We start from the raw sequence: 71,750 nt of genomic DNA on the forward strand, positions 1-71,750 counted from the left end.
AATAAACAAATCTTTAGAGAACAAAACTAAATAAACAAAAAATAAATCATGTTAGAATTCTAAAACTAAAACAGTATTTGAGTTGAAAAATTCTGCTTGGATCTGTGAGTACACTAGAGATAAAAGAGGGAAAAATCAACTAAATTGGTGAAGTTTACTTAGTCTTTAGACGGAAGCAACTTTGAACAAAAACCGAAAAGCTTCCTGAAGTCTGTGAAATAGACACGGACCAACTCCTTGGCTACCAAGTTTCAGAACAAAGAGATGCCTCAGCCCCCAGTCACATTGGGTGGTCTTCTCTCGTTGTCACCCAGGGCCCAAATAACACCTCACTTAACTCTGTACTCATTTTGAGCAATTCTTATTGATTAGACCTCATATCACATCTCATCTTTACCTTTTATTTTCTATTGTTCTGTTCCAATCTAAAGACAATTTCCTTAGCATTAAATTTCAATGAAAGAGTTGAAATTTTAGCTCTTTTATTACCAATGTCTAAAAATTTGTCTTATACCCAGCTTTTCCTATTCATGACACCTGCCTCTTACGGCTCTACCATTTTCTCAGAACTCTGAGCACTTAGCTCCTCTTCGACCCTTTTTTTCCCCTCACAGTCTCTTCCTCCCATCGCTGCTGCTTTCATTAGGCTAGCTTGTTCTTTTGCTCATCTTGCCTTTTTCTTTCCATGCCCCGGTTCTCCTCTGTGACTTGGCTGTCCTGCGTAACTGCCCATTAAAGGTTTCAAATGATGGCCGGGCTAATGGTTCCCATGGGATGTTCAGGTTTTTTTCTCCCCTGCACAGGTGTCCTAGCCAAGCTTCCTGCTCAGTAGGTCTGCTTGTGAGATCTTTCCAGACAGTGCAGGCTGTGCTGTGGTGAGGGCAAGAATGGCTTGCTACTATGCACACTAGGAAGCTTGGTGTACCCACAGACACCGGGTTTTCATGGGAATATACACACTGTCTCACCCAGAGAAAAAACGCCCTGACATCTTGTCCACAAAGAAGGAAAAAAGATACAGATGTGGTCCGTCCTCAGCTGCTCCTCAGCCACCCTCTTGTGCTTAGCCCCTTCCCACGCGCACCCTCCAACACCAGAGCCCAGCTCTGAGCCGGCTCCCCTGGGCTTCTGGGACCCATGCTCTACACACCCACCTTGGTGTCCTGTCTCCAGCTCATGGCTGCTCCCCTCAGCATGTCCACACCTTACTCACCCTAAGATTCTAGAAACCTCATGCTCTAACATTCACTTTCACTTCGCAAACTTGTTTCTTCCATTATTCCTTTACACACCTTTTTTTTTTTAAGATTTATCTATCTATTTGAAAGGCAGAGTTACAAAGGAAGGAAAGACACAGAGAGATATCTTCCATCTCCTAGTTCACTCCCCAGTGGCTGCAGTGGCCAGTCATCCAAGTGGGTGCAGGGGCTAAGCCCTTAGGCCATCCTCTGTTGCTTTCCCAGGCACTTTGGCAGGGAGCCGGATCAGAAGTGGAGCAGCCAGGTATGGAACATACGAAGTATGGCCAACATACGAGATGGTGGCAGTACAGGCGGAGGTGTCATTTACTATGCCACAAGGCCAGCCCCTGCTTTACAGGACTGTAAGGAGATCTCAGAAGGAACAGAGTACGAAACAAGCCGAGTCTACCTCCCTGAGCCAAATCCCTCAGCTTGTACATGAGGGTGACACAGTCAATAGTCACCCATGCCCCCGTGGCCTGGTATACGGTTCTCATATCTAGGTGACAGTTATTACACATCCTACACTTCTAGTTCTTTTGCATGTTTTTATCAGTTTTAAAGATTTTTGTTTTCCTCTACTTGACAGGCAGTGATGGAGAGAGAAAAACAGCGACAGAGCATTTGCATCTGTTTTTTCACTCCCACATACCAGCTGGGTTGGACCTGGCCTAATACAGGATCCTTGCAGTCCATGCTGGTCGCCCACACAGGTCACAGGAGCCCACGCTCTCACACCACCCCCTGCTGCCTCCCAGGACACATTAGGAAGAAGCTGAGTCCATGCTGGTCGCCCACACAGGTCACGGGAGCCCAAGCTCCTGCACTGTCCCCTGCTCCCTCCCTGGGTGCATTAAGAAGTTGAGTTGGAGCACAATCTCCAGGACTCTGTCCAGTTCTCCCATAAGGAACAGAGGCATGCCAAGTACAACATGACTGGCTGCACACAACACCCACTGGTCACATGATAATTTTTCTTTTTTCCTCCTAAAAGATGTCTGCAGACCATTTTGAGCACATTCAACTTGAGTGTTATTCACTTGATTGGAAGCAAAGTCATTTAGTGAATTAGTGACCAATGAGTCATGACTGAGACCACACTGGCCACCTCCTAGGTCCTGATGTGTGCTCACATACCACACAGTTCTAGGAATTAAAAGAGCTAATTCACATAAAACTCACAACAAAATCTGTCAAGAGTCACAATTCCTATTCCCCTTTTACTCAGAAGACATCCCTCCTTTAGCTGAAGCTAGAACAAACCCCAACAAGCGGTGTAAGAGCAAGCACCTCCTCCCCTTGGAGGGCCCAGCACTGCACACAGAGCAGGTGCAGCTGCACGTGTTCATTTCTGTTTCACATCAGCGGTTGGCCCAGAGGGTGGGGGCTGTGACCCAAATGAGGCTTCCTGAAAGTGGGCCCTCCACTGCCTCATCACTTCCTCATTCCTAATATGACTTTTTAGAGCTTGCTGAGAGGTTCCCTGACTCCTGGCTGCCTTTTCCTGAGCATCCGGAACACCCCAGTGGCACCAGCATTCCACAGGGACATTGGGGAGTGCCAGGCTGGGACAAGGGACATTGGGGAGTGCCAGGCTGAGACAAGGGACATTGGGGAGTGCCAGGCTGGGACAAGGGACATTGGGGAGTGCCAGGCTGAGACAAGGGACATTGGGGAGTGCCAGGCTGGGACAAGGGACATTGGGGAGTGCCAGGCTGAGACAAGGGACACTGGGGAGTGCCAGGCTGAGACAAGGGACATTGGGGAGTGCCAGGCTGGGACAAGGGACATTGGGGAGTGCCAGGCTGGGACAAGGGACATTGGGGAGTGCCAGGCTGAGACAACAAATTGGTACCATGCCTCTTTCACCATAGTCTTCTCTCTAGACAGACCTGCTGGTGGTCCTGCTCAGTCCATGTGGTGGGGGGGTCTGTAGACAGTCCTGCAGGGGGTCCAGCTTAGGTCATGGGGAAGTAAGCCTTCGCCTCCCCTCTATGGTCTTGGTATCTCTTTGTGTAAAGAAGAAAGAAAAGGAGAGACAAAGTGAAACCAAGCATCACCCACTGTTGTGGTTGATAGTGACCATGAATGGGAGGGCACAGCCCAGGCCCTCCAGGAGGTTACCGTTGTCTGTGTAAGCCTGTGCTTGCTACAAAGCACTTCTCATGGGACGTTACCCAGCCACAGAGTGTCTGAGCCGCCCAGGCTGACCCCTTTGTCTTCTCTTTTTCCTGATGTTTCTGCCCGAGATCCACACTTCCCCTGATCATTCTCTGTGTACTTTCCTCCCCTGTTATCCTTGTCTGAATCTTTCCAATTCTTCTCAGCCCTTCACCAAACACTCTCTAGAAGGCTGCATGAGCCAGAGCTACGTCAGACAGGCACCCGGAGCGCTTGAGCCGATCTTGGTCTTCCACATGCTGCAGGGGCCAGAGGACGTCCCAGGGATGTTAGCAAGAGGCTTAATCAGAGGTGGAGAAGATGGGACTCAACGTGGGGCCTGTATGGGATGCCAGCTGACTGCACCCCATCACAAGTCCCAAGTCTGTTCTTTATAAGTGAGCCCAGCAGTTGACCCTCCCGGATAGATCACCTAGTCTCACCAAGTCTCTGTTGCTGCATTTCTCCTGAGGGTGCTGTCAGGATAAATGGCCATCCTGGATGCCAGCTGGGTCAGTATGGCTGGAACGCTGCTATGCGTCCCACAGCTCCATCTGACACATGGGTGTTGTCCCCTCTGCCTTAGCAACCTCCAGAAACGCACACAGCTCCATCTGACACATGGGTGCTGTCAGAGCCAGCCTTAGCAACCTCCAGAAACGCACACAGCTCCATGTGTCACACATGGGTGCTGTCAGAGCCAGCCTTAGCAACCTCCAGAAACGCACACAGCTCCATGTGTCACACACGGGTGGTTTCCCACCTGCCTTGTGCTGTCAGAGCCAGCCTTTAGCAACCCCAGTAACAAACAGAACACAGCACCTCAGTCCCAGCCAGGGCCCTCTAAGCCTATTAGTTTGTAGCCCTCCTGCAAGGGCTTCTTGTGAGAAAGACTGTTCTGGCAGGGGAGGGGTGCTCTCCCCAGGGAGGGCTGTGGAGTGAAGACCTCTCTGTGCCTGTCGGGCTGCCTTTTGTGCGCCTGCTTGCCAATCTCTACCCCGTCCAATGAGGAGCTTGGAACTGCATGAATGGTGCAACATCCTGTTTTTTTCTTTCCTTTCTTCTTAAAATATACATAGTCACAATTAGGGCCTCTTAAGTGCCACCAACCTGCCAACCATTTACAACAAGCTATGTTGTTGTGCCAGTGGGACAAGGGCAAAGCAGAAAAGCTATGCATGTCAATACATCCTCTCTTTGTTTAAAAAAGAAAAGGCAGACTTACAAGAGGGGGCTGGAGAAGGATATCTTCCATCTATTGGTTCCCTCCTCAAATTGGCCCGACATCTGTTGCTGGGCCAGATTAAAGCCAGGAGAAGGAATTTTATCCTGATCTCCCACCAGTGTAGCAGGGGCCCTAGTACTTGGATCACTGATGCTTTTCTAGCTACACTAGCGAAGATCTGCATTGGAAGCAGAGCATCCAGCATTGCAGGCAGCAGCTTAACTCACCACACCATCTTGCTGTTCCTTTATAGTGTTTGTAGTTGTTTGTAGTGCCAGAGGAGTGGTGGAGAGAATAGAGACACAGCCTGTGATGCCAGCATTCAGAATGGGTGCCAGCTCACACCCTGGTTGCTCCACTTCCGATCCAGACCCAGGGGAAGCAGTCAACAACGGCTCCAATGCCCACACTTCTGCAGGAAGCTCCTGGATGGTGGCTTTGCACCGGCCCAGGTCCAGCTGTTGCAGCAATTAGAGGACTGAGCCAGCAGGCAGAAGACCCTTTGCCCACTTTCCCTGTCACTCTACCTGAAACAACACTGCAACGATCTAGTAGCTATTAGCCATGCAGTGTATGAGTCACAGCAGCCCGACTTTGCAGATTGCTCCAGTTTCACCTGTGAGAAGCTTGGCACTCCACACAGTGATGGCAGATGCCACCGAGCAGGGACTAAACCAGACCCGGCCTCAGCTATCTCCTAGCAGCGGGGCAGCCCCCTCTTCTGCTACAACGGAGACTGCGATGCTTCAAGCGGCATAATAAATGCTGGTTGAATCTGCCTGAATGTGGAAGGCATTCTGCCAGTGTTGGACTTGGGAACACTGTGAATACCAGGCTGCCCCCTCTCATGTCACTCATGTTAGCTTTCCTAAAAAATCTTTTTCACATTCTTGTACTTGTCACCTGCCCCAATTAATCCTTGAACCTCCTAGGAATTCTGCAGAAGGCCGGGCACACTAAAGGGTCCTCCTGCATACAGGGCACACATACTCCCAGAGGACCTTGCCCTTTGGTCTGGTGGAACTGTGTGCTGTCTTCCTGCTCACTGGCTGCACTTCAGGCCATTAAAGTCACCCTCTCTGGATCTAAGGCTACTACTGTCCAACATGGACATACACAGGTCACAGAACACAACGCCACAATTCTGGAATGCCAGCATTCTGATCGCCCTTTCACAATTGAGGAAACTAAGACCCAGAATCCCAAGGCTGCACACCTGACCAGAGGCAGTTCTGCCAATGGCTTCATGAAGTCCTCGTGTGCATGTGCAATGTGAATCCATGAGATCTGTGAGCCGCAAGGCCTTTTCATGATCTAGGGCACACCAGAATGCTTGCCCTAGGGATCAAGAAAGCAGTGCACACCGCAACGCGTGGAGTCACAGCCAGCGGGAAGTGGGCAAGGCCCCTGCTTGAGCACCTTCTCGCGCCAGCCTTGCTTTGTATTCAGCACCATGGTGGGACACATGCGCGGTGCAGACAGCCGGAACCGCACAGCTCACGGCCTGAGGCAGTGTCTAAGGCAGAGAGTGGGGAGGAAGCCAGAGCCGTGCTTGGGACACTGGCATGGGAGACCTGACTGCGCTCCTGGCTCCTGGCTCCTGGCTCTGCCCTGGGAGCCACTGAAGGCATCTGCGGAGTGACTCAACAGGTGGCAGTTCTGTGTGTCTTTCTGTATTTTAAATAAAGAAGTAAATAATTGAAAGATTAATTTATGTGTTTGAGTTACTGAGGAAGAGGGAAAGACAGGCAGAGAAAGAGAGGCTGGACGCAGCAGTCAGGAGTTCAGCAGGTTTCCTAAGTGGGTGCAGGAGCCCCAGCAGGGAGCTGCACTGGAGGCGAGGCGCTTGGGATTCCAACATGAACCCATATCTCTGGTCTGGTAAATAGTTTTGGAAAAGAAGCAGCACAAAACCCTCAGACACCAGACATGAGACGTCAGCGGGGGCTCAGATTTCAAGCTGGGATTTCAAACCTGGTGTCTCTGTCCTCCCTGGGAAACAGGACGTTAGAGGAGGCCCGCATTTCAGCAACCTGTGGCCAAGTTCGCACTGTGTGGATACAGCGGATTCTCCATAAAGCCCACTGAGGCTGGAAACCAGAGGCAATGTTTTGCGTTGCTTCTCCCTGATAATATTTTCCTAATATTAGCATAACCGGGCCAGGGGTTGTCCAGTGCGCAGCAGTCAGCTCAGATCCAAAGTGGATCTATCTCTTATTAGCTGGCCAAGAAGGCAGGTCCCTGGTCCCGACATTAGAGTTTTCCTCAGGGGAGTTTTTAGCGCACAGTTGGGGGAGCAGCGGGGGACGGGAATTCTCAGCCCAGGCTCCATATCTAGTAGTCAGATGGAAACTGAAACTGCGAAGTCTGAGTTCAGAAATGGGCTGGTGTATGTATGATTAAGAGAGAGAGAGAGAGAGAGAGAGAGAGAGAGAGAGAGAGAGAGAGAGAGAGAAGGCCCACAAGGCCGAGCCTGCAGAAAAAAAAAAAAAAAACACTCAGAGAAGTTTGCCTATCTCCGGCCCAGAGCCCCTCCCCTCGGGGCGCGCCCGCCCGGGGACGGTGACCCAGCGCCGCGCCCTCCCGGCTGCCTAGGGTCCGGAGCTCTCGCCGCCCGCGCCCGTCCCCGCTGCTGTGCACTTGGCCTGCGCCCGAGGCCGGCCCGGGGCCAAACAGCGACGATGAGCGGCCTCATCGACACCCCGGAGCCCCCGCGCCAAGGTGAGTACCCGCCCCAGGCAGGGGCCCTGGTGCCCAAAGGAGTTCACACCAAGGAGATGCTGGTCCTTTGCTGCCAGTTGGTGGGTGAGCCCTGAGCCTGCTGCAGCTCCCGCCAGCCCTGCCGGACCCCGGCCTGATCCTGGCACCAGAAGCGCGGATTCTGCGCCTGGGGAGCCCGGCAGCGCGCCAGTCAGCCCGCCAGCCCTAAGCGCGCCCCTGCTCACTTTGTTTCTCCGGGCGGGACCCGCCAGCCCTAAGCGCGCCCCTGCTCACTTTGTTTCTCCGGGCGGGAAACTTGGGAAGCACCAGGGCCCTGGCTCTGTCCCGTTAAGCGGACAACCGCGGTGCCCCCCCTCCCCGTTAGGCCAGGAGGCGCACACTCAGAACAACAAGTTGCTTGCTCTGCCGCAGCCCCGCGTGGCACTGACTCTGGGTGAACTCCAGGGCAGCGGAAACCGCTGCTCCGCGTGCCTGCCCGGGTGCAGAGTGGCGCGCAGGGTGGCGAGCCGCTAGGCTGGCCCGGCTGGGTCCGCACCTCCCTTGCTCTGTACCTTTTTCTTTGCCCTGAGAGCCAGCACACGTTTTCTTGCTGGCAGGAAGTCATCCGCCTCAAGCCGGACCTCCCCTCCTCCTCTGCTGTTGGTCGTGGAGGGTTGCAAACTAAGATTTTTTTTTTAATTGGTGTTTCTCCTTTTTATCTCTCACCCTGGCTAGGTTCGCTCACTGAAGGTTCTGAGAGAGTAAATAGCCACAAGTCTGTACTGTGTTGGCATTGCTTTAATAGGAACTGAGTATGATGTGAGGCACGAGCACTGTTAAGCTGTGAAATGGAAATGTTGGAGAGTTCTTGCCCTGGGCTGGGCTTGCTGGACAGGTGTGTGCATAGCGGGTACCTTATGTGTGTGCTCGAGTCAGCACTGTGCTGGGATGCAGGGCTGTGAGAACAGAGGAGGCAGCTGGGCTCTGAGAGGGCTGCACATGGAGTCTCCGCAAATATCTGACCCCTTTGTGTGCATTCTGCGAGGGACTGTGGGTCCCTGAGTTCGTGTGCTGGTGTGTTCACATGCGTGTCTGGGGGAGGAGGATGTGGGGGTGGGACGTGCCGAGTTAGGAGACAGAAGGCGCTGTGGTCCCTGAGGCCCTAGGGAAGTGCAGGCTGCATTCTTTCCCATGTCTGGAAGGGCTGGCTGCTCTCTGCTGCTTTCAGCCCCTGGCTGACAGCTGTGGCACCTCCCTTCCGCACTGGTGAGGATGCAGGCCCAGCTCTCACGCCATGCGGGACCAGCCTCCTCCGTGTGATTTACGGCAGGATGCCGGCTGTGGGCGAGCCGCGCGGGCGCTCCTGCTGCTAGCTGTGGCAGGATGTGTCTACACCCTGTCTGGGTGTGTTGACATAGCTTCTGCTCAGATCCAGAGGGCTGCATGGAGATGTGCGTGCGGCGGTGCTGGCCTGGCCCTTGGTTGCCCTGCCCTCAGCTGGAAGGGCTCAGGCCTCAGCAAGGAGAGGGCTGATTGAACTGCTTTATATAGAACTCGCTGCCTCTGGCAGGAGCGAAGGGAGCTGCATTCCGTGCCAAGTGAAATTCCATGTCAGCCGTTACTCAATCCCTCGAGATACCGGTGGTGTTGAGAGTCACATGGGGCTGGCATGGCGTGATGGCCGGAGCTTTCCAAGGGGGGCTAAGGTTGGGCGAGTATTCCTGCGGACTTGCAAGGTCTGCTGGCAAGCAGGAGTGCCGGGTCAGAGGTGCTCTGAGTTTGCAGCTGGAAGGCATAAGCCCTTCTACCAAGGGTAACAAAAGCCCCTCTCTGCAGCGGAGAGAGGTGGAAGACGCCTAGCCAGCCTGGCTCTGGGTGACTAAGTTCATGGAAAATGTGCAGGAAAAACTAGGCATAGATTTCAACAGCACCAAAATCAGCATTACTGTTTCTTAGGTAAGAGGGTTTGTGTATTGGTTTAACACACAAATGACAGAGACAGGGAGCTTCCATCCACTGATTTTCACCACCGACAGTGCACTGCACCAATCAGGCTGGGCCGGGCCAGAGTCAGGCTACACGCAGCTCCATCCACGCCTCCCATGGTGCCGGGCCCTAAGCACCCGGCCATCTGTCGCTGCTTTCCCAGCCTGCTTAGCAGGGAACTGGACTGGAAGGGGAAGAGCTCAGATGGCAACTGGCACTGTCCTGTGGGAGGGTGACCCACCGCCCCAGTCCCTGGATGCAACTCAGAGGTTAGGCCTTGGCAGCAGGGTTTTGCTGTTGATCACGGATCTGCGGTTGGAATTAGGTGAAGCTACAAATGAAGGGACTCTTATTCAACCAGCCCCCCGCCTATGCAGGTTGTGAACCAAATTTAGTTGGTTTTTCTTTTTTCATGCCAATGCAGCGCTGCCAGGGCAATCCTTGTCAATTGGGTTTTAGCTCATGTCTTTGTGTACTTCCAGGGTAAATTCCCAAATCACATCAAATTCTGGGAAACAAAGCTTCTGCATCTAAAATCTTAGTAGATACCAAGAAACTGCTCTCTTAAATGTCACCCCACTGTTTCTGTTGTCCTCAAACTATCTGTGAAATGCTCAGCTTTCCCTAATTCCACCCACACTGTTGTTATCTGTGCCAAAATGATGGGAAAACATGTTGTTGCTTCAGAGCGCACTTCAGCTGTGCCGAGCAAGGCCCGGCCTAGGATGTCCGGTCACTCTGGGCAGTGGGGAAGTGACTGCCTGTGGCCATTCGGCGTTTCCCGTCAGCTGCTCCTGTGCAGGAGGGGGCAGTGGCCCCGAGGACCCATGAAGTGCCCTGGCTGCATGGTGAGCTAGAGCAGGGAATATGGTCTGACTAGAGTCCTTCTCCAGCAACTGCCAGCTCTGGGAAGGAGCCTCAGTTTCCCCATCTGTCAGTGGGAACAAAGGCTCTCGCCCGGCCACCATGGGTTAGGGGTTGGTTGCTGAAAGAAAGGGTTAGAGAAACCCGGCCCATGTGTACAGTGACCTCAGCAGCAGCTCCATGCGTGCCTGGTGTGCTTTTGCACAGGCACGGGCAGTCATTCCCGTCCTGCTCCAGCTTAGTGAGAGGGACATGCGCTGCCCTGTGCGTGGGTGCAGGGGAGGCCCTGCCCGGGACTCCCACACTTGCCTGAGCGCCCTCAGTTCCACCGCTGCCTGCGGGGCCTCCGTCTGCTAGGGTCAGGCCTGCCCCACACTGGGATGCCGCCCTCCTCCTGCAGCCCGCCTGCCTAGCCATCTTCACCTGTCCTAGCTGGCTGTGTCTAACTTTGCGGGTAAGCCACCACCCTCATCCCCACACCCATTTGCCTTCCAATGTCTTGTTTTCATATTCCCATGCAAACAGACGACTTCCCCCAAACTCCAGAAACCGTCTACCCTGCCCAGGAGCACTGGGAAACTTGGGAGATTCCTGTGTGCGTCCGCTTCCCCAATCCCCTTCCCTTCACCTGCCTGTCACCAGGGACCCCGCACAGAGACATGCTGAGCAAGTCACCTTGAATTGATTGTACAGGTGAGCTGACTCTGGCCACACTGACCCACAGAGGGCAGCTCCCAGGCCAGAACCCAGAGTCCATACAGAGGCCAGCAGATAGTTAACGGAGGTGGGCAGACAGAACAGAGCCAACTCTGAGAACACACCCAAGCGGCCCCTGCAGCACTGAGTCCTAGTCCAAAACACCCTTCGTGACACTCCCACCATTCCATCTTCCTCTTCTTGACCTGGAGTTTCCTTCTGATCATGAGATAATCTGGTCTTCTCCAGGAAGGCTGGCTCTTGCCCGCGACAGTCATCAATTTTGGTTTCTGCACATTCTTCTAAACATTCTCTGTGCACAGAGAAGCATCGGCCGGGACATAGACGGCTGTCCACTCCCCCTGGGAAGGGTGGAGTCCAGCCCACTGACACTGGACGCCATCCACGGCAAGATGAAATTCCTCCACATGCCCGCTGGACAGTCTGAGGGTCACTGCCACCTCCACTTCCCAGAGACCTCAGGCACCCAGGATAGTGCCTGCTCCCTCGCCTGGATCCAGGACCCCTATTCTATCTCATGCTTAGACATCCTTATGCTTATCACTTCCAGGTCATAATTTTATAAAGTTGTATTTATTTGAAGGAATGGGAGGGAGGGAGATAGAGAGAGAACTGAGAGAGAAAGGGAGAGGTCTTCTGTCTACTGGTTTACTCTCCCAATGGCAAGAGACCGTGCTGGGAAGACTGAAGCCGAGAGGCAGGAGCATCTTCTAGGTCTCTGCGTGCGGGCAGAGTCAAGTGCTTGGGCCATCATCAGTGGAGAGCTGGGTTAGAAACCGAGTGGTGGGTGACGAACCAGCGCTCCCATGTTGGTTTCACTCCACCACAGCAATGCCAGCCCCTCAGCAGTAATTCCTCATGACCATCTGTGATTCCGTCTGCTGTTTCTGAGCAGCCAGAGAGCCCCTACCCATTAAAGCTACACACACTTCTCCTATTGCCCATGCTGTTTGGGGCCCAGCAGGCAAACCTGTCTCAGTCTACTTGTACGGGACAAACCTCAGGCAAGGTCATGCCAGCTATCTTGTTGCACTCCAGCACACTCTAACACTGAGCCTTATCTGCACTTTGCATGGGATGGCAGGAATGGGTGCGTCTCTTGCAGACAGTTGCCCCCTAAACTCCCACGGCCTCTGTTCCTGCCTGCAGAGTGCATGTCCATGAGGCGCTCAGGAACAGGCTCTAGCTGGCCCTAGGGCCCCAGCACGGCTGTTCTTGCTCGTGGTGTGGAGAATGGAGACTTCCCATTTTATCAGAGGCCCATGTGTGCATGTAGCCTCAGTGGTGTCAGAAGGAAGGGAGTTGGCTTCGCTGAGTCCAACCAACAGGACATTCCTGTCTGCCTGCCCAAGTCACAGGGCCCCACCAGGGGCTTCTCCTGTCTTCACCAGGGAGAACAGTCCATTGGCTGGCAACTTACATGTCTTTGACTAGGTAGTTCTTGCTCAGTGCTCTCGTGCAAACCTACACCCATTCTTGAGCTATTCTTGAGGCCAAGTTCACGTTCCCCTTCAATATTTTTTGAAACCCTTTTAGCACAAACTTGTATGCATTCATTTGGTGGTGCTAGAACTTAATAACATGAACTAGCAGGTGGCATTTGGAATTCAAAGTTTGGACTCTGATTTTTTAATCTGGGCCCACTGTGTACTAACTTTGACCCTGATTGAGTTGCCTCCTGGACCTTCTGTGTCCCAGACCACTGTCCGGGGCAGGGCAGCTGTGCAGGTGTGAGACAGTGCCTGTTAGATCCTACACTTGCCTGATTTCTTGCTGTGCTGCCACTGTCTTTAGAGTTTTGAGCAGGAGGCCCCCATTTACATTTTGCACTGGGAGCCCCCCAGGTTGATAGCTGCTCCTGATGTGGTAATTAGGGTTGCCAGTGATTGCCACCACAGGGTTTGTTCTCAGGACCAGATGTCTGGCCTTGTACAGAACCTGGCACATGTTCCTAAATAAGCTTCACCACCATATAGTTCACCTTGTCTCTGCCTGCCCCTGTGGCACTGAGGTTAGGTGCAAGGGCAGGCTTTAGGGTGCCCAGGGCTCTGCCCTCCACCCAGCACTGGTGCTTCCTCCTCCGTAGCTCAGGTGAGCTGTCCCGTGGTTTGTGATCACCCCCTCCCACTCTACTCTTCCAGGTGTGCATCAGAGCCATGGGCAGGGAGTGGGGCCAGTAGCCTGCGCCCACACCAACTCTGCAACCCGAGCAAACCTGTCAGTCTCTGCAGATCAGCTTTCTCATGTGACACCTGGGGAGGGGTTCTCTGATGTCCTTTCCTCAGCTGATGCTTAACAACAGGCATTGAGATGGCCTCGTACTCCACGCAGAAGAGCAAGATCTTAAAAAAACCACCATGAACAATAAGGAATGGGTGGGTGGATGAATGGCTGGAGAGAGGGACTGAGGGAGGGAGGGAGGGATGAGTTGATGATTTATGTACATATATGTGTAAGTATGTATGGATTGATGTGTGGATGGAGAGAGGGATGGATGGCCAGGTGGACTGAGGAAGGGATGGATGGATAGATAGATGAAAAGTGGGATACATGTATGTATGTATATATATATATGGATGGATTGATGGATGGATGGCTTTGAAGGTCCAGCCAGCACCAGCAGGCCTGTCAACACGGTGAAACTACAATCCCAGGTCTGCTACCTCTCTGCACTGATGTTCACATTCCCTGTGTCCTGTGGAGGCCACTGGCCCTGATTCACTCTCTCTCTCTGTCCTTGTCTTCTTGCACCTGCCCTTCCTGCGTCTACAATCTCCTTTGAGCAGTTCACACCCAAGACTTGCTGGGCTAATCCTTAAGGCTCTTCCTTAATCCCTCTGCCTGAGAAGAGCTCCTTTCCAGCTCACTCTTCTGGCCTCACATATTGTCAAAGGAGCAGGCTTTGTCCCCATGACTCATGCCTTGAGATTGACATGTGCTTTAAATCACACTCCTTCAACTTCTACAAAACTTTTTGTTTCAGTAAAGCTAAATATCAGCTATACTGGAAAGTTCTGAGTGATCCCCTTTTTTATATTTCACAATCATTTTTTTCCTTTCTCATAAATTCTACTTAACCCTAGCCCAGCACCCTCTGAAATGACTGTGTCTCCGATTCAGAGCAGACAGATCCAGGCTTGGTGTCCTGTAGCTTGTCTCACATTACCCTTGGAAGCCCCAGAGAGATATTTTTATCTGCCTTTTGCATGCCTTGCTGCTGAAACAGAGTAGGTGTGACTCCTGGAGGACCCCATGGGCCTCGCAAGCTCCCCTTTCCATAACCCATCAAGCACAGGGCATAGAGGGGCAGCTCACACCTGCCCACCTGTTTCAGAGCCACAATGTGAGAGGCTCACAAACATGCCTTAATTTCTCTTCCACTCAGAAAGAAGGACATGAAGCTTTAAGGTCAGAGAATGCATTTGTCTTGATCCCAACACAACCATAAGGATACTTGTTTCAATTGAGAGTGGTGGGGATTGTTGGAGAGAAAGGAAGAATTTGATTCTCCACCTAATGCTTCACTTTCCAATTCCCTGAAACATTCTGGGCTGGGCTAGACCAAAGTCAGGAGTCAGGAACTCATCTGGTTCTTCTCTGTGGATGGCAGGAAATCAACTATTGGAGCCCATGCCTGCTGCCTCCCAGGGCGCACGTGTGCAAGGAGCCGGGCTGGAGGTTGGAGCTAGAACTAAACACACTAGCACCAAGTAGGATGTTAACAGCCAAGGGGTGACTTAACGGGACAGAAAACCCACTGCAAAATATCGTTGTTGATACTTGATAGAAGCAGGGACTAAGACAAGCAAAGCACTCAAGTCTGTGGCAGAAACAGCGTGGCTCAGCACGTATGAGGCTGAGTGTCTGTCCCCCGACCACCAACTCTGCCCCAGATTTCCTTGCAGTCCTGGTCATCCTGGAGATCGGAAAAGAGTAGGAAGGAAATGCTTGGGGCACCCAGGCAGAGTCTCTCTCTCTCTCTCTCTTTCTCTGTCTCTCCCTTCCTCCCTCCTTCTCTTCTCCCCTCTCTCCCTTCACCCAGCCTCTCCCCTTCCCCTCTTCCCTTCATCTCATTACCATTCCATCCTCTTACGCCATCAGACACAGCTCTTCTTCATATAACAGAAGTGTATGTTTTCATTTCCTTGCTGCATTGCCCAAGAAACTGCTCCTGCAGGCACTGGGCAAGGGGAAGCTTATAGACAGGAGGTGACTTGGGGATACCCATGGTACTGGCAGGTGGCAACTGCAAGACAGAGAGACCTGTGTGGAAATTAGAGTCAGCAACCTCAGTGTTAAGGGTCTCTGGGTGTGGGGCAGAGCAGAAAACTTTGGACGCTTTCAGGTTGTCCCCATAGGGGCACAAAGGGATGGAGAGTGGGCTGCACTAAGTGGTAACTCCTCTGTTACACTTCATATCCAGCAAGGGGATATACATATGTAAACAGAAATACATGCATGCATCCATACATTCACACACACATATGAACATATAAAGCCACACACATACATGTACACACACACACACACACATCCCTGGAGAGGTTCTGTGGGTATTACTACAGAAGCTGAACACCAAAGCAATTGTCCCCAGGGCCTCGCTCTTCATCACTGGTGCTCTGCAGCCTGGAGACCCCGGGTGTCTCCCCCAGTGCCGCCATGCTAGGAAGGGCTGCCAGGCCCTGCCCCCACTGGTCGGGCTCCATGAAGCCACGAGGTTCCCCTGCCTCCCTTTATCCACCTTATCCAAGCCTGTTTGTGCTCCCACCATCCTCCAGGGCCAGGACCCACCTGGTGACCTAGCAGCTGCCAACTTTACAGGGCTGCGTATGGGCCAGCTTGTGGCTGCGTGCCTGCTGCCAGCCCAGGCAGCCCACTCTCCCCTCCAGGGAAAGCAGTGGGTAGCTGTTTTCAGGGTCACTGCAAGGACACCAGGAAAGAACAACGCCCCCACCAGCTGCTGGAATGCCTCCCGGTGTACCCCCACCTTCCCTGAGCTGGCAGCTCTGACTTGTGGTTAAACATAGCGACTGGGGCGCGTGGCTGGCCAATGGCTGCACTTTGCTGGGAATTTTCATGTTTGTCTCAACTCTCATTCAGGAGGTGTTGTTCACTGCTCCTCCTTCACAAGATGGTAAAGCAAGATGGAGAGCTCCCATGACCCGGCAACATTCACACAGCCAGGTTGGAGCACTGGGGCCAGATGGGAGCACTGGTTCCCCAAGCCTCTGAACGACCTGCTTGCATCCTCAGAAGTCATGCATCAGGCTGCTGCAAGGGAGGAGCTGGAGCTTGCAGCCCCCTCCCCCGCCCGCCTCCCCTGCACTCACGTGCATCCACACATATACATGCACATACAAAAGTGCACACACACCCCATTTCTTGACATCTTCTCCTTGCATTGCTCGGTGACTAACAGGTGTCAGTCCTGGGCCTGAAGCGCAGGGGAACTCCTTCAAAGGCTGGTTGGCCTGACAAGACAGCGGGCCTCTGGGCCCTAGATGCTAGTGACCTGCAAGAAATTACTGCCGACAGCATCTCCTGGCCTTGTACACCAGAGGCCCTGTGCTTGGACACCAGAGGCCCTGTGCTTGACACTGTCTGCATCTAGAAGATCTGCAGGATGCCAACTCTGTCTGTGTGCTCGACTCCCCAGAGGATGTACTGTGTGTAAGCACATCAGCCCAAGTCAGTGTGGGAATCAGAGCCCACCTAGCAAAGGGGAACACGCAGAGATGGAACGTTCAGGAAGGTGCTTCTCAATATTTTTGCTGAGTTTGCATGCCCTGTCCTCTCCCAAATGAATGTCCACACGTACCTGTATTAATAAAGACATTGGAGGCCCCTTCCCTGTGGCAGCTGACCTATGTCCACAGCCCCTCCCCAGTAGTAACTTCCTGGGTCAGGTCCCACATGAGACACTACAGATACCCTTCTTTCTTAGCCTGTCCCACGTGTCTCAAGTCCTTTCTTACTCAGGGTCCCTTTGGGTAGCAGGTGTCGTGGGCCCCTGAGCCTCTGGCGTGCAGTTTTGCAGTGGTGAAGTCAGCCCAGAGCCAATCATCCTATCAGGAATGTGGATTTTAGTAATTGATCTACTTCTTTGTTTGAAAGGCACAGAGACACAGAAGACATAGACAGAGTCAGCCCGCTCTTCCATCCACTGCTTCGTTCCCCAGATGCCCACAGCAACCCAGGCAGAGCCAGGCTGAGACCTGCGGCTCAGGAGTCAGTCTGTGTCTCCTACATGGGTGTGTGGGACTTCAGTGTTAGGTTCAGAGGCTCCCAGAACCGCTAGAGGCATAGGATTTTATTCATCAACGGAGAGTGTCAGGGATCACTCCCTGGTGGGAGACAGTACAGAACCATTTCCACGTGGTGGAAGCTCCTGCATATCGACCATGGCCACCCAGGCACTGCGGTTTATGCATCTTGGGCCCAGGGGATTGGAGCCCAGGGTTTACCCAGCCTGGGACCTGTAGCACAGGGAACTCATCCTGGAGAACTGAGAGAGGGTACTTCCTGTAGGGTGCAGAGGACATTCTGGGGAGGTAAAGCCAGGATAAGCCACCACGCACTCTCTCTGCCCAGCCCGATATCAAGTACTTAAGCCATCGCCCGAGCCTCCCAAGGTGTGCATTAGCAGGAAGCTGGGATTGGAAGTGGAGCTGGGACTCTGATCCTGACTCTTCTCTTTGGGAATGTAAGCGTCTCAAACAGCACCTTAATCATTGCAGTAAATGCCCACCCACACATAACGATTTCTTTCGAGTGATTTATTTATTGGTTATTTATTTATTTTGAAACTCACAGTTCCAGGAGATTGCCATCCTGTAGTTCACCCCCTAGATAGATGTAGCCACCATTCGCTGAAATCGCCAAGCCTCAAAGGAGAGTAGAGCACACATGAATCCCCTGACGTCGGTAGATAACTTTCCTGCACATGTCAAATGGCAGGGACTCTCTGCTCTGTTACGGATAAATTTGTCTCTGACATCTGAAGCTTGAGACAAGTTGTCAGGCCTGGCAATTGGAACAGCTGAGGCGGAGAGGCTGCAAGGATGGAGACCAGACTCAGGCACCCGCAGGCTGGCCTGTCAGGAAGCATTCCTGATTAGCTGACATCCTGGGTGGTAAGGTGAATGTTGTAGGTGGCTCCCATCTTCAGGATGCAAGAAACCATCGCCCCTGGTCCAGACCCTGCACACTGCCACCAGTCCCAGGTGCAGGAAGTGGGAGGAGGTTTCGAGGGAGAAGAAAGTCTCCCTTCACCGGAGGACTGAGAAGAAATTAGTTCAAAGAGCCCGGGTGCTTTTATTTCCACTGGGCCTGGGCAGTTAACCCCTGGGTCATTTCCTATTTAAGAATCCCAGAGCCCCTGAAAAGCTCTTTTGGAAGACACTATTTTAAGCAGTTCACTGGCATGAAATGATGTTTGTCACTCACAGAGGAGCCGAACAATGCTATGGAAAGTCAGGAGTCATCTGAGGGCAATGGAATTCACGGTGGTGTCCAGGGGTCAGAGGCCCCGGGGCTTCCCACCACGGGCCCTGGGGAGCCTCGCTGTGATGGTTTCTGCCTTCTTGGAGTCGGCCCTGTCTCGGAGGCACAGCTGTGTGCTGGCTGTGTATCTCCTTGGCCCTTCTTCCTGCTGTCCCAGGGCTGTGCAACAAGAGCAGGCACAGGGCTGGCTGCTCATTGCGCGTCCTCCTACACTGGGGGCCCGGGGGCTCTCCCACACGTCCTCCTCTGAGCTCCCCAAAGGGTGGAGCCCTCCTCCGAAGAAGCGACTGCTCATAATGTCTCCTGGGTGTAGCCCACAGTGCCTCGGCCACCAGGCACCCAGGCCTTTGGTTCACCCAGGCTGTGGCTGCTTGCACAGGTCCCTTCTGGGCCCCCCAACATCTGTGAGGCTCAAGCTACCCTGGAAAGGTGTTCTGTGGCAGAACCTTGGCATCCATACTGCAGCCAGAAAGGGGCACTCAGAATCCAGCCAGACCCAGCACCATGTACCCCAGCAGGTTCAAGTATGGCCCCAGCACCCCCGGGGGGGAGTGGCCTTGGGGCACTAGTGTAGCATCCCTTTGCCGCCTGATGCTGTGCCTTCCACCTTCTGGGGTGTTCAGGGAGGGCGTGAGACCAGGTGTGGACCTTGATGTGCCAGAGGGGCCAAGGCTGTGCACACACATGCATAGTGCCAGACCTGGGAGAACGAAGCAGCTCAGTGCTCTGTGCTGTGTCCCCAGGGGCACCGCCGCAAGGGGAAGGAGGTAGAATGCCTGTGCTAGCATGGAACAACCGCTAGGTAGATGTTAACCCGTGAGGCAGAAGACAGACCCCAGTGCAGGGACATATACCCGTGGTCTGCAGACTGAGGCGGAATGCTGTGTTGTCTTTCCTTATGGTGTATTGTTGGGACAAGGCGCTACCCATCTGTCTATCGGGGTTGGGAATGTCCATCCCACAGGGTATAGGACACTTGGTCTGGTCAGGCTTGGCCAAGGCAACTTGCAGGTGGAACTTGACATCCGATACCACTGCAGTAGGCCCATATTTAAGTTGATCTTCAAATGATGCTATAAATATCGCAAATGACCCTGGGTAGAGAAAACGGGTGTCTATCCCTGATGGCACCTGTGGATGCTTTCGGCTGTGACAGGAAAGTGGAGTCATTGCCACGGAAACCTGATCACCCTCAACACCTGACAGCCCCTCTGAGGTCATGCCACCTTAGGGCACATTTCCCAGGGCTGCCAGTCACCCCTTCCCTGCATGTCCTGGGGCTATAGGAGCAGAGCAGGAGAAGAAAGGCCCACACACACACCAATGCCAAGGCTTGGAGCTCTGTGACATTGCTGGAAGCATCCTCTGGAGGAAGCTTGCAAGGGCAACAGTGCCCTGCTGTGCCTGACTGTGAACACAGGCCCCTGGCAGGCCACAGAGCACACGGTGCCTCCAGAAGCAGCTGAAGGTGTCCGAGGATGCCAAGCCAGCCCCGCGCAGCGTCCCTGGCTGCAGTTGCCTGGCCTCCTTCTGCTTCCCCTCTTCTTCTTTGTCTTCCTTCTGCTTCTCCTTTGGGAGTGTGGTACCCTGCCAGCAGCTGACTCAGTGGAGAACAAGGGAAGGCTGTGGGCACAGGAGATCTCTGGAGAGGGGATATCTCGACCCCTCATCTTGCCCAGGCAGGGAAGTCTCTGCATGCTACTCAGCCTCTGCGTTCTTACCCACCCCCACCCTGCCCACACACAATGAAAGCACGGTGCAGACACTCGCACTGCCCCCATCCCAGAGATCAGTGGACTGAAGGCTACTGCCTCCTCCTTCTTAGCCACACTGACATCACACAGGAGCACTCCAGCTCAGATGCTCATTGGGATGTGCTCTGTGTTCCAAGGCCTGATCTGGAAGCTGTCTGGAAGGACAAGTGGCCAAGGCCCCTCACTCTCAGGTTCTGTGATGCCAGGATGAGCATCCACATACCATTCCAGTTGCTTCTCGCCTTCACGCAGCGCAGGAACTGCCTAGCCAGCTGGAGTGACTTCAGTAGCTCCAAGCACGTTCCCCTTTGTCTTTTATGGTCCCTTTTATTGTTCCTTGCTTCAGCAGCCTGGGCTCATGCAGAGCAGAGCAGGAGGGAAGGAGCCTTTGAGTCCTTCGATCTGTCCTCCTGGTGGCATGGTGTCCCTGAGCTGTCAGAATGTGGACGTGAGGCACCTGCTCAGAAGGCAACATTGAGCTCCTGAGGTCACTTGGTAGCCTGTGTGTTTCTGCAGACATAGGATGTGGGACGATGTCCTAGGGGCAGCAGGGCAGGTCTGCACTCAAGAGCTCTATAGCTGTGTCCCCCAGGCTACCTGCAGGCAGGTGATGCCTGCTTCCTGACCACCCTGATGCTTTAACTGCCATAATGTTAGAGAACATATGGCTAAATACACCAGCACTGCCCACTGTGCACGTGCGCACATACACACGCACACACAGAGATGCACATGGCACTACTTTATGTATTTCAGCTCGGCCCTCCCCTGAGCTCTAAGGCCCAGGTGATGCTAGTACTCCCAGCTGTTTTCCCCTATGTTGTTTGCATTGTCCTGAGTTGGGCCTTGGGTCCTTGAGTGGCCTCCGCAGGTAAGGCTGAGTCTGAGTGTACGCAGGCTGTGCTATGCCTGCAGGGGCCTTCTTTCTCTCCTCTTCTTCCAGCTCATACAAGAGGCTCCTCCACCCAGATGTGCCTCTGATAAGCCTTCCGGGGTGGAGGAAGTGGAGCTCAGTGCCTCGTATCAGGCATCCACAGGGGCCCCGTGGCCAGCACTGGACAGTTCTGATAGTGGGTACTAGGGCAGCCACCCATGGGTCACATCTCCCCAGCATCCCATGGTCCCAGCTCCTGCAAACAGGAGCTGTGGGACCTGGGGGGAGTTCTGTTAGGCATCGGAGCAGGACAGGCATGTGCTAGCCACAGGATCTGGTTGGGAATGTGGGTCTGACCGCTGACAGAAGGGACAGTGAAGGGGGCACTAGCGAGGCCTGGGGGCTCCCCACCTGTCAGATTCCACCTGCCAGCCCCTGCATGGACTTGCTACTGTCCCCAGTTTGAGGCCCTAAGACTCACAGGAGAAGGAAAATGTTAAAGTCTTCAGGTGAACGTGGCCGTGCCAGAACGGGAGCCAGGCTTGCTGCTGTCTCTCCCTGACACATACACACACGCTGCTTCCCACAGCACACGCCCCCTTCAGCAGCTCACCTGATGTTGCCTGCTCCACCTGCCACTCAACGGGCGAGGGCACATGAGGATCTGGGCTGTCTGGAGATGCCATGCCATGTGTGGGCACACTCTTCACTGTCTAAAATTCAAACTTACTTTGACTACGTGTGAAAGGTTTTTCACTTTTTATTTATTTATTTATTTATTTTATTTGAAAAGCTGACTTTACATTGAGAGGAGACACGGAGTTCTTCCATCTGCTGGTTCAGTTCCGAAATGACAGCTAGGACCAAAGCAAAGCTGATCACAAGTCAGGAGTTTTCTCCTGGGTCTTCCACAAGGGTGCAGGGGCCTAAGGACTTAGCTATCCTCTGCCACTTCCCCGGGCCATAAGCAGGGAACTGAATTGGAAATAACATGAACCAGTACATATGGGACAAGGCACTTGCAGGTGGAGGTTAGCCTGTACACCACCATGCCACCACCCCACACATGTTAATTATATTTTATCTCAGAGCTTGAGCCTAGGAGGATGGCACCTGTACAAGGGCCTTGGAACAGGTCCCAGGTGAGTCTAACATGCAGCCCGAATCCAGAATCAGGAGCAAAGCTCTCTGTGAGTGAGCTCACCCACTTGGGAGCCCCAGGCTGAGCTCAGATCCAGAGACCCCCAGGTGGCTGGATCATTTCTAGCCTTTGAGAGATAGCCCAGGACAAGGAAGGATTCAGGCACTGAGCCATCGCACCAGGCCTGCAAATTCTTCTTGTGTTTATCAGAGATGCTAGCACAGCAGTCCGACAGGAGACAGCCTGACGTCTGTGCTTACCCTGCCTCCGCTAAGATTGTGTGTCAATTTCAGTCCTGTCTAGGGGATGCTAATACCCTGGATGGGAACGCCCAGGCACAGCATCCTGTTTACGGCGCTGGGCCATGCCGGTCCACCCATTCCTGGGAATCCTTCACCTACCAACATCCGAAGTGGAACAGGGTCTTTCAAACGTCCTTTGGTTAGTCTTCAGGGCATTTGTCACTCTACAAAAGTGCTATTTAATTTAGATGGCCATTGATCTGTGTCATGTGCATTCATCTGAGAAGAAGCAAAGTTCTGCAGGCATGTACGTCTTTGCCTTTCAGAGACTCCTGTTGTGCAGAGAGCAGCAACCCTAGACAGGGCGCTGCAAAGACAGATAGGCACTTGTCGGGGTGATGACCTGGGGCATGCTGTGGAGTGTGGCCATCAGCTGTAGGAACAGCAGGACGATGGGCAGAGAGGTGGCGGGGCAGGGGCAGAGAAGGAGAGAAATGAGTCATCCTCCCCAGACAGAGAGGAGACAGGAACCAGGGCAGGCAGCTTCCTGGATGTGCCACACATGCAGAATGAGGAAGTAGACGCTTGGCCCCCTGAAGTTGCTTTCCTGCTTGGACAGCCAGGGGAACTGAGGCGAGCAGAGGGGAGCCAACCCACAGCAGGAAACGCTCCGAAAGCCTGGCTGTGCCAGAAGATAAGCAAGCACATCCTGCCTGCCCCATCACAGCTTGACTCTCGGACCTCCCACCCAGCCCCCACTTCTCTATGGAGCTCTCTGCCCCTGAGGCCCTGGGCGTGTGTGTGCGTGGGCGTGTGTGTGCGTGCGCGTGTGCGCTCATACGCAGGAGCCACCCTTAAGCATGCTTCTCCATGTTCAGAGAGGGCAGGTGCCAGGATCCCGTGTGGATGCCAAAACCCAAGGATGCTGAATTTCCTTCTGTAGCCACAGAGCATCTAACCTGCTCACCTTCTCTGCTTGCAGCATCTTACACATTGTCAGTGCTGTGCCAATAGCTGTGACACTGCATTGTTTAGAGGATAGTGACCAGATCAATGGGTGTGCTCAGTACGGCTGTCATTTTACTTAAATACTTTCCCTCTGAGGTTGGTTGAGTCTGCATGTGGACTGAGCATACAAAAGGCTGTGTGTGTGCAGATAATAAGAGCGTTGATGCGTCGGGCACCACCCCGCTGGGGACCATCTGTAGGGCTTTGTGTCTGTTGCTGCATGCATCCTTGTCCCCTTGTCTACAGTGGAGGAAATGGGGTGGCTGAGAAACAGGTGTGTAACCAGGACCAAAAGATGCAGGACTCACTGCCCATTTTCTGTGCAGCAAAACTCAACACTTCTTGTGCACCCCCTTCCATCCAAACCCCACATCGGAGCTCTTCTAGAATGATTCTGGAAAACAGCAAATGATTGGCATGCCTGTGTCATCCTCTTCACAATCCAATGCTCAGGTCCACATGCACTGGTCTTGCCCAGCACTCATCTGGCATAAAAGCCACATGGCAGAGCCATCACTGCAGCCATGGTGAGCACCTGTTGGGGAGGGACTGCCCTTGGGCTATGGGGTGCACAGCCTTCTGAGTCTGAGCCCCCTCACCACACACAGCCCACTGCACTGGAACACTGCGGAGCTCACGAACTTTGTCTGGAGTTGTCAGGGCCCTTCTGGCTTGGGTGGGGCATTCTGTGCAGGACCAGGAGATGTGAGGCCCTGCTCCCTGCTCCTGGAGCAACGGGAAGCTCGGGGGCAGTGTCTGCAGTGTCTGTGAGGCCCTGCTCCCTGCTCCTGGACTATCCTTCCTTGCCGTCCTTCACCACGGCACCTCAACCTTTCTCCCCATAACTCCATCCAGCTGCCTTGGAAAGTCCTGTTATCTGCCTTGACATGAGGCACTTAAACCCCTTCATCAGCACAGCTCCATTAGCGTGTTCTGTTGTCTTGATTTATTATTTATTTTGATTTGTGTTTGGTTAGTTAGAGAGAAGGAAAGAAAGTTTTCCTTCTATTGGTTCACTACCCAAATAGCTGTAACCCCCAGGAGTGGCCAGGCTAAATCCAGAAGTTTCTTTTAAGACTTTCATGTAGCTGGCAGGGGCCCAAGCACCTGAGCTGACCTCCCTGCTGTTCCAGGCCACCAGCAGAGCACTGGATCAGAAGTGGAGCAGCTGGGGCTTCAACAGGCACCCGTGTGGGATGCCTGGTGTCACGGGGGTACGCTGGTTTCTATTTCATTCAATTTCCAGTTGACATGTATTGATTGTATTTATGGACTGCCATAGGATATTTTGGTATGTGACCTCTTAGGGGATGACTAAATCAGAGTATTAGTCACTTTGAATGCTTACCATTAATTTCTGATGAGAAAATTTAGGATCTTACTTTAGCTTTTGTTTGGATAGGAACCTAAAAGTAAAAATAGGGATAAAATAGGCAAGTGGAGTTGCACTAGACTAAAAACCTTACACACACAATAATGGAAACACAAGTAACGCAGAGGTACAAATTATCAGGGGGTAAATGTTTACAAATCCTACCTGGAGTAGTAGGTTAACATGCATGGATACAAAGAATTTAAATCACTCAGTCACAAGAAAACACAGAAATCTGTCTTAAAAATTGGCAAAAGCAACATTTCTCAAATGAAGGAGCGTATGGACCTTGGAAAATGCCCATTGTCATTACTTATCAGGGAATACACTTTACAGTCACAGGTTATGCCCCCTCACACCTGTTAGAATGGTTGTCAGAATATGACAATGGCCAATGAAGAGACGACAAAAAGGGAACCCTTACATGCTGTGAATAGGAAACAATATTACAATTCCTTTAAAAAAATAAAAATAGGGTCTGATTCGATAGCCCAGTATCTAAAGTCATTGCCTTGCATGCTGCATGGTCCCATGTGTGCCGGTTCTAACCCTGGTGGCCCTGCTTCCCATCCAACTCCCTGCCTGTGGCCTGGGAAACCACAAGCCCAGAGCTTTGGGACTCTGCACCAGTGTGGGAGACCTGGAGAAGGCTCCCGACTCCTGGCTTTGAATCGGCTCAGCTCCGGCCATTGTGGCTATTTGGGGAGTGAATCAGCAGACAGAAGATCTTCCCTCTGCCTCTCCTCCTCCCTGTATATCTGAATTTCCAATAAGATCAATAAAATCTTTGAAAAAAACAGTGTTATGAAATGTTTTTAAATAAATTTAAGACAAGTAAAGATAGGGCACCGTGTAAGGCAGTGATCCCACATCTGGGTGCGCATCCCAGGGCAGTCAGATCAGTTGTCAGAGAGGATGTTCACTCATGTGCATTGTACCACTAGTTACTCTCGCTGCGAACTGGGAGAATTAAGTGGGTGAAGAACATGGGGGTGCACACACATGAGGGGGCACCGCTGAGCCATTACAAAGGCTGAGCTCTTGGCATTGGCGACACTGCGGATGGATCTGGAGACCGTTACTGTCAGTGCAACAGGCCGGGCACAGAAAGACAAGGAGCTGTCGGTCTCACTGGCATGTGGCGTCTTAAAATAGTTACTTCCTTAGGAGTTTGGGGAATAATGGTACCTACAGGCTGGGGAGACTGGGGGAAGACTGAAAATGAAGTTGTTATTATGTGCGTTTAGCGGTTCAGGGTGTTCTGTTGAGTGCCAGGGTAAACATAGTTGATGATACTCTATGCTTCTCTGAAAAACAATTTTGGTTTTTTACTATTTTCACTATAGCAAATGATTGGGATAAATTCTTGAGATAGTAAATCTACTTATCCTGATTTAAGCATCTTGCATTGTATACATTTATCAATAATCACATGACACCCCATCAATATGCATATTTTGTGCATTTAATAAAAATAGGAACACATTTTGAAAAGCACACAGAAATTCTACCCTCTGTGACAACGTGAGTGAATGTAGGGAATGTGATATGGAAGAAGTGGAGCACAGTGGTCACAAGCAGGTGCAGTCTAAGACAGACTCGGGAACGTCAAGAGCCAAAGATGCTCACCAAGGGCTGGGAGGGACTGGAGAGAAAGGAGCAGTGCCGGGCAACGGCCAGAGTCACAGCTGAACAAGAGAGAAGCGCACAGATGTTCCACTGCTCAGGGTTGTGATGCTCATGAGTGGCCATGCGCTGTGCATGCCGCAAGAGCCTCGCAGTGGGAGCTGGGACGGCAGGCGACACCAACGTTCTTCAGGCTCTCCTTCCTCACTGTCAGACCTGTTGGCTGGCTGCTGGGCCCCCAGAAACCCAGGGGACAGACTGGGACTAACTAAATCATTATTATTTACTCATACACCTCCACTGAGGGGCATTTAGCCATGTAATTAGGTACTGAATTATGTTGAGATACAATTACATGCCTTGTTAAGTGATTGAAGTGCTCCAGAGAAGTGATCAGTGCAATAGGCAGCGTGCTGGTGGGTATCAGGGCACGTGAGCATGACGCTGGCCACTAAGGGCTCATTGATCTGAACTTGAATCCCATGAGAGCAAGTGTGAGTGCACACAAAGGCATACAGGCACACTGCACTAGCAGAGGATACCTCCATGTACCCAGGATCCCACAACATCAGGAACTTAGTGAATGATTCATTTGCACATCAATGGAAGCTTCATGTAGCTTCCATTGTCACTTAGGGAAGATTAGCGAGGCTGATGCTCCAGCCTGTGAGAGACAGGTGCACAGGGGAACTCCCAGTTAGGACAGCAGAACAGAGCTGCCCTTGCCAGACAGCATTTTATCCACATCAAGTGTTTATTGGTCTTGAGTTGTGTCAGAAGCTTTGGCATAAAACAGAGCCCAGGTAGCTTGGAAATAACTAAGACAGACAACCATGAAACATTTTAATGATGCTAGCAGTAAGTTGTTGAGCAAACTACCATCTCCAGGTTACATGCAACCTTGGGATGTCATTATACAGTCAATTGACTAAAAACAGTTCTGAAAATTTTAAGGTTGCAAAAAAAAAAAAAAAAAGTGACAAACTGTCTGGCCAGAAAGGTTCCCTGCATTTTACAAAAGTTGAGGAGTTGCACACGGGTTGAGGGGACAGTAATCTAAACTTGGAGCTTCAGCAAGAGTTTGCAAAGGCTCAGAGTCTTCCCAGGAAGCCTCCTTCCAGCCACCAGCAACCCACCGACATTTACACACTTGTGTGCACACACACAGAGAACATCCATCAAAGCTGGTACAAGGACCATGAGAGTTTGAAGGTGCTGAACTAGGAGGTCATGGAAGTTACGATCAGACCCTCAGAAGGAGCGCCATCAGCTGTACATCCACACACACAGCTGTCCCCCGACACCGAGGTTCAGGGCAGGGACAGACAGCCTGCCTCTCAGGCCACCTCTAGCCTCAGTGCTGAACGGAAGCTTCCGGCGTAGCCACGGGCTCCCATCAGGGGATGGAGTGAGATGGAGAGAGGAACAGCTCAAGGAAACAAGAGCACAAAACACAGTCTAAGAGTGCCCAGACTGTGACAAATGCCATCAAACATACTTGCAAGTACCCTCAGCCTCCCTGGTCCCATCCCGCTCCTCTGCATAGCTATGCCTGATCCCCACATGCACACCACCCAAAGCTCCCCTCGCTGTGGGATATGGGTAGTCACCCCAGATCCCTGCAGCACAGATCCCCCAACCCTCAGAGACCCTCATCTTCCCCAAGACAGGCACTGTGCAGCCATATCTCTAGCATGGCTTCCCTGTGCTGTCGGCACACACACAGCTAACTCACCTCATTGCAGCAGCATGCTCTGCCCGCCACTGCCCTGTGCACTGGCACGACACGGCCAACTCCCAAGTCTCCTCCCCTGCCCACCTGCACCGCTGCCAGCTCCTGCTAGGCTACCTCCACATCTTCCCTCCAGACACTCACAGAACACCTCCAAGTTCAAAACCTGACCTATCCCACTGCCCCCACCACTTTGTTCCCTGCTTCCTCCACATGCAGCTCGTGTTCCATTGGCCATCGTATTAGTCCCTCCCTGGGTGTCATCAGTGCCTGCGGGAATACACAGGGAATCTTGGCCACACCATCCTACTTCTACATAAAAACAGACAAAAGCATGGAGCATAATCATAGTTGGAAGACCCACTGCGCTTTGAACAAGGAAGTAGGAGATGTGGGTGGGAAAGAGATCGAAGTTGTGCACAGGGCTCAAAAGAACAAGAGATGAACAGAGGAGACCAAGAGGATTAACTGAAGCTGCAGGTTTCACTATCGGCTGCCCTCCCATGAGACTGAGCCTCTCCCTGAGGAGCCGCACCCAGCTTAGAAAGTGAAACTTCTAAAGAGCCTTGAGACATAATCAAAGCCAGGAGCCCTAGAAAGCCAGCGGAGTGGGACACCAGGCTGTGTCTGAGGGCCCTACTGGCTAGAGGCAAAGAGACCCTAAGAACTCCAGAGAGGCAGGTTCTGAGCCGGTCGAAGCCAGCCCTCGCCCTGAACTCCAGAGAGGCAGGTGCTGAGCCGGTCGAAGCCAGCCCTCACCCTGAACTCCAGAGCTTGGCTGTGTTTCCACCTGCAGAACACAGGGTTGGAATGATCACGTGTGCTCTCAGGCCCAGCTCCTGTTGCTCTGTCTGTCATGCAGCCCGTAGTGATGGCGGGAGGAGACCTGTGCACTGGCTGCTCTGGCTCCTGGCTGCGTGTACATTTCTGCCTTGTGCATGAACAGGTCTACTTGAAGCATCCCCCAATGGGTTACCCAGAGGGCAGATGAAGGCGAGAATCATGGGGCAGTTCAGAGAGGGTGACAGGGTCCTGCTAACAGCCTCCCAGTGGCAGCTGGTGGGAGGCATAAGAGAGACAGCCTGGTGGGAGTCAAGGGAAGGCCTGCACAGCCCTCGTGGTCTGATTCGGCTGTGGGATAATGGCTAATACCAAAGCTCCAGTCATCGTTCCTGACTGCAAAATAACACCCGGTTATCAGAAATGGCTCGAAACATGCAAAAAACCATACGAGGGGGCACTTCAAGAAAGTTAATGGAAAATAGAAAAGATAAGCTTATTTTGATGCCCCAAAATACTAGAAATGTGTGCAAACTGAAAAAAATGATGAAAACTTTGTTTCCTGAGAAAATGCCTCACATAACTGAGGAAAAAGTTACATCTCTCTCTCTCTCTGTCCTCTGGTTTTCAAATAAATAAATCCTTTAAAAATATATTTAAAATATACAAGCAGAAGAGATTCCTTCCGAATCCAGGAGAGTGATAACAGTGCCGATTGGCAAGAACTCTGCAGGGAAGCTGGGTCCTCAGATTGGTGTCTGAACAGTTGGTGTCACTTCTGGCACCCACACAGCTCTTTAGGGAGGGACATCTTATCACTTGTGTGTTGTATGGGTTTGCAAATGTTTGAGGAAGCAGCGAACACTGTCCATGATCTGTGGTGCTGACTGAAGGACAGGGGATCCACTGTGCTGTCCACCGCAACCCAGCAGACCGACGGTACCAGAGTTTCTAGGGAGGCTGATTGGCAGAGAGACCAGAACAGCAGAGGGAGATCAGCCAGGCTCTCAAACATCTGCATGAACCAGAGCTTGTTGTGGAAATTGCTGCATCCTGGCCTAACTGTGGCTTCCAAGGTGGAGGCAGGGGCTGAGGGCTGGAGGATGGATAGAGATACCTGTTCTGACATGGATGACAGAGGGAAGGACCCAGGCTTCAGTATCAGCATGCAGGTTGTGAGCACTACAGGTTGATGGTTAGGGGGAGGAAAGCATGGCCAGGCTGTTTTATGGCAGTCAGACTAGCATAACAGTACCACACCGTGCTTCCACTGTTGACTGGGTGCTGCGTGCTGGGCTTCATGACCTTCTTGTTGACCTTGACACAGGCAAGCACATACTAATGAGGGTGGCTGAGGACGGCTGAGTTATCGTGGTCCCCACCTGACCTGTGGATTGAGTTTGCAAGGCCATGTGAGCATACCCATTTGAGCATACCCAAGTGAGCATGCCCACTTCTACATGGACAGGAAAGGTGGACCTCCATATCCTTTATCCAGCCGCTGCCTGAAGCCCAGCCTCTGACATGGTTACTAGACATCTGTAGTTGAACACAGGCTTTGGAGACCATCTTGCCCAAACCAGTAGCCTCATTTGCTACTCTCTCACGTTCCCCTCCCCCCATGCTTCTGTCCTGGGCTGGCATGGCCCACCCAGGCAATCCAGTCCTGAGGAAACTGGGGAACAGCAGGGACGAATGGAGATGAACTCTTTCTGGATGCATCCATAGATGCGTGTGTTTCTACTGGTTATACAGTCAGCTGCTGATGACAGGGGCTTGACCTCAAATATGAAAGCATGGCTGGGGTATAGGTAATAGAATGAATGGGCATAGTCATGAACTTGTCCATGGAACCCAGGAATTCTGGAAGGATTGCTGATGGCTGAGTCCCCGCCACCAAGTCCTACCCCTTGCAACTGTTTACTGGACACTTGACCACAAACGAACTTGAAAAAGCTCACAGAAATAGAAGTAAAATGTACTGTGGTTTATTATGGTACAAAATATTTTGGGGTTTTTTTTCGTAATACACTTTTTATCCCATCAACTCTTTGAGGACCCTTCATATACATACACTTCAAAATCCTTTCACCCAACTTAACTCATCCTCCAATTCCATTTTTCCACAAATATCTGAAGCACTCTCTCCAAGGCTGTCAGCAGCCGGCCTGGGGCAGACACCACCCAATTTCTTCCCTTCAAACCTGGGACTGAAAAGCACACGGCTAAGTCACAGTGACTGGCTTCCAGGGAAAATTGATGGATGATTAATAAGCCACTCATTTATTTCCTTGGGTGCTTATGTGCTAAGCTTGAATATGATATCCATTCAGGGAGCAAATAATGAATCATCCAAGGAAGGTTAATGTATTTGACCTTCCCTACCAAAAAAGAGAAGTTAGTCAATGAACTTCACCTGTCAACTGATGTATGCTTCACTTGCCAAGGACACTGAAGAATCTAGAGTGGAGGCAAAAAAAAACCAACCCAAAGCAAGGGGAACATGCCCTGGCTGCAGAGGTGACGGCTCTCCCAAATCTGACCTTCACAAGAGTTCTTCGTACACTGTCATTTTCAACCAACACCCAGCACTTGCACTCAGTAACAACGTCCTGGGCAGGCCATCCAGCCGTGGATGCTGCCGCCTCCCCATTGCTCTCATCAGCTTGAGCAGCCATGCAGCCCGTGGATGCCGTTGCCAAAGCCCAGCTGGGCCTTGTTGTGTTCTTGCTGAACATGTACCTAGCTGTGTTTTTGCCACGGGTGTGAATGGCTGTGTCCTTGCTGATGTGATGGCTTATTTAAGCACTTCTCTGTGATCACTGTGCTAACCCAGCTCCCTCACTCTGCTCTCCCTGTTCCGGGTCTCCAGGAAAGCCTGGGAGTTGTTACTCTTGTCCCCTGTTCTCTGCCTGATTGTGATCAGAAAGAGGTGTCTGGCAGCTATGCTGGAGACAATAAGCTCTCAGTGCTGTGATTCAAGTGATCATCTGAATGGGAAATGACCGTCATCCCTGCCTGCTACAGTAGGCATAGCTAATGTCACGGGGACATGTGGTTTTCCATGTTTGCACTGATATGTCTACAGTCTGGCTATGGTTTCTCATTCACCCTGCTGAGTAAGCAGATGTTCTGTGTAGACGCCCACTCTCCTTGTTATGCTGGCCCACCAGTCAGACCAGACACCTCTACAATGGACCCACTGTCTTTTAGCTGGATTTCCCCAGGAGAGCTGATGGAAATTCCTGTTTGGGGCAAGAGGTGACAGCACCAGTTAGGTACCAGCTGTTGGGTGAGCCCACATTTTGGAGCCTCTGTCTTCTGCCTGTGAAGTAGGTTAATGTCAGCCATCTAAAACAGAGTTGAAGTGAAGAGCACGAGGGACGGACAGTTGATGGAGCGCCAGGCAGATAAGGACACCCCCCAGTGGTCCGTGAGAAGCACAACAGGGCAGCAGCATGCAAACTCCAAATTCCCAGTGAGTGCCTAGCAGTGCAGGCACAGGGGCAGCTTGCTGACTCCCGGAGTGACCTGGCGCTTTTCATGGCGCTTCCTAGTCCCATCAGTGGTCCTGCCGAGCCTGGATCATGGCTGTGCACTATGCAAGGACCTGCCTGTTGCTGCCCATCTGAGCTTGTTCCCAGCACTGTTCACGCATGTGTAGATATGTGAGTTTGGGCTCAGGGCTGACTAAACATGCTGCATCTTCCTCTCTCACCTCAAGATTTTTTCTTTCTCTTGCAGAGGCAGACCCAGGGATGGCTTCCACCATAACGGACATCGCCATCATTGCAGGTGAGCTGGCATGGCAGGACCCTTGGAGCAGCCAGCAGAGCTCAAGGCTCAGGCAGGAGGTGGCTGCAGACAGTGCTTTTACACTCTCAGGGCTGACTGTGGACTTGGAAAGGAGGAGTCCAGCCCAGGGCAGACTATCCAGGTGAAGGAGGCGTGGCAGGAGCTCAGAGGACGTCCATCTGGTCTCTTGCACTGAGAGCTCCATCCCAGGGCTATCAACACGCAATGACTTGGGATGGACAGGAGCTGGCTCTGGCGAGAATAGATTTAAGTAGAGTGAGTGGGCAGCTGGACCGACCTGAACTGCCTTGTCTTCTGCTGCTTCTCCCTGAGCCACCCTGTGCCCTACTCTGAATCCGATGCCCCTCGCTGCTCCTATATCCTAAGGAAGGCTGGCACACCTTCACCTTGTGCTGGGCCCTGGGCTTGTAGGTGACTCCCCACTGGGACACAATACTTGTCTTTTCAACAAGTTCAGTCTCAGGAAGGAGTTGCTTGCCCTGTTTCCTTCCTTCTACCTTATTAGTGGCCGAGAGGAAGTCAACAATTGAAAATAAAATGGGACCCAGCATGGCAGCCTAGTGGCTAAATCCATGCGTTGCATCCACCAAGATCCTGTATGAATGCAGGTTCATAACCTGCTCCACTTTCCTTCCAGTTCCTTGCTTGTGGCCTGGGAAAGCAGTCAAGTATAGCTCAAAGCCCTGAGACCCTGCACCCACATGGAAACCCAGAAGAAGCTTCTGGCTTCTGGCTCCTGGTTTCGGATTGGCTCATCTCTAACCGTTGTAGCCATTTGGGATCCGCAGATGGAAGCTCTTTCTCTGTCTTTCCTTCTCTCTGTAAATCTGACTTTCCAATAAAAAAAATATTGTAAATAAAATAAAATAATAAAAATAGAAGACAAAGCAACAACAAACCATCAGTTTTTCTTTAGGATTTGAAGGGTAAGTGTGTTGGCTCAACTAGCTAATCCTTCACCTCCAAGCACTGGGATCTCATAGTGATGCCAGTCCCTGGCCCAGCTGCTCCACTTCCCATCCAGCTCCCTGCTTGTGGCCTGAGAAAGAAGCAGAGAGGGCCCAAAACCTTGGGACCCTGCATCCAAGTGGGACACCAACAGGGAGCTCCTGGCTCTGGCTGCTGGCTTCAGATCAGCTCTGCTCCGGCAGTTGTGGCCACTTGGAGAGTGATTCAGTGGACGGAAGAGCTCTGTCTGTCTTTCTCTCTGTAAATCTAGTTTGTATCCCAGCTGTTCCACTTTCTATCTCGCTCTTTGCTGGGAAGGCAACAGAAGACGACTCTGTAACACCCGTTAGAAAACCAGCTGGGGTTTCTGACTCCTGGCTTCAGCTTGGCTGAGCCCTGCCTATTGGAACCATCTGCAGATTGAAACAATGGATGCAGGATATTTCTCTCTCTCCCCCTTTCTCTCTCTCTCTGTCTCTCTCGTTCTCTCTCTCTCTCTCTCTCTCTCTCTCCCCCTGTCTCTCTGTAGCTCTTTAAAACAAATAGATCTTTAAAAACAGTTCATGAATGAATGGAATTAAAAGGTAACTTCACTTCAGTGAAAATAAATTTGAGATTCATTCAGTTGGTAGGATACAGACAGTTCATGAACAATGTGCATTATGAAGAATCAGAGCTAGCATTTCCAATTTCTTGACACCAAAATAAACTCAGCTTTTAATTCCATTTTCCAGGAAACTAGAGAAATCAATTCTTCCCAGGTTTCCAGGCCTTTCTAGTTTTGCACAGCATCCCATGTCACAGGAAACTTTGTTGGGGTGTCTTTGTTTGAAAGATGAAATTACTGGGTGTCTTGAGTCCCTGCCTTTGGAGCAGAAGTACATACCTGCTGAAGGGATGCGGAAAGGAGAGAGGGAGAAAGAATAAAGGCCTTTTAGATGGGGAAGAATGCACAGAGGTTGGGAGGAAAAAAACAAACAAGAGCGCTCCTAGATGGGATTGGCATGGATCCTGGCCCAGCCCCTGTGCGTCCACCCTCCTCCTGTCCCAGCTCCCAAATGATGCCTGTCCTTCGGCCCTGTCTCAAATCCTGAGTGATGCCTGTCCTTCGGCCGTCACACTTCCCCCCTCCTGTCCCAGCTCCCACTTCTCCCCTTCTGTCCCAGGTCCCGAGTGATGCCTGTCCTTCGGCCCTGTCTCAAGTCCTGAGTGATGCCTGTCCTTCGACCGTCACACTTCCCCCCTCCTGTCCCAGGTCCCGCTTCTCCCCTCCTGTCCCAGGTCCCGAGTGATGCCTGTCCTTTGGCCCTGTCTCAAGTCTTGAGTGATACCTGTCCTTCGGCCGTCACACTTCCCCCCTCCTGTCCCAGCCCTCGAATGATGCCTGTCCTTCGGCCGTCACACTTCCCCCCTCCTGTCCCAGGTCCCGAGTGATGCCTGTCCTTCGGCCCTCACTCTTCTTCCCTTCTGCAGGTGTGATCGCTGCTGTGGCCTTGGTCCTGGTCTGCCTCCTCTTCGTCATGCTGCACTACATGTACCGGCACAAGGGCACCTACCACACCAACGAGGCCAAGGGCACGGAGTTTGCCGAGAGCGCCGATGCAGCCCTGCAGGATGACCCTGCTCTCCAGGATGCTGGTGACAGCAGCAGGAAGGAGTATTTTATCTGAGGGACACCAGACCTCACCTCCCCAGGGCCTCCTCCCATTGCAGGATGGAAAATGCAAACCCCCAGCCGGCACCGCCCTGCAGGAGCTGCACTGCCAGGCAGTCCATGGAACACTGGCGTCTTCCTGAGACCCTGAATGCCCAGAGCCAGTTCTGGGAGAGCTCAAGCTGGTAGAGACAGAGTGTGGAGGCTAACCTTTTCTTTGCCAAGAAGAGTGACATTCTGGTCAGCCAGATGCCTTAGGAAGTTCTCCTGTTTTCTTGGTGTGCAAGCACCATTCTGGATACTCCAAGCCAGGACATGAGACCTTCATGCACAGACTCGGATGATGGAATCAAACGTCAGCGCTTGGCATTTGAACCGAGCAGCAGGTGCCTTGGGGGAATGGAACGGCTGTTTCCCATCAATGCAGCTCAAAATGCTTGGGAATAAATTCAAAATGCAACTGAGCCTTCAGAGTCCGCTAGCATAGCTGTAATTGTCGGAGAAGATGAAAGCCACCCTGGACCTGCTCCCCCACTGTTGATTGTGTGTTCCCTGACTGTGTGCCTGGGGAAGAGGAGGGAGGGAGTCGTGAGTGGTGTCGTTTGCCACACAGGCAGCAGCTGCAGGAAAGGACCGTTATCATGACTGTCCCTCTAGAAATGGGTTGTGGCAGCATTCAGATGGTAGTCGGAGCACTGGGCCCCGATGCAGTCTGGAGAAAGGGAGCTGTCCAGCAGCACCGAGGGAGCCCCATCCTTGTACACGCACAGTGGCAGTGGAACCGACAGCCAGCAGCACGGGCTGCAGAGACCCACTGGCTTGGGGTCTGGGATCATGTGTGGGTCATTTCCTTTACATCCCAGGGCCCAGGGTTCTCATAATTCATCTGAAATCCTCAATGCTCCGAATCTGAAACCACAAGCACCAAGTGTCACAGCTGACTCCACACTGCAGTCAGTGTCCTAGTGCATGTACACTTGAAGTGCTATATAAAGCTCTCTTCAGACTGTGTGGAAGGTGCCAGGGAAACGGAAGTGAATTTATGTTTAGACTTGTCTCTTAACCCAGCAAGAGCCCTCAGGGTATACATGCAAACATCCCCACATCCAAAGCCTAATGCCCTGCTGGTCCAAAATGTCTCAGATCACGGGTATTCAAGCCACAGTCATGACATCACAGCCTCAAGGGCTGGAACAAATGGGGCAACCATTCAGTGCTCTCTCCCAGTGTCGGTAACTGAGTGGTGTGGACACTGTGGGTGTCCTGATTAACAACCCCTGGTTGCACCACTTCTGCAGTAGCCAGGAATCACAGGATGGGCGGCATCGCCACTCTTCCGGGTGAGGCTGTGCAAGATGTCCATCCGATTATGGAGACTCTGCCGCCACCACCCACGAGACAGCAGAAAGCTCCCCGTCACCCTAGGAGGATCGTGTGGTTCCGGGCCCAGAGTGTACTGAGGGAGCAATGGCCACCAGCCGAAGTAGATGAGACCCTGGAAACTGAAGAGGGCTTGGCTAGCACATCCGCTCTTGCCCACAGAGGGCAGATGCCAAGAACCTCCATGGGAATGAGGCCTAGTGGAGATGGGCAACGATTGGCTTTCTATCACCTCACAACACCCAAGAGAACCACAAGAAGGGAATAGTTCCTTCGCTTCACTCTCTGTAACTCTTAGCTGCAAATAAATAAATCTTTAAAGTCAAATAAAGAGGGTTTCTTGTGAAATTAAATGTGGACGATGAGATGCTGACCTGGAGCCAGGCTAGCGGGACCAGGCACACTGTAGTATGAACACCATAAGGCTGGGTTGTCCAAGCTAATCCTGTCCAGATGCCCCAGGGACAGAGCGGTCTCAGACAAACTGCAAGAGTGATATAGTCACATACAAAAATAGGGAGAACCTTTTAGATACTGCATGCCCGTGTGAGTGTACACACACACCCACACACACACCCAGTGCAAGGCAATGCGTAAGATCCTTCAGCTCAGGGACAAGTTTGCTTGATGTTCACTTTCTCACCAAACAGTGCAATGGCATATACAGCAGCCGTACCACTAGTGCTGGGTGGGGTCAGCAGACCAAACATGGATGATGAAGTCCCCACACACTGCAAAGCAGAAAGGAGGAGAGGAGCAGAAAGAAGGACGTGATTCAAGAAGAATGGGTGAGGAGAAAGGACTGGAAACAATGGAAAAATGCGCGAGCAGCACCTGGAGGAGTCCCAGTGTTTTTGAACAGGTGACATCTCGGCCTTCTCCATAAAAACCTGGCTGGCAGATCTCTGCTCTTTAGATCTGCAGAAAATCTAAAGGCTCAGAAAGCTGTTATAGCTTGCTAAAGGTCACGCAGCTCCTATTGCCAGGTGAACATCTGAACCTGGGCCTGCCTGACCCCCTCCTTTTCAGCAGAGGGGAAGCTAATCAACAGGAACCCCTTGGACATCAGAGAGATGATAGAAGGACTCTGGAAGACACTCACCAGGGCCTGGACCTGTGCGCCCTGGGCCAGCCTTTCTGCCATCCCTCATGAAAACTAGCTTCATGTCAAGTGTTGAGAAGAACAAGTAGGGGTGCAGCCTTCCCGCCTTGGCTGATTGAATCGATGGCAGGAAGTTCTGTTGGTCCAGTCATGCCTCATTTGCACCTCAATACCCAAGGACTCGTGTTACCCTGGCCATTCTTGTCAATGTAAAATGACCAGCCAACTTACATCCCAGCAGAGCATCCACAGGCGTCCTTCAAGGAAGAGACAGGTGCTTCTCCACTTGCACTGCTCTCTGTAAGTCTACTGTGAGTGATGTCCACCGGTGAAACTGCATTTAATGAACACAACCTATGGAACATCTAATTAGCCTGTCTTAAGCGTGTGGAACACTTACATGAGCCTGTGTTTGCCAAAGATGTCTAATACAAAGGCTCTTATTACACAATGTTGGCTCTCTCATGTAACTGGTTGAATACTGTAGTGAAAGTGTAAAACAGAAAGGTTGTATAAATACACTTAAACATAATCGCAGAGTTGCAAAATCATTTAGGCAAACAATTCTAAGACGGGTAGTGTGTGTGTGTGTGTGTGTGTGTGTGTGTAAGACACAGCTGCAAGCCTCAGACACTTATCAGGTACTCATGTAAGAGTGAGGGTTGACTGAAGCTCAACGTGCCATTTGTTGCCTTAAGTGGCTGTGGCATAGCGGAGATGATTCAGTACCAAAATATTGCAATTGCTGTGAGATAAGGAACACAGATAGATTTGAAAATCAATGCAAGAGGGACCAGTTCTCCCTGGGGAGTGAGGTGAGCTCATGAAAGCCTTTGGAGAGGAAGGGAGGCCCCAGTCATCTGCACAGTACTGAGGTCTGGACCAGAGAGCCTCGGCCCCTGAGCGAGGACATCTGCACTTGGTCACAAGGTCAAAATGCATCTCTGAAGGAACAGGTAGGTATCATAAGGGCAAGGCAATGATCAACAGGAAAAACTATAGACGTGGAGAGTCACCTGGCACAATCCATCATGCCTGGTGGGAAGCCGACTTCACTAATTCTTCAACAGGAAGGGCAGAAAGCCAGGGCTTGGAGCTCACTGCTCAGCAGGCTGCAGAGAACTTTTTTGTTTCTTAATGAAAGGGATTCCAGGTAGTTTAGCCTTGTTTATATTTCTTGGAGGAGAGGCGCCTGGTCATTTTCCGTTGCTTGTCTGAAGATATTTGCTATCCTAGCAACTGGGGATGATTCGCCAAGAGGACTTACCTGGCCTGCAACGGCACCACAAATAGAACTACAGTCACTTGAATGTTCACAATTTAACAGGAAGCTGATGTTTTGGAAAAAGAATGGTTCTTAAACCTGAGATAAATAAAACTCTCAACCCAGGTCCTCACAGGCTCTGTGGTCCTGAAAAAAATGTTGTTCTGCACCCCACAGTCTACTCATCAACAGCATGAATACCCAGATATACCACTTCTGGTGTAGTTTGACTTGAAGAGCTCAGCCGGCAAGAGTCATGATTGGTGTGAGATAGAACTTACTTTCAGGTGAGCAAGCTGCTCTTAGAAGCAGTTCCTTGTTCTGTCTTCTCAAGCCCAAATGTCCTCAGGCCCTGCTGAGACACCCTGAGGCCGGGCAACTACTTCCTCCAGAGAAGAACCTCTGCTTCCCAGCTAATCCGGCTTCTGCTCTCTGTTCCTGAGGTCCTCGAGGAAATGTTAGGGCCAAAGGATGGGGGGCAGCAGAGTTCAGCATGCAACAAAGGAAGACACCAGCTTTCATCCACAACACACTGCACAACAGACTCGCACCCAGGCAGACAGAGCTGAGCAAGCTCTGCTCCCACCCTGGATGACACCCCAGGACAGGAGATGCAGTTCAAAGGTTCAGGTGCCAAAAGATCAGAGAAGGTATTGCATGTGGTCTCAGGGAAGGGGAGGATGAGGAAGGATTTCTGAGCTGTTTCCTGCAGGTGTCATCCCCTCCCAAACGCAGAGAAATGGAATTGAGGTTGGAAGTCACAGGTGTGCTCTTGTTCCTGGTGTACAGGGCATGTGTGGGAAGATTTGGCACAAACACTGCAAAGAATCAGGTCACCGGGTCAAGAAGACCTTGGACACTGTCCTCTGCAGCTTGGACATTGCTTTGTAGGTGGCAAAAGCCACGGGAGATATTTATGAACCAGAAGCAGAAAAGCTGGGGTCAGGTTTGCAAATCCCTTTAGCAAACAGTGTTGAAGACGAATGAGAAGAAATACTAGTGTGAGGAAGACAGCGCAGTCAGCCCCGAAGGCTGCATAAGGGGACGCAGCTTCGCACAGAAGGGAGGGAAATCCTCCCTGGATACAACAGTGAGTGCACCTTCCCGGTGCTGACTGTGGGCCGCCCTGCACACGGAATACCACAGCCCCTGTGGATCAAGCCTGTTGCACTGCACGACTAAGATCTTTGTGAAAGGAATCACACAGACACACCTGCAACTCCCTTGGGATGAGAGCAGCCAAGTTAGCACCCTAGAGGGGAAACAGAAACAAGAACCTTCCAAAGGGTTCTGCAATGCCAAGACAAGGCTGCCTGTAGCCCCAAGGGAATCAGAGATTCCATGATTCAAGAACTCTTTTCTAAGATGCATACTACAGGGTTCTGAGCAACACAGGTGGAGAGCAGAGTAAGCATGAAGCCCAGCCAACTCCCGTCTCCATGGAGGGAAACGCAGTGCGTGGTAGCCTGGAGAGCGAGCATATGTGTGCTAAGGTAGGCCTGTGCAGTGGGCAAGGGGTGGCTGCAGGGGCACAGGACACAGGGCATCCCAAAGTAACTGCTTGGCTAAGACTCAGCTCTGACACCTGCCTCAAGTCTGAACGTGAGCCTGGCCCATGTTGGAAGGAGCTCCAAGTCAGGAAAAGTACCCAGGGGTGTTTTAGATGAGTACATATCACGTGAAATTCTGGAGAGTGGACGAAGCGGAGGCCTGGAGGTCCTGTTCTCCTGGGGAGTGGACGAAGTGGAGGCCTGGAGGTCCTGTTCTCCTGGGGAGTGGACGAAGTGGAGGCCTGGAGGTCCTGTTCTCCTGGGGAGTGGACGAAGTGGAGGCCTGGAGGTCCTGTTCTCCTGGGGAGTGGACGAAGTAGAGGCCTGGAGGTCCTGTTCTTCTGAGGAGTGGACGAAGTGGAGGCCTGGAGGTCCTGTTCTTCTGGGGAGTGGACGAAGTGGAGGCCTGGAGGTCCTGAGAGAACAGGTTCTGCAGGTGAGAGATCTTCCGATAGTTTACAGGAAATGTGCATTATAAAGAGAGTATGCATGGATTTTAAATTCTGTGTACCAAAATAAATTTATCTTTCAAATTCCTTCTGTCCACAAATTTGGACACCACTCTTGTATATTACAGATACTGGGACCTGTGCAGCTTCAGACCCCTGGGCAATCCAGGCCCTGGGCATTGTCGGGTACCTGAGCACTCCTCAGCACCAGGTGGGGCACCTGTCACACCTGGTCAAGAAACGAGCTTCTTGGTGGCTTGCACTGATTGTCACTGGTTGAGGAGGACAGGTTGGCTCCTAGAAGAGGACATGCAGCAGTCAAGAAAGCTTCCCTTGCAGCTTCCACTTCCTCCTGAGGAGAAATGGAATGACAGTCTCTGTCCCTCGCTTCCTAAGGAAACTCTGGAAATGAGTCAAGGTCATGAGACACAAAGGAGTGCAGGAGACAGAACATTCCATTGCCCCCGCCCCTCAGCTGAAACGTCTCATCTGAAATATTTACTTTTTGGTTGCTTACAGAAAGAGAGATTTTTCCTCCTTGCTAACTGGTCAGGTTTTCCAGAAAAGACTGGTGGTTGCAAACAGCCAAGCTGAACTGGAATTCTTGGCAGGCAGCTGCAGCTGTCCTCTGGAGAGGCAGGAGGAAGTTCTCCAACTTGTTTATTTCTTTTTTTTCTTTTTTTTTTATTATTAATTTCATTGCATAATGTGACACATTTGTTTTTATGCACTGGAATTCCCCCCGCCCCTCCCCAAACCCTCCCCCCACCCCCACGGTGGATTGCTCCACATTGTTGCATTTCCATAGTTCAAATTCAGTTGAGATTCTTTCATTGGAGGTTTTGACCAATCATAAAGTCCAGCATCTTATTGTCCTGGTAAGTTTTCTTGGTGAGACCATCTCTGGTCTGAAGGTAGAACCAACAGAGTATCATCCCAATCAAGTAAAAAACCCAACATAATATTTACAACCATTTACAACATTATGGCATTAATTGACATGGTATTGATTAACCAATATGTTACTAGAGAAATGCGTGTTCTCGGCCACAGCCTGTGACTTCCTCATGGACATTTCAATTTTGGTTTATATTTAACCATGTTCTATATACCTTAAAATGGCTATATATTGCTATTCAGCTGTCTCTTGTCTATTTCAGTGTTAGTATTTAGCATTTTATAGCATTGAAGCATGATTTTGCTGAACCTGGTTGTTTTTCGGGTAGTCTAACTCTATAACTTTAACAGGACAAATGTCAACAGTTTAGGTGAATGTTTTTGGGAGGGGTGTGCAGAGAAATCTTCAACACCCCAGAGAGGAGTAACTGATCTTTGTGTCCCACCCAGTGAGTTATAAGTGCATCCCAGCTGGCCACTTCCTGTCTGTTTCTAAACTTTCCTAGTTGTTCTCTATTTATTCTAATTTGTTTGTTCATGTTTGTTTGTTGTGAGGGGTTTCTGGAATGGGAGGGAGGGCAGGGAGATCTTACATCACCCCAGTAGGTGTGAGGAAGACGGGGGAAGTATAACCCATCAGGATCATAACAGGTAACTCATAGACAGCAGACTGGAATCAGCATTAGACAACAGCAAAACTACAACAAAGACATGTGGAGGGAATCAGGAGCAATCCTAACAACCTCTTAACAGGAGGTCATACGCATAGAGCAGGAGGGGACCCCAGAGTGGAGCAGGGGGACAGGAGGAGGCTTGTATCCCAACCCTCAGGACTCCCAAAGCCTCACCAAGGACTATCAGTACGACCACCGAGGACTACATCCCTACTGCCAAGGAGACTACGGGGGAAAAGGAGTGCCTTCGGAGGCCGAGAACTCTGAGGTCACCCACCCCCATTTGGACCTACAATGTGGGATGGAAGAAGCCCAATTCCTGCCTTGAAGGATCCAGGTTCATCATAACGACAACCAGGATCCCTGAGCAGTCCGCAGAAACAGAAGAACAGTAAACTTCCTTCGGAACTAGGGAGAGGAGCTTTCTCTGGCCCTTGCCTGCTTCCAACTTTGGGTCCCCACCCTCTTTTGTAAGGACCAACTTGTTTATTTCAGCTGCTATGAACGAGTTGCTCCTTGGAAAGTGATTCCAACAGCAACAACAAAAAATGTGCAGTTGCATTGCTATTCCAAAAAAGACAATTCTATACAAGCTGTGTGTGTGTGTGTGTGTGTGTGTGTGTGTGTGTGTGTAATGGGGTACTTTGAAAAGTTCAAGGAGAAATGCATTGGAGTAGTAAGCTTATTTTCTTGAAGAAAAGGGTAAATTCATGTCCAATAGTTTCATAACAGATGTTTTCCATGGACTTTTGAAGCATTTTCATATATGTCTCAGTGCACCATTTTAGCATATTAAGGTAGATGTAGTTTAAAGCCACTAAAAGCAAGAAAGGGCCCAAATGGGGCTCCCACTGGCTGGTGGCTACAAGCATCCCCATTACAGAGCCCATAATATGTTTGGCAATGGTTCAAGAAGTTTGTGAATGTTCACATTCTTTGCCTCTGAACTCAGAACAACTTTTCCCTGAAATACGAACCAACATTGTAGTTTAAAGGAATAGTGCTCTTTACGGTAGGAAAAATACAGACCTGCTCAAGTGTGTATTATCAGGGAATGTTGAAATCATTACAATGCCCAGCTGAAGCTAATTATCCTGCAGCAAGAAAATGGTGTTATCAAGAATTTCTTAATGAGCTTGAGAAATGCTTGTAAAACAATGTTAAGTGAAAAATGCTGAACTACACGATATTCCCTCTGGAAAACTCAAGCCTGCTTCGAAAGTACAGAAATGATTAGAGAATTCCACGCGAAGGTTAACAGCAGCTTCTCAGGATGCTAAGGCCATTCCGGAAACCTTCCCAGGGAGTTAGGAAAGCTTTCCCAAGACCCCACGCTGTGTGCAGGCTGAGACTGGAGCTTGAGTGTGCTGCCTTCTGCTGCGGCCCCCAGGATCAGGCAGCGCTGTGCGTCCCCTCATCCTGTGGGCTACCGCCTGGCACAGGGTCTCCCTTGTAGCACTGCATAGTCCTTCATCCCAAAGACTCCATGGTTCCCACCAACAGCGCTCTGGTCACTTTGCAGGGACCTAGCCCTGCAGCCGAGGTTCTGCAGCAGCCAGCAGCCACATCAGAATCATTTCCTTCAGCTGCTTTCCCCCATCAAGTGCTTGTTCACCTACATTTTCTTCCAAAAATCTATCAGGGTACTAAAGAGGTTCATGGGAATTAAAACATGGTTTTTTTTTTCATTTAGTTATTTTTTAATTTTGGTGCAGTTTTGAGATCCACATGTAGTTTGGATTTTTTAATTTGATTTTTTGCATAATACACATTTCCCATGATTTTTTAAAGATTTTTTTAAATGTAGTTTATTGGAAATGAACATGACAATCACATTTCACCAAGGATACCACTATCTACTGTAGGAGTGTCTACTTCAAGCTCCAGCTCGGTTCCAGGTACCATGTTCCTGCTGCTGGACACCCTGGGAGGGACAGGACACACACTGAGCACCTGGTCACCTGCCACGCCCTGGAGGGACAGGACACACACTGAGCACCTGGTCACCTGCCATGCCCTGGAGAGACAGGACACACACTGAGCACCTGGTCACCTGTCACACCCTGGAGGGACAGGACACACACTGAGCACCTGGTCACCTGCCATGCCCTGGAGAGACAGGACACACACTGAGCACCTGGTCACCTGTCACACCCTGGAGGGACAGGACACACACTGAGCACCTGGTCACCTGTCACACCCTGGAGGGACAGGACACACACTGAGCACCTGGTCACCTGTCACACCCTGGAGGGACAGGACACACACTGAGCACCTGGTCACCTGCCACACCCTGGAGGGACAGGACACACACTGAGCACCTGGTCACCTGTCACACCCTGGGAGGGACAGGACACACACTGAGCACCTGGTCACCTGCCACACCCTGGGAAGGACAGGACACACATTGAGCACCTGATCTATATCCCACAAGTAGCATCTGGCATGTGGTCTTGTCTTCAGCCCGGCCCATCCCTGGCTGTTGCAGGCATTTAGGATGTGACCGTATGGAAACTCTTCCTCTATATTTCTGAAATAACAATAATTGCATAAATAATAAAGAATATTTACCTTTAAAGCAGTACGGAGTGAGGCCCGTGTGGCTCAGTACATGTAGCCATGGCTGCTATGCCTGCGAACCTTCCATTTATACAGGCTTTTTGGTGTGAGTCCCAGTTGTTGAGCCTCTAACCCAGCTCTCTTATAGTGTGCCTGGCAAAACAGCAAATGATGGACCAGGTCCTTTGTCTCTGCCACCAATGTGAGTTATTAGAATGACTGTCCTTGCTGCTGGCAGCCTGTTCTAGTCCCAGCTATTGGGACCATCTAGAAGACAAGCCAGTGGCATCTTGTCCTTTCTCTAATGCCTTACTCTTCAAATGACTAAAGATGCTTTTAAAAATGCTGGGTGTTTTGCAGTCCACCCATGAGGGAATGGTCTTTGGAACAGGCACATAAACAGTGAATCATCAGGACTGCCACCCAGCCGCTCTGCTCATAGACAAGCCACTGGGGTTTGGAAGCTCAGGGTGTGGAGCTGGTGAGAAAGCAGGGCTGCTGTGTTAGAAGATGCACAAGTTGTCTCCCTGAGCAGGAGGAGGAAACCAGGAAGACTCGGGATCACTTAGAATTATCTGCAGGAACAACAAAGGAACCCAAAAAATATTTGCAAGGGGCAAATGGAGAAAATGGTCAAACACAAATGTTTAACAAAGAGAATTTCTTTTTTTCTTTTTCTTTCTTTTTTTTAAATATTTATCCACTCTTATTGGAAATCAAATCAGATCTACAGAGAGGACAAACAGGCAGGTGCAGGGTCCTAAGGCCTTGGCCCCAGACCACCAGACCCAACAAAGCAAACTTCTAACAACATGGTGAAAGAATATTTCTAAAGAAATCAAGTTCTAATTTTAGAATTAATTCAGATAAAGGAAGATACTGATAGTTGGAAAGTAGGAAGTGAGAATAAATGGTAAACAGAAGTATATGTTTAAACCAATACTGGCTTATTAACAATGATTATTATCATTTATTTTAACATTAAATACGTTATGGTAAGGTAAAGCTTTGAAATCAGCACCATATTTTTAAAAATAAGTTAAATGCCTTTGACTCCTGTTTTTTTTTCCCCTGGGGGATGCAATAGTATCTATTAAAAATGTTGACTGGTGAGTTAAGCAAACATGTTAAATATAATTATGGAAAAATGTATATACTCTAAGCCTGAATCAAGAAGTAGAATTAGAAAGTACATTCAATTAATTCAAAATAAAGTAATACTGATAAACATAGACTAGAATGCACAATAATACAAATTATTAAAAACCAAGATACTCATTACCATAAATGAATAATTACAATCAGTAGGTTCCTCATTTAAAAGACAAAAATTCTCATACAAAAGAGAAGTTGTTGATCACAAGGGGCAGAATTAAATTGCATCAACACAGAATAGATAAAAGTAAAACTGGAAAAATCATGCTGATACGAATTTATCCAAAGCTAGAATAACAGTTATACACTTTTCTTTATCTAAAACTGTGGCTTCAGACTATATAAAGAAAATGTTATGGAATTATAAGGGAAAGAATACAAACCCACCATTGCGGACACAATTGACTTGGAAATAGATTAACAAGAGGAAAGGACAAAAGATGATCAGGCATGAAGAAACATGCAAGAAATAGAAACATAAAAGATTTGGAAAATCCACACTGAATTGCTCTTCTTGGTTCATTGGTTGTTTACTAGAGAAATCCATAATATATAAAAATTGTCTCCTGTCACCATCCTGTGCTACGGAATTCCAGATCTTCCTCCTGCCCACCTTCAGTCTAGCACCCAAGGGTTAGGCTTTTCCATCTCTCCTTCACATCCCTTCCCAGCATCTGGTAACCATGATTCATTTGTAGCTTTCATGAGATCATTGAGTTTTTAGACTCACATATGGGTGAGAGCATGTAATACTTTAACATAGTAGCCCGCAGTTTTCTCCATGCTATTGCAAATGACATGATTCCGTCTTTCTACATCTGAGTATTATTGCATTTTGTGCGCATTTTTCTCTTTGGAGGGAATTTATGAATGCATTAGAATTCCTGCGTCAGTCTTCATGTTAATGTGACATTAATACAAAAACAACAGATGCAGTGTAGTTTCTAGATAAAATTCTGAAAATATAATGATACTTCTCGCCTTCTTTCCTTCCTCTCTCCCTCCCGACTCCCTCCTTTCTTTTTCTTTCTTTCCTCATTTTCCCTTCTTCCTTCCCTTTCCTCTTTATAATTCTCTTTCTTTTTCTACAAGATATCTTTTATTTACATTAATTCAAAGGCTTAGTGCTCTGCTAAAGGAAAAGTTCAAAGCTAAAGGACAGCACATCAGCTGGAATGTTGCCAAGGGCTGTGGACACTCATCAAGCGGAAATGTGTCCATTTCACTCACACTTTGTCTACTCAGCAACACTTAGGTTGGCTCCACTTCCTGGTTTTAGGAACATGCTGCCATAAATGAGAATGCGGATGTATCCCTGCCCTTGGGTTTCATATCCCTTGGCTACGCACCCAGGAGAAGGATCGGCATGCTTAGTTGAGTTAGGAACTACTTTCCACAGTGGCTGTGGTAATCTATGTCCTCACCAACGATGTGCAGTCACCCCCTTCTCTCTCCATCTTCACAACACTCACCTTTTGTTTTTGTTATTCTGTCCAGTCTTACCAGAGAGAAGTTTTTATTTGCATATCTATGATAAAGGGATATTTAGCATTTTTCACATCTTTGGAAAATTTCATTTGATAAATGTGCTAAAATGTACGAATGCAATTTTAAAAATTGTGTTACTGTGGATTTTACTATTGATCTGTTCAAGTTCCTCATATATTCTCTGAAAAAGACACTAATCTTGACATAGCACACATCGGGTGGGTGGGCTGGTGGTCAAGCAAGTATATAAAGAGAAATAATTACTATAAAGGTAGGCAGAGAGAGAGAGAGAAAGAGAGTTTCATCTAACAGTACAGCAAAACTAATATACATGGGATATCTTAAAATATTTACATGTTAAGAAAAACAGAAGAAAAACTCAACTACTTTTAAAGAATGGGTGTTTTGGTATTGTACAGACTCTATTCTTGGGCCAAACTGTCATAAAGCTATAAAATGAAGTAAAGCCAATTTTGATATGCATGTATATTCAGAAACATGCATGTGTCAAAGAAGACTGCATAATGAAAAGCAGGAAATGTTTGAAACTGGAAGATAATAAAATAATATCAAACTGAAATGGAATGTCAATTTGATATATAAATGGAAATTTACAGACTTAAATATTAATATACACATTAGAAACAGCCAAGGCTATAATTTAATAAGCTAAGCATCTGATGTAAAAAAGAAAAATAGAATATACCCGGGAAAGCAGAAATAATGAAAACAAGCACATATAATAAAGAGAAAGATTGGTTCTTTGAAAAGGCCAAGTTTAAAACTTCAGGCAAAAATAATCAAGAAAAGCATGGGAGAAGACATGAATAAATAATTTGGGAGTAAAACAGGAAAGATCAATTTAAATGCTGTGGATACTAAAATAGTTATACAAGGACATTAAGAAACATCATTCCCAATAAATCTGAAGACAGATAAAATGTGCAAGGTTTTTTTTTTAAATGTCTATAATTTACCCACACTAAGGAAAAAATAAAAAGCAGAAATTCTGAGTGGTCCTATAGCCAATAAAGAAACTAGACAGAAGTTGAAGGTCTGTCTCTGTGTTTGCATTCCACAGAGAGCTGGGTCACTGTCCAAGAGACGAGCACCTCTAATTCCACAATGAGCTCAACGCACTAGCCTGGCGTAGCCCCAATCACAGCAGTGTCACAAGATACAACTGCAGGCCATTTATCCTTCTGCAATCTAAAAGTAAGAAATTCTTAAAACACTTGAGTGAATCAGAATCAATTCAGATTTGGGGTAGAAAAATGGCAACAAGGACCACCGCCATCTACTTAATTTCCTTGGTCAGTTTCATTTCCTATGTTAGTATGAATGTGATATTAGCAATTGTGCTAATTGTCCCACAGCTCTTTGGGAAGGTGGACAACACGGGTAACAGCCGTTTAGTTGTATAAGGCTTACTGGGACCCCATTTGTCAGTAACATGCTGTTTTGATGGATCCGTGTAGGCATGTCTTATCCATCTCTGCTATTATAGAAAAGCATGGAGTTTTGGTCAACCGCAGTTATCTCGGCTGGCCTACTATCCAGTGGGAAGGTTAATATGTTTATCGGTCATGCATCAAGGCCTTCACCTGTTATCTCTGCTCCCAGGTAATGAGCCTCCAGCTGGCTGCTGTGTTAGGACTTGCCATACACTTTCAGCATTTCATCCGTATATTCCATGTTTTTCTGTATGAATGTCATACTATCTCCAAGTACTGACTGTTGCTTGTTCTTACCTGATCATTAAAAATTTCCTTTTTGGGCCTAGCCCAGTAGCTTAGTGCCTAAAGTCCTGTCTTGCATGCATAAGGATCCCATACAGGCACCAGTTCATGTCCCTGCAACCCAGCTTCCCTTCCAGCTCCCTACCTGTGGCCTGGAAAATCAGTTGAGGACAATACAAAGCCTTGGGACCTTGAACCCATGTGGGAGACCCAGAAGAAGCTCCTGGCTCCAACCACTTGGGCAGTTAATCAACAGATGCAAGATCTTTCTGTCTGTCTCTCCTACTCTCTGCATATCTGAATTTCCAATAACATAAATAAATCTTTTAAAAAATTTCTTCCTTGCCACTTGGTGTCCTTTGGTACTTCCAGGACAAGGGTTTGTAGAGGATAGTGACAGAGGGACATTTTTATTTTGTCATTATTAACACGGATGTGCAATATTTGTAAGACAGGATGTATGAAGGAATTTTTTCCTCTTATTTCTAGCTTGTTAATGTTTGTGATGTTAAATTCCTGAAATAGTATATCTACATGCACTCCCCTCTTCAATATGTAATGATGTGACTCTCTATCAATGTTAAGTCAACTTCTAGAATAGATCCCATTGTGTCATCATGTGATTAAGCTCTCTTAATCACTGCTGCATATGCCATCGAGTGGTTTCTGTGTGTCCAGTGGGAGGCTGCTGTTAGTATCGCCAATGTCTTTGAGGTAGGATGAGCTCAGCTATGTGGTGCAGTAGGTTCTGTGCAATAGATGCCTTTTCCACTTACAGAGTGTTCAAATTATTATAAGTTTACCAAGACCTAACCCCAGTGAAATTGGAGAGCATCTGTAGTAGACACTCAGAAAATATAACATGACTTAATCCTTATGTCAGTGCCAGAAGACAAAGATAAATGCAAGTGAAGCTTTGGTTTATCTTAATTAGATCTTTGAGACTGGGGAGTACGCAAATGAACAAACCAAAGACACACCTGAGGTATCCACTAATAAACCTCTAGGGAACAACGGGCTGACTTGGAATGGGCTAGCTTCTTGCAAAGGCTCTCTTCTCGGCTTGCAGACAGTTGCTTCTTACAGTGTTTTAAATGATGGATGGAAGAGTCTGGGAAAGTGAGCTGGGACATCTTTTTAGGTACTTGATCACTTCATGAAGGCCCTACCCTGAAGACTTCACCTAAACCTGATCAGCTTTCACCATCCCTTCTACAAACAGCATCAAATTGAGAGGAGAACTTCAGTGCCTGAATCTGGAGTGTTAATAACTCATCCCTCCTCACCTCCCCAAGCACTATAAGCAGTTCCTCTGTTTTTATAATCAGGTGTATTCTAGATCCTGAATGTCCCAAAACCTCTCTTCTCCAAGGACGAGCCCTCTTCCTCCCATCTCCTGACACTGACACGGGATTCACTAAACGTGGGGACTCATTCATTGTGTGGCTCTAGCTGATTGGTCCAGGAGGAAGTGTCAGTCCCATGTGACCCAATCATAACAGCTCCAACTCCAGCCCTTGATATGCATGAGCTTTTCAGAAGAGCGAATTCGGCTCAAGGTAAGTTCAAGACCCTGAGGCTTTCTGTGGCATTTTTAAATTGCATTTATTTATAAGTCCTAGTTTTTCCATGTTAGTAGGCAATGAAAATCTAGCCAGATGACCTGGGCAGTGCAAGATCAAGTGAGGGGGCTTGGCCAAAGCTCTTGGAGGGCTTTGTGCCCACCACAGGTTGCGTAGAAAAAGCAAGAGTTCTCTAAACTAAACTGTGTGAAGGACTGGGGGATGCTGGGCCACGAATGCGAGACTCACTTGTCCCATCCTTGTGGGTAACACTGGCATGTAAGGGATGCGGCTCTGCAGCCTTCTTCTCAGATTCCCTAGGACAGAATTCCATCATCCACTCAGAGTTACATAGGATTTGGATCTCCCAGTGCTGCCCTCCAAAGGGATTCTTGAAACAATTAGTCCACATTTAAAAATGAAGAGACACAACATAAACTTATGTTTATCCCTTGCTGGCCACAACACACTGGAAGCACACAATGGGCTGCCACTTTGAGCCATGCCCCATCTGTCTGACCTCAGCCTTCTCCAGCCCCAGCCCTGGGACCTGACGCCAGACGTCAGCTGTCTGCTCATTGTCTCTGTCCTTAGGAAAGATAATGAGCTCGCTTTGCAGACCATGGGTTTTGGGAATTTTATTTCAGGGTGTCTGTTTGAGAGCAGTTTAGGGAATTCTATGAGAAGTCACTTTGTGGTAACGGCACCTGCTAGTCTCCCACCCTCTCCAGACACTGCAGGTACTGAGCTTGAAATGACTGGCTCCTCCCCACCCTGATGCCATTTCCTTCACAGTCTTTTATCATCAGCACATCTGCCTCCTCCTTCCCAACCTTCTGCTTCAAGTCGTCATGTTACTCTAACAAGTGTTCACGAAATGATCCCATCTCTTGATTTTCATGTACTTTTCTGTGCAGTAACCTCCACTAAACTCCCCCCCCATACCTCAAGATCTAATTTATGTAGTTGACCCTCAATATCTGTATTTTTGACTTCCTAGATTCAATCAAAAGTGAATTGAACATACTACCAAGTAGAAATTCGAGAAATCTCCAAAAAGCAAATGTTGAATTTTCTGTGCTATGCTAGATACATGCCCATGAAGTCCTGGTAGAAACCGAGATGGCAGTGGGAACATGACGGAATGACAGAGGTGGTAAACATTAGAGTAGATGTTGTGGCATAGTGAGTTAAGATGCCACTTGTCACTTCAGCATCACAATGCTGTTTTGAAACCTGCCTGACCCACTTTTAGCCAAGCTCTCTGCTATTCCACCTGAGAAGGTGATGGATGATGGTCTAGATGCTTAGATCCTATGTGGGAGGCCTGTGTAGAGTTCCTGGCTCCTGGTCTATGCCTGTTCAATTCCTAAGTGTACATAGGTTTGGAAACCTGGACGGAGGTGCTGGGTAGGTCAGGGGTAGACAGATGCAAGTGCCAATGACCCTGGGCTCTGGCAAGCCCACTTCCTCTCAGGCATCTCACTGCCAGCTTCTACAGAAGCAGGGGTGAACCTGCTTCCTGTGCACTGTTCAAAAGCAGCTAACTGGCAAAGTAAAAGTAGCTCAGCTGGCCCTGGCAGCAGCTGGCCGGAAAGAGCAGGCAGAAGTTGTGGGTACTCTGGTCATGGAATCTCAAGCCAGAGCAGTGAGCCTGAGTCTCTGAAGAGCACACAATGCCTGAGGGATGGCCACTTACCGAGCAACAAGAGGCACACAGAGCAAAAGGAGCGGCTTCTTCAAGAGGTCCATTCGCAGCAGGCTGGATTCAGTCCAAAACTAAGCCAATTGGGGCCCGGCGCGATAGCGTAATGGTTAAGGTCCTCGCCTTGAACGTTGGGATCCCATACGAGCGCCGGTTCAACCCCTGGTGGCTCTGCTTCCCATCCAGCTCCCTGTGTGTGGCCTGGGAAAGCAGTAGAAGACGGCCCAAGACTTTGGGACCCGGCACCCATGTGGGAGACCAGGAGGAGTCTCCTGGCTTCAGATTGGCTCAGCTCCAGATACTGCGGCCGCTTGGGGAGTGAACCATCTGATGGAAGATATTCTCTGTCTCTCCTCTCTGTATATCCTCCTTTCCAATTAAAAATAAATCTTTAAAAAAAAAAAACCTAAGCCAATGGAATCAAATCACCCGAAGTTCATTGTCAATCTCTACCACTCTGACGAGGGAAGAGGCAGTCTTTGTTTTCTCAACAGCTTTTGGCCACTGTGCCACTTCAAGCAGAAGCTCTTCAAGGGGCTGGTGGTCATATGGAAAAAGCTTCACTTCTCTTCCAAAAAAGAAGACAAGATGTATAATCACTGTCTGAGAGAGACGATCATATCCAGATGTGAAGATGCAATGCAGTGTGCATCTCTACTTCCCAATCCAAGATGGACTCCCAATGAAACTGGTAAATATATCTTGACATTAGGATGTTGCATTCTCTGACATACCCTCAATATCAGGATATGCTTACATAGCAGAATGATGAACTTATGCCTGTTTATGAAGGACTATGCTACTGTAATAATAATATAGGGGAAATCAGAGGGAGGAAGATTTGGGGAAATCCAAGACCCTATCCGATGGTAGAAGGAAGGAAGGAAGGAAGGAAGGAAGGAAGGAAGGAAGGAAGGAAGGAAGGAAGGAAGGAAGGAAAGAAGGAAGGAAGGAAGGAAGGAAAGAAGGAAGGAAGGAAGGAAGGAAGGAAGGAAAGAAGGAAGGAAGGAAGGAAGGAAGGAAGGAAGGAAGGAAGGAAGGAAAGAAGGAAGGAAGGAAGGAAGGAAGGAAGGAAGGAAGGAAGGAAGGAAGGAGGGAAGGAAGGAAGGAAAGAAGGAAGGAAAGGTAAGGAAGACAAGGAGAGCTATGTCTCCAGGGCCCAAGGTTGTTTTCAGAGAATAACAAGCGACTTTGAAGGGGAAGTTGGGGGTTGGAGGTGCCTTGACTGCCTCTTCCAGCTGGCCTGACAACGTCTTGGGACCCTGGAGACTCAAGGAAGAGATTTGTGAAAGTTGTGGGGACAAGACAACAGCAATGTAATAAGGCATGTAATGAAGTAAGAAACGCAATGTTGGGGCTGGCATTGTCACATAGCAGGTAAAACCACCAACTGCGCTGCCAACGTTGTACCCAGGCAACGGTTCCAGTCCTGGCAGCTGTACTTTTCATTGAGTTCCCTGCTTGTGCTCCTGGGAAAGCAACAGAAGATGGCCTGATTCCCTTGGGCCCTGCTATCCAAGGGGAGATCCAGACTGGCCCATCTCTGGTCATTACAGACATGTGGGGAAGGACCCAGCAAATGGAAGTTATCTCTCTCTCATTACCTCTGCCTTTCAAATAAATAAATGTCTTTTTTAAAAGGCTAATGTTAAGGAATACTAAAGCATCTCATTTTTTTGTCATAGATTGAGTGACTATGAAAGCAAATACATCTATACACTTGGTGTAAAATTTTAAGAGCAAAATTCTGAATGAGTTTAGACAAGAAATCAAGGCCTTGCTCCCTCAACCCTTTTTCTGAAGCTATGTCTCCTCTGCAGTGCCTGGGATCGTTCAGGCTGCTCCCTGAGCTAGTCTGTGCATACATACCTCACTAAGAGAGCTCCTTCTCATCTTACAGGCCAGGCCAAGTGATTCAGGCATCTTCACAGCACTTATGCACTGGGTGGACCGAAAAGGTGCCTGTCTCCACGTTCAGAGAGCAGTGGAAAGGAACACACAGTGCTGGACTGTGTGCCTGGAAACACCTGCAGTTACCATTCTACTCTCCTTAGAGCAGCCTCTTTGGGAATAGTCCAGAACCCCACAGGTGTTGGCCAACAGCTAAACATTTTCCATAAACACTGGTACAGATGACGCCACTGCGCTCCTTGCATGCTCTCCTGAGACGACAGGATTCTGTGCAAATTTCAGAAAACTGCTTGGGTGTGCCTATGGGCTGTGGGTCAACAGCTGACAGCAGGAAAATTCTGGTTCTGTGGCTAGCCCTGTGTGACTGGCAGGATTAGAACCCAGGATAGTGTGTGAAGAGGGCTTACCACACAGTCTAGCACGGAGCATCGTTCCAAAGTCGGCCTTGAGCCTGCAGCTCTTCCTTGCCCATGGGACTGCCCCCTGGTGTCCGACCATCTGTTCTGCTCCATGTGATGACTCACCGGGCATCAGGGCAGACAGAGGCATGAACCTCCATGATGGCGGGAGCGCCTGGGAGGGCCTTGACACGGATGGAGTTGTAAGGTCAGCGTGTGAGATGTCATAGGGAAGGGAGGAGGCAGGAGACTGGCGAGGGGCTGGGCTTATCCTGTGACACTAACCCACTTTCTCAGAAACTAATCCATTCCCCCTGAGCCTTACACTAATCCCTTTGCCAAGGGGAGTCAGGACCCAATCACCCACACATTAATCCCCGCATCTGAAAGGCCTGTCACTTCTCAATAGGGTGACATTGGTGACCAAGCTTTGACATAAGTCGCTATGGAGACAAAGTCCTTTACCATAGCACCGGATGAGCCTCTGCCTCCCTCAAGTCCCTTCCATGGGACCAGCTGGCCTCCCTAACCTTGGAGGGCTTTGCATTCAGTGCTCTGCTGGTGCCTCGCAAACCCTCAAGCCTGGCCACAAAGCAGAATACAGGTCTCAGTATCTTCACTCACAAAAGTACATTTTCAAATGGTCATGCACATTTCACTGTGAATCTCAACAGGAAGAGAATGACCCCTGAGGTACTGCATGGTGCAGCGGATAAGGCAGACATGGCCTATCCAGGACCCTCATCCCACCCCTAAGATGGGCTCAGTCCTCCCTCTGCTCCAAGGCTTGGTTGCCACATACCTACCAGCTCAGTTCACCTGCCCAGCCCTGGATGCAGGAGTCAGCTTGTCAGTGATGCTGGTAAGAACTCTGCTACGAACATTTAGGGAGTGTTTTTTCCTACCATTACAGGGTGGATAAGTAGGAAAGAACCATCTCCCTGCACCCTGAGGCTGGCATCACAGAAGGCAGGAGCCAGGAGGAAAATGAACTTTTTGGTCAAGGCTCATCACATATGTTCATCTTCTTAAAGCCCCTTTCAACCAAGTTATTCCTGAGCAATTCAAAACATTTCTAGAGCCATCCTCCTAATCTTTTTGTGTGTTTAAAGATGTATTTATTTGAAAGTCACAGCAACAGATTCACAGGGAGAGCCTTGTGAAATTAAATGTATTCCTACCCTTTCCAACCCCCATTTGCCACAGGAAGAATGACCACCACAAGCTCCTCATGGCCCTCTACTGGCCATCCCTGCAAACACCTGCTGAACCAAGGACTCTGATAGGCAGCACGTGGTCGCTGTTGCCAGGGGCTTGGCTTTGCATCCAAAGTCTGGCTAAAGCCCAGGAAGCCTCAGACAAAATCGCACTGGAATGGGTCATTTTCCACTCTTACGCAAGTGATGGAAATCACCCTTCTCCAGGCTTGCATCCGAAGTTCATCACGCCATTGGTGACTTAGGTTCGTGGGGTACCTGCACTGGCCTCCACATTCTAGCAGGTTAAATGGAGCACATCAGACACTTGCTGGAAAATCCCCGTTTCACGGATGAAAAACTGGAGCAGAACTTAAGTGACTCAGAACCAAGCGAATGCTAGGAAAAGAGAGAGAGCACCCATACCCAGGACACTGCCCTTGAGTATGCATGCCCTGTGGGGCTGGGGCGGGGACACAGCACACTGATCCTCTGCCCGTGTGGCACAGGCATCCCACATGGGAGCCAGCCCATGGTGGCACCAATTCCTGCCCAGCTCCTGCCTATGCATGTGCAAAGCAGCAAAGGATGGCCCAAGGCCTTGGGGCCTTGCAGCCATGTGGCAGACCAGGAAGAAGGTGCTGGCTCCCAGTTTTGGATCAGCTCAGCTCTGGCCTTTGTGGCCGTTGCAGAGTGAATGAGCAGACTATCTATCTCTCCTTCTCTCTCTGCAAAAATCTGCCTTTCAAATAAAAATAAATAAATCTTTAGAAATGTGGTGAGGGGCTCACCCTGAGCCCACAGGGCCTGGCAGAACCGAGTTCACTACACCACCAAGAAAAGGCAGGAGAAGGTGGGGGAAATGCCACCTCTATGGGCACCTGAAGGTGCCTTGCTGTAAATAGAAGCAGCAGCAGTGCCTGAAAAGCCTGCAGTCAGGCAGAGAAACAGCTGCTGAGACCTCACAAAGGCTTCTTGAGCTGCAGCAGGTGCCTTGCTGTGTGAGCTCAGTGTGCTGTGTGAGCTCACCCCTCTGGGCCACCTGCAGCAGCCTCGCTCCACCCTCTGTTTGGCATCTGTGTGCTCCCCACCAGTCCTCAGAAACACCCTCCTTCAACTCATTAGCAGCCTCCTTTTCAGCACACCCTATCTCTGAAAATATTTGTAACCAGCCATGCTTTGAGACGGTTGTCTCCAGCGGGCAAGAAATTTCAGCTCCCTGACACGAAACCCTTCCTTTTCGTACCCAGCTGGTCTATGTCCACCATGGAAAAAGATGAATGACTTCTGCCCTGATGTCTTCACATACTGACCAGCATTCCGCCAGTTTGTAGCACTTCCCAGAACTCCTTAAAAGCCTCTGTGTTTATGCCTCCCATAGAGAAGTCACACATGCTCTTCCCAGAATAAATCTTGTATTAACATTTTCGTGTCGTTTTTTTTTGGCAGAGCTTTCTATGTCCATCAATGTGAACACTTCCTAAGAGGAAAAAACAGGTTAACAAGTGCCCATGACGACCATGGCTTCCCTCTGCACAGGAAAGGAGCTGCCCCACATCCCCAGGACATGCCTCACAGCCTGCCCTGAGGAGAGGGAGACGACGGTGGGGCTGCAGAAGCCTTAGCAGGCCTGTACATGTTCAGCCGCTCTTTTTAAGCGCCTGCTTACTTCCAAGTCTCTTTCCTCCTGGGCTCTGTCACCTGTAAAGGTGGTCCCAGACTCAGCGAATGAAAATAGAGGTTTGCAGTGACATTTGACTATCAGATGCATATATACAGCCGCATGTTGTAGGTATGTATGTTCTTTGCTGTGTTTGGAGCATGCTTGTACCAAAGATTGCTCTGAGCTGCTCATTCATCTGAATGCTAGGTCTTGTCCCCTGTTCCTGGCCTATTTCCACCTGGATCTCACTCCCTGGCATCAGCAACTAGCAAGCCCAAAACTCTAAAAGGCTTGTGGGATGATTCCAATGAGTGGGATGTCTCCGGGTAAATTGAGGCCTCCCTAACTGTACCCCTGAGAACCACCACTATCAACGCAGGAGGAGGCCCCTGCCATGTGAATGTTTCAGAACTCCAGAGAAGCAGTCCAGTGCCCTTACACACTCGGCTGCCTATTCTGTGACGATAGCTCTGTCCTTTCTTTCTAGGACCAGCGCTGCCCAGACAGGGAGGGTCATGGCTCCCTTGCCTGGAAGGTTCACCGTGGCTGATGGGCACAGGCAATGGTGAAGCCAAGGGCTTGTCCACAGTCCTTGCACTTGGTCTTCCCCTGCACTGAGGACCAAGGAGCCAGAGATGGGCAGACATGGCCAGGGATGAACCAGAGATGGAAGCTCTCATTGCTTTTGTCTGCCCCTCTCCGCTCTTTTCTCCCAGCTTCCGATTCTCTCCATCTCCTGTACTGTCCAGCACTTTCAGCTTCTCTTTTTTTTTCACACGTTTCCTCTCCTTCTATCACTTCCTCCTTTTAATAGCTGTAACCTTCTTTCACCCCAGCGACAAAATATCCTAAGAGGCACATCCTGAGATGGCACTCAGCATGACATGACCCAAGGCTGCAGCAGCCGCCTTCGGAGAGGTTGGATCTTTCATTGTGTGGTTGAACACAGCCACTGCAGTTGTGTAGTTAAATGCTGGTGTTCAGGAGCAGGGGCCACAGCAGGATTCAAGTTGGCAGCTTGAGCCACCAAGACACAAACACTGAGAGAATAATACTAACACCAGAACAGAGTAGGAAGCTCTGAATCCCACATTCCCTCACAAACACCAATTCTCCAGCCACTCATGGGAAACTCTTTTTGAGAAATTAGAAATCAGTTGTAAGCGTTTGCACCCAGAACGATGCAAAACCTGAATCATTAAAGTCAGTATGGAGATGTGTGGCAACATTTCATCAGAGACCCTGCCTTTGGCATGGAACCACAGGATGAGGAAGAGGCTCACGGCTCCCAAGTTCTTGTGTGTGTGAGCAAGTATATGTGTGTATGAGTGCATACCTGTGTGTGTGTGTGTGTGTGCACCCACACATGGTCAGAAGCTTTGGTCAACTTTTCCAATGCCAGAGTAAGAGTGTATAAGGCTTCCTCACAGCTCAGTAACCTGAGGAGTAGGTAAGTGGGGGCTTGGCCTGGCAGATACCACAGCTCCCTGCTGTGCTAAGGGAGCAGTTAAAATCAGCAGGCAAAAACCCAGCTTCCAGCTCCCCTTGGTGAGGCACAGCCCCCTGGATGACACTCTAACCTGCTAAAGGGGATCACACAGCGCACTGCATCCTGATCCTGGTGGCCACAGTTCTGCTGGGTCCCCCACAGCCTAGAAGCCTGGACAAGAACACAGGCAGCCTTTGGACTCAGATACACTGCAGTTCAGCACAAAGCAACTTGACAAGACTCTGAGCCATCTGCTTCTTCCTGGGGAGACGAAGATTCCAGATACAAGCCCAGCTGACAGGTGGGGTCTTTTCCTGGACACAACCAGCTGAGAGGGCCTTATTCATCCAATGACCAGGTGGTGAGCCATGATCCAGTAGGATATAGGTACTCAGAAGCTGAGCTCTCTCTTCCTTCACTCCCACAACCTCATGAGGCTGTCCTGGTCACAGGGAGCTTTCTGATTGGCTGTCTCTTTGACATCAGAGGGCTCTGCAGCAATACAAACTGTCCAGTCAGCAGCTGCCTGGTCATAATATCCCAGAATCCTCCAGCCTCATCATTCTAGAGGAAGCCATGGTGACAGACAGGCTCCTCCGGCTGGTGGAGAAGGTGGTGAGTGGCTCAAGCTCTGCTCTCTGTGGTCTCTTCTCCCCACCGGCCCTGGCGGGAGATTGTTCAGACTCCAGGGAAGCTCAGAAATCGTGAATGTATGGGGCTGGATGTCACATTGGTGTGGGTGTGTAGTGGGTCAGATTCTCCTGGAAATGTAATGAACCCCAGGGTTTTTAAAACGTGGTTATTATGAATATTTCAATTTTCATTGATGACAATACTAGTATAACTCAAATGAGCCAAATTGATCATAATTCTTCTTTAGAGATGGTGTTTGTAAATGCAAGTGTCATGTAGAATGGCTAAATCAAGCTGATTTCCACATGTATCGCATTCATTTACTGTCCAGTCTCTCAGTTTTCTGTAGTAGAATATCATGTCATGAAATAGGGTCACCATATTGTAAAAGTGGTCATTTAATTGATTCTTTCTATGTAAATAGCAGTTGTTATCCTATAGCAAACAGGGCTTCAAATCTATCTTGCCATTTGTCTTCATTTTGCTTTGTGTTTCTGGAGGCATTAGTTACATTTGGTCTTATCCTTCATGTACTGGGTCGGTTTCTATGTTTTCATTTGAGACATGTCTTAGAGTGCTGATATTCCTTGATGTGTTATGGATATATTAATATTCCAGCAATGGATATGTTCCTAGGGTCTTCTGGTTTAGACTTTCATTTTATTTATAATAATTTAGGATGAATATTGTCATAGCTAAGTCCCACAAAGCCTTACTGGATCAGCTATGCAACCAAGTTAGCCTAAATGGAATAGGAATCCACGGGATATATTTTTCACAGTCATGATGATGCCCCAAGCATTAAGTGGGCTATTTGTCATGAAAATGTTGTGTTGGTTGGACTCATGACTAGAGAGCATCTGAGAAGGGGTGCAGTAAGGTGTCGGCATCAACAATAGCAGATACACAGGACAGGAAGAAAGGGTGGTTAGGACAGCTCCACCTTCAGAGCAGAAGACAGCAGCATCACGGAACAGGAAAAAGACACCCAGCAGTCTGTGTCAGGTCCTGAAGAAGACACCATCTGCAGTCAGACAGTTCAATACACGTTGAGAGCGTATCAGCTTTCCTCTCTTTGTGTTCGCCTACAATTTCACAGTGGTAAACGTGTACCCGTAACTGAAGCACCATTCTACTGTAATAATTTGGAGGGGTCACAAGAGAAAATGGGGAGGAGGAAAAGAAGGAAAAAGGGAACACTCTATACCTGCAAACTCTGTCATGGGGAATGTGCATGTGTGTGTATGTTCCAGATCGCAAGATGTACTACAGGGACACAGTAGTGTCGGTAATGGTACAAAAACAAAGAAAAAGACCAGTGTAACAGAATGGAAACCGAGAGGTGAGACCAAGATTAGTACATCCAACTATTCTTAGACAAGAGGACTGAAGATATCAGAGCTGATAATCATATACATGCATGACTGACTGATGGCCAATAGCCGAAATTTGTTAATAGCAAAACACTTTTCAAGATTGAATATCATGCAGTTGTAAGGAAGGATTGTTTGGAACAGGATGCAGTTTACCTGCTAGCTGCAAAGTGAGGGTCAATCATTAAAACAGGTGCAATCGCAGCAGGAGTGCCCAGGAGAGACAGAGAACTGAAAAGGGGGCTTTCAAACACAGGAAGAAGAAGAAAAATCTCAAAAACTGATTCTGGTGAAGCACCAGATGATCTGTTTGGCATAGAACTAAAAATAACTCTCCTGGTGATACTCACCAGAGCCCAGAGAATTATGCAGGGACAGTGTGAGATTTACAGCCAGGATAAAATGATACTAAAACACCCTGGCTAGGGCATGCAGGTCATTAAGGCAAAATGCAGGAGTGAGTGTTTACAGGAGCAGAAATGTGTTTGTTATGACTCTGGAGGCCAAGAAGTCCAGGATGGAAGTCCTGGCAGGTTTGATTGTCTGGAGGCTGAGTGGCCCCGTCACTTCTTAAAGCCCCAGGCCCATTGATAACTGTGATGCTGGCAACGCTTGAGTCTTAGAGGACACACATGCAAAAAAATCAATGAAACCGTGTTGTCTTATGAAAGTGTAAACAAAATTACAAAATTAACAAACCATAAATAAACCAAAAACAGAAATGAGAGATATTATAATTGGTACTGTGAAAATACAAAAGATCATAGATGCTATTATTTATTTGTAAAAAAAAAACTAGATAAATTCTCAGAAACTTAAAATCTATCAAGACTAAAACATGAAGAGATAGAAAATTTAAACAGAATTGTAACAAATCAGGAGATTAAATCAGTAATTAAAGCCCTCCTGACAAATAAAAGGCCAGAAGACTAGTGGTTGTGCTTTATGAAATTTACCAAATATTCAAGAATAATTAAGGCCAATCTTGTTAAACTCTCAAAAAACTGACCAGCAGGGACCATTTCCAAATTCATTTTGAGGACAGCATTATCCTGATACCAAAGGTATACGAACATACCTCCAGAAAAGAAAATTACAGCCCGATGTTCCCATTGGGAAAAACTCATAGAATAGAGACAAAACTCAACAAAACATTATAAAATAACACAATAACACATGAACGGGGTCATAAACTGTGACCAAGTAGGGTTTGCCCCTAGAACTCAAAATAATTTTAAAAAATCAGTTAACTTGATACGCAGGGAAAAAAAGTCCAACACACTTTTGTAGTAAAACATTTAAATAAATTAAGAATGGAAATAAATTACCTAAAATAATAAATGTGAAAAGCATGAGAGCATTACATTGTAAAAAACCTGAAAGTGTCTCCTGCAAGATCAGGAAGAAGACAGATTGTCTGCACCACCACTGCTGCTCAACGTAGTACTGGAAGGCACAGCCAGAACAATTGGACAAAAAGGGCATCCAAATTGAAAAGAAGAAGCAAATTTGTCTCTGACATGATGCTCCTGGCAACCTCAAATACAGGAGAGCAGTGTCCTGTGGATGCTGATGGGGGGCCTTGGGACAGAACCCAGAGGGACCCATGAGGGGCAGAGAAGCCAGAGGTGCTGCTGCCTTGACAGGTGCTGTACCCACCCGCAGCAGCCCAAGGGATGTGCAGCAGAATTCTGGAGAATCGGTGAGCTCTCCCGTCTTCCCCCTGTATGACTGAGGCAGAGCGTAGGTGGAGCTAATAGTAGAAGAGCTTCCCAAGTCACAGATGCTTCCAGAACGCATGGATGAGATGGGCTATGAGATGCTATGTGTAAGGTAAGGAGGGAGGGAAGAAAGAGAAGAGAGGGAGGGAAGGAGGGAGGAAAGAAGGAAGGAAGGAAGGAAAAAGGAAAGGAAGGGAGGGAGGGAGGAAAATGAAGGAAGGAAGGGAAAGAAGGAGGGATGGATGGAGGGAGGGAAGGAAGGAAAGAGTGAGAGAGGAAAGGAGAAAGGAAGGCTTTATTAGCTTGGTCAATACAAATGACTATCTCTTATTTCTTCTCTCATTGTCAGTAATGCCCTCTTTTTGGAGAAGTGACTAGCAATCGTTAGCAATAATTGTTTTTTTCAAAGTGTCCTAACCTGAAAAAATTACTTACAGGAGAAAAAATTTTTAATCTACCCACATTTTTTTAGGATTTATAATTTTTTAATTGGAAAGTCAGATATACAGAGAAGGAGAGAAAGACAGGAAGATCCTCCATGAGCTGGTTCCCTCCTCAAGCAACTGCGTTGATCAGAGCTGAGCTATTCTGAAGCACCAGCCTCTGAACAAAGTGTCCAGCCTGGGCTCCTGGGCTCCTGGGCTCCTGGGCTCCTGGGCTCCTGGGCTCCTGGGCTCAGGGAGAACATTTCCTTATATGCATGTGCAGACCCAGGCTGCCAGGACTGGGCAGTGGAGCTGCAGGGTGTGGGTACTGAGCTCTCTGATGTCACAATGTTCACTGGAAACACAAACACACAACATGCAAGCAGTTAAAGCTCACCTTAGGGGACTGACTGACCGTGTTTGCAGAGGCTGAAAACATTTGGTGTAATGGTCCATACTTTGTAAATAGAAATGTGTACGTATGTACACTCTGAGTGATAGACTTAAATATCTTCACACCAGACAATCCATAAGATCTACAAAAGTAAGAACCCGTGTCCACAGGAGAGCAGATGTGCTGCATACTGAAACAATGTGATTGGCTACAGCAAGATTAAGCAACCTGCAGCTCCCATAACAAATTGGGCTTTCAAGCAGCTGGAGCCACGGGCTGAAGTCAGCAATCCCAACAACCTTGCTGCTCCATCTTTGAACTATGAGCTGTCTGAACCAGACTGGGCAAACTGAAAGGATGGAGAATTGTGCCTTTAGTTCCTATTTTCGTTACAGACTCTGGTACCATAACCAAAGGGAACATGTCCTGATTGTACACTGACTTAGTCAACTCTCCTCTCCCCAGGTCACCAACAGAGCCTAATCATTGTTCTACTTCAGTAATTAGATAGTATTAAATGCATATTATCAAACTTATCTGCCCTTGGGGGGATGAAATTAAGTTCTTTGTCTCTATAATACTTGGTCAATAGCTGTTTGTTGAATGAACAAATGATAAGTAGAGGAATCAGGCCATCGTCTAGAATGGGAGTGTGGAAGCTAAATGGGAACCCAGAAAGGGAAAAAGCACCCCGTTAGAATGGAGTTAGGGCATCCAGAGATCCTGTTAGAACAGCCTTCAGGCACAGAGAGGCTGGCTTTCCGAGGGAGGAAATCAGAGTTCACTGGCTGAACTTGGTCTGTCTTCCACTGGACACTTCCCCTGATGTCCCATTCCCACCCACACTGTCCTGAGGACCTTCAGTGAGACACTGGACCCCAGGAAGTTCACAAGTAGGTGTTGTGGAAGCCTGATCTTCATGGTCTTGGAAGGAAGTCAAAAGAGAGAAGACATGGGTTAAATAGATATTCCTTTGACTAAAAAAGAACACAATGTGGTTTAAGCAGTAGACTCATTGATCAGACTCTTATAAGCACATTGGCAAGCTCCCCAAACCTGCATTGTGCCCATGTCCTGTGTTTCAGTTACCTTTTGCTTCAGAACAAGTCATTTCAAAAATGCTTGATGGCATACTACTTCTACTACTGCTATTACTACTACTAAGCTGTATCATTTGCTCAAAATTCTGAGTTAGTTATTTGGCCTGGGCCCACATTGGGGGTTGTTGTGCTTGCCTTGCCGGGATTCACACGTGTCATCAGGGGACTCAGTTAAGGTAGGATGGTCAAATCGCCTTGATTGTGTGTACAGACATTGGTGCTGGTTGAGGGACTGCAGCTGGCAATCCATGCTGACCTAACGGATGGGATAAATAACACGAGTCACAGAACGTAGAGCCTCGAGAGGCAGGGAGAACAGAAACAAGGACAGATTTTGTCTGGGACCTACAGAGCACAAATAGCAGAACAGCAGACGCTGGTTTCATGAAGACTAGCGATTTGGAGGGATTCAAACCTCCCAAGAAGGCAGATCCTGAGAGCACCAACTATTCCGAGAGGAAGAGTGTGACGCCACTTGTACTGTCTCTAGGACACAAAGAGCGGGGATGCATAGAATAATTTGAATCAGTGATTGAATACAAAATGCATAAAAATGTCGCTTGAGATGACAATAACATGTATGGAAGAAAGAGTTGTAGAAAACCTGAAAGCCTTATTCATTTCTGACGAGGGCACAAAATGGCTCAGCCTGTGCAAAAGCAACCATCTGGCTTCTGTAAACCAGTCTGCGGATGATTCCCTGAGGAGACCAGGACCCCAAGTGATGCGATCGCGCTGACAGAGAGCAGGACACAGAGGAGGCAAGGCGAGTGAAGCAATGGTGTGTATATACTAGGCAGGTTACCTAGGCAATCATGGAGAGCCCCTCTAAAGATAGCAAACAAGGGAATGAAGTAACAACCACCATAGCTGCAAAGGAGTAGACATGTTTTTCAGGAACGGATTCTAACAACCAGTTAGCTGAGGAAGGGGATACACTCGGCTACAGGCAACTAATGGGAAGGAGGCACAGGGAGGCACCTCTCATCCCCAGCCATGCTTGGCCAGTGAGGCGGCTGCAAGAAGTCGGCTTTCTGCTGGCAGATTGAGTCTGCTGAGAGTGTATGTGTTCTGGGATCCCAGGGCATCCGACAGACTGGTTCAGGGCTGCACACTCACACAGTTACGGAGGAAATCATTTGTGAATGAAACAGTTGTCTGTACTAAAAGGTGAGGAACCTGTCACCCAGGTCAGAGGGGCTGTGTTTGGCGCCTAGCTCCAGCTTTCTGCTAATAAATGTTAGATTCTGAGAGCTGCAAGTTCCTCCCATGCCTGTAGGAGACCTCAGCTCGAGTCACCAGCTTCCAGTTGTCTCCTGGCCCGGCCCCGGGAACCGTGAGCATTTGAAAAGTAAACCGATTCTTGGGTGTGTCTTTCTCTCTCTCTCAATAGTTTTTTTAATTGAAAAAGCAGCTGGCATCCCGAAATTCTACTACCAGGTATGCATCTGAAGAACTGAAATATCCATACTAGTGAAGATAGGAAAATGTTCACAGAATGATAACTCACATAGACCAAAGCTGGAAATGGCCTGAATGTCCATCTGTGGATGGATAGATAGGAAGTTGCAGCACACACATACCTAAACGAAATGCTATACAACGCAGTGCTGACATAACACTGTTTAGAAACTTGAAACGTGCATGAGTGAAAGCAGCCAGAGATGCATTGTTGATGTCAGGGTCTAGGCGTGCAGCACCCTGGGAGAAGCTGTTTCGTACGTAAGGAATTCTACTTGGTATCTTAGAATTAGATGCAGGTAAAGGTTATACAACCTTCAGAAAGTATTGTATACCACTAAAGTGTTCCCTTTAACTTTGTGTTCATTTAACTTCATGATAGTATCATACCAGTTGACTGTCTTAAACATTTACTTATTTGAAAAACAGAGAGAGAGAGAGAGAGAGCGCTTCCATCTGTCTTTGCACTCCCCAAATGATCTCAGCAGTGAGGATGAGGCAGAAGCCAGGAGAGAGGAGCTCCTCTCGGTCTCCCACTGGGGTGCAGGGGCCCAAGCATGTGGGGCATCCTCTGCTGCTTCCCAGGGGATTACCAGAGTTAGTTGGCTCAGAAGTGGGGTAGCTGTGGCTGCAGCCGGCACTCTAACACGGCATGTAGGCATCCCAAATATTGGCTTATCTCACTGTGCCACAACAGCATACCTCATACGTTTTTTGAAGGGAAGCAGGAGAGATCTTCTCCATAGAGAAGAGTTTCTTCGTAGTCTGACTGTGGTACTGTGGTGCATCAGTTACAGTCATTGCCTTCGACACCTGCAATCCACACTGGTGCCTTGTCTTAGTTGCTCCAATTTATGTCTTGGCAGCTCCAGTTCCAACCCAGCTCCCTGCCAATGGCTTGGGAAAACAGCAAAGGGTGGCCCATGTGTTTGAGACCCTGCTACTCAGGAGAGGCCTGGAAGAAACTCTTGGATCCTGGTTTCAGTCTGGCCCAGGCCTGGCCATTCCTTTCTCTTTATAAATCTTTCAAATAAATAAACACATCATTAAAAAAAATAGTTGCACTGTAAAAAGTTCCTTCTTCCAAGATTTAACAAACTTCTGCTTAGGGGCTATGTGAAAATCCAGAGAAACGGCCTGGATACCAACTTTCACCATGAAGGCGCCAATGCATTTCCTGACAAGTTCTCCAACAATTTAAAAAGCCTCTATGAGTCACTGTGTCCGCCTGTTCAGTTAGACTTTTCTCCAGTTGCCAGATTCGGAATTTTTCCCTATACCCTGGGATTAGCCCAGGCTCATGATATTGCTTCCCACTTCAGACTCAAATATTTTAATATGATTGAGCATTGCAGCTCAGTTCTCGGCTGGAGTGCCAGGGCACCTGCCACATTCACACCTGACATTTGGGGAAAAGAAGAAGAATTAATTTTCTTATATCACCGTCTCAATTCCCCACCAGCGGAAAAAAAAAATGAAATCAAGAAGGGAATCCGTTTTTAGGATTGTTTTAAGGAGAAATGAAGGCAGGCAGATGGTTTGGTAGCTGGTTTAGCTTGCAGTGCCCTGTGAGGACCCCGGCTTCTGCTCTCGGGTGGGGGGACACTCACTCGAGTGCCAGGAGACCCTAGGCCAGCACTTCCTCCCCCCGAAGTTGCTTCTCTCAGGAATCACATCGCTCTATACATGAGTTTGAGGACAGCTGACAGTGTGGTTTCATTTCTTTCAACTCATGAATACCATGTATCTTTCCATGTATCTAGACCTTATTGTTTTTAAAATATGCATAATTTTCTAGGGAAAAGCCTAGAAGTTTTGGTAGTTCATCTTAAGATGCTGAATTTTTATGATTTAAAACTTATCATTATTTAAAAGTTATTTCAATGTTCTTTTATCTCTGCAAGTCAATAGAAATGCTTTCTGAAAGCTTGCTAACCTCAGTTAATAATTCTAGTGTTCACTGAAGATTCCAGAGGCCTTCTTATACAGATGAAAGTTCCATTCTTATGTAAACTGCATACATTTTATTTCATTTTAGAGCTATCTTAGAACCAAGCAAGTTTCTTCCATTGCTTTAGATGGGAATTCTCTTTCCAGGAAGAAACCTGGGGCTCTGGTCTTCGAAATTTAACGAGCATCCTTCCACGCAGTGAGAATGTCATTGAGAACTTCCTGCACATGTGGAACGGGTGTCTTTGACACTGATGGTACCGGAATGGTGCAAGCACCCCAAACAGCTCAGTCTCGTGCAGTCACTTTGGGAATCTAGAGTTTTACCATCCACCTGTGATCCTTCTGAGACTAGCTGGAACCAGAATTAAGTAGAGGGAAACAGAATCTAATCTCATACCCATGAATATTTTCTAATTACAGTAAAAACTCTCTTGCGCGCGCGCGCTCTCTCTCTCTCTCTCTCTCTCACACACACACACACACACACACACACACACACACACACACATACACATACACACGATGGAGCATCAGTGGGCTGTGGTACTAACCTCCACTCACTGTCACCTGATACCCAACAAGAATGATTGCACTGAGGTGACCAAAGACATAGCCTGGGTTCCATCCAGCACCTTGGTACCTAGTCTACCCTTGAGCACCTGCTTCTTCATTCAGTGCCCTCATTACGGGCTCTGTGGCTCACTGGTACATCTTTGCTTGGAAAACAGCCCTAAAGAGCACTGGACTTCATCAGAGAGTGTGGGGTCCTCCAGCAAGCTCTGCACCATGCAGAGGCAACCTAGCGGTTGGCTGACTCCCAAGGCTGCCACGCCCTTTCTAAATCATGACTTCAGTCTTCGAGAGCCTCTCTGCTTCTGTCGCAACAGGAAACAGGAGTCTGGCATTTGGTCCAGTGGTTACAATGCTGGGTAAGAAGCTGCCATCCCATATAAGATGGCAGGGTTCTCAATTCCCAGCTCCATTCTTGACTGCAGTCCGATCCCTGCCAGTGTTGACTGGGAAATGCAGTGTGATGGCTTCAGTAGTCAGGCTCCTGTCACCCTCTCAGGAGATCTGGGCTGACTTCCCAGCCCCTATCTTCAGCCTCAGCCCAGGCATCATTAGGGACATTTGAAGAGTGAACTAGTGGATGCGATTTCTCTCTCGCGCTCTGCCTTTTAAGTACACATAACTACATAAAACATGAAATGTTTAAATGCCGGATGCCATTGCTTCCTGGTTGTAAAATGAAAATACGAGTCCTTCCATGCTCCCCATCGACTACCGTGGCACATCTTTAGGCTCACAACAGGGACTTACTCTACAATTATTTAGTGATCAACATAGATTAATTTGCACTGGCATTTCCACAGCAAAGCAAATACTTACTATGGCTCTCCTTCTCGTAGGATAGATTTAAAAAGTAAGGAATTAAGAAGCTAAGCTTGCTCAACAAGGGAGTCTCAGTGTCTCTGTCTTTAAAATGGTTGTGGTATGCACACAGTTCAAGTGTCTCTCCCGGTGGCCAGCAGAGACTGCGCACAGGCAAGCATGCCCACTGCTTGGGTGCCCATCAGAGCAGAAGGGACAGACCTGGAGCTCCAACTTGGCACCCTGACCTCTGGATTGCACTGAGATCTGCAGCTCTCCACCAGTGACTCCAAACACTCAGTGGTACTGAAGAGGTGTGTGGGAATTCTGTGGGCGTGTTTGAGGCCATTACCATGAAGAGTGGAACTTCTGTCACATATGGAAGGCTCTCAACTTAGCATTCATTTTGAGGAGTGGGCAAGCATGCCCATTATTTAATCTTTACATCATATAAATACGATGTATGTTTGTCCCTTCACACCATCACTGAAGACTTGCTGTTTCCTTGGGACCACCTTATCACAATGACCATATCCTGCTAGAGATCTGAGCCCTCTCCAGGCTAAACACCTGCACACAGCGTCGCCTGTGCCTGCCATAATGATCGCAGGAACATCTCTAGCCGGTTAAAGTCACACTTTTGCAGCCCTGACCTCAAAGTGTCAAGCATAAAGAAAATTCTCCAACTAAAGAATTTCTTTCTCTTCATTCACATTTATTAAGTTCTCGAAAACATCTACCTAATTTCATTATGTGCTCTAATAAAGTCAGACCTGAGTAATTGCCTATTATAAGTAATAGCACAAATATACTACTTCATTGCTCTTCCCCTTTCCTGTACTTGTAATAGGACATTATTAACTACCTTTAGCATTTGTGTACAAGCAAATCATGATTCCTGTCAGTTACATTTCTGTATAGAAAAGGCAGCATTGGCTGGTACCCAAGCAAGCAAGTGTGAATCTGCTCTCTGTGACACCAGCACCCACATGGTTGCCAGCCTGTCTCAGATGTTCTGCTTACAAAACAGTGCCCTGCTAATGTGCCTGGGAAAGCAGCAGAGGACGGCCAAGTGCCTGGACTCCTTCTACCAGTGTGGGAGCCCTGGAAGCAGCTCCTGAGTTGGACTTTGCATAGATCCAGCTCTGGCCAGTGATTGCTTTGGCAGGGTCAGACCAAATAATTTCACCAGTGGAACAATTTCACTGACTAGAATGTCAGAGGGTGAATGGATCCCTTTGGAGATCTGACATTTCTCTGTCTCCAGCTATTCCTCAATTACAATCTTCATTTACATCTTGCCTTTGGTATAGCCAGTGCATGTGTTCCAAAATGGGAAATTGCCAATGGGCTTTCTCACGTGGAACCCTTTCCCATCCTGTGTTAACTGTCCAGCCCTCACAGGCTGCATCTACAGCCCAGCCTTGTCCTTCCTCCCCTCTCATATCTCTCTCCTCCACTCTGACCAGCTTAACAGGTGTATCTAGTGTTGTCCCACCCAGCAAGGCCCCTGCCCCTGTTGTTTCAACACCTTTGATTTCTGTCCGTCTCCTTCTTCCCCTCCCACTCCATCCAGTTTAATTCCTATCCAATTGCCATGGTTTAAACATTTGACCCAATCATTCATGGGTTTGCATCCAAAGTCTTAATGTAATGGGATGCTTCATCCCGTTATGGTATTTGGATGTTGGTTCTTTGGGAGGTTGTCAGATCAGGTCATTGAGTATGACTAAATCTGAGTGTTTGTAATAGACCAGAGGTGTAGAATGTGAACATCCCCTGCATCTCACTGGGT

The 71,750-nt window shown here is 49.0% G+C and overlaps 1 protein-coding gene across 1 annotated transcript; it reads left to right on the forward strand.

The window, feature by feature from the left end:
• Positions 1 to 7,196: 7,196 nt before the first annotated feature.
• Positions 7,197 to 35,807, forward strand: GYPC (glycophorin C (Gerbich blood group)). Its single transcript, XM_012930709.2, has 3 exons — positions 7,197 to 7,347; positions 32,670 to 32,720; positions 35,163 to 35,807. Exons 1-3 carry the CDS (start codon positions 7,308 to 7,310, stop codon positions 35,357 to 35,359), a joined length of 288 nt encoding a protein of 95 aa, XP_012786163.2. The 5' UTR covers positions 7,197 to 7,307; the 3' UTR covers positions 35,360 to 35,807.
• The last annotated feature ends 35,943 nt before the right edge of the window (positions 35,808 to 71,750 follow it).

Source organism: Ochotona princeps, chromosome 5 (genome assembly GCF_030435755.1).
Source record: "Ochotona princeps isolate mOchPri1 chromosome 5, mOchPri1.hap1, whole genome shotgun sequence".
NCBI classification, from domain to species: Eukaryota; Metazoa; Chordata; class Mammalia; order Lagomorpha; family Ochotonidae; genus Ochotona; species Ochotona princeps.

Bases quoted from the DNA above. Each gene is read 5' to 3' on its own strand.
- GYPC (XM_012930709.2), top strand. From the start codon at position 7,308: ATGAGCGGCCTCATCGACACCCCGGAGCCCCCGCGCCAAG. The intron at 7,348-32,669 runs GTGAGTACCCGC...TTTCTCTTGCAG, and splicing joins CCCGGAGCCCCCGCGCCAAG to AGGCAGACCCAGGGATGGCT. The intron at 32,721-35,162 runs GTGAGCTGGCAT...TCCCTTCTGCAG, and splicing joins GGACATCGCCATCATTGCAG to GTGTGATCGCTGCTGTGGCC.